Source organism: Myripristis murdjan, chromosome 3, assembly GCF_902150065.1.
Source record: "Myripristis murdjan chromosome 3, fMyrMur1.1, whole genome shotgun sequence".
Taxonomy (NCBI): Eukaryota; Metazoa; Chordata; class Actinopteri; order Holocentriformes; family Holocentridae; genus Myripristis; species Myripristis murdjan.
In genome coordinates this window covers 9,112,881-9,184,969 of record NC_043982.1, presented here as the reverse complement: position 1 = coordinate 9,184,969, position 72,089 = coordinate 9,112,881, and the positions used below count along the sequence as shown (strand labels likewise).

Below are 72,089 nucleotides of genomic sequence, written 5' to 3'. Positions count from 1 at the left end.
ACACTGTCCGCCTCTCCCGCTTCGCCGGTCGAAACTAGCTCTGCGCGGGGTTCGCCTCACTGCGCCACCCCGCGCTGCGCCGGGAAACTAGAGCCCCTTATGTTGGCATTAGTTTGTGAGACATAATGCAATGAAGATTGGTGTGTATGGCTGACAGATTTCTCTGTGTTGTCTTATGTCACCAGCTAAATGTTGTCTTTTAATGCTGATGGCCGACATGCATGTGTGCTCTGAAATAACTCTCCATGACAGGAGGTGGCAATAATCTGTATTCATAACTCTAAAAAGCAAACTAGAAACCTCTGGATTGCAGAAAGACAAAGAAACAAATGTGTGCTAGCCAGACGTTTTCATGCTGCTTTTATCCATTTCATTATCATGACGCAAATCAAGAATCAGATGAGATAATATGATGAGATATGAAATCAAGCTGAACAATGAACAGTGCTTTTGCTTTGCTCATTTCCGTCTCCGCTTGTACCATAAACAGCTCTCTCGCCCCTTCGCCACCAGTTCAACAAGCTGAACCAGCGATGAACACACTGTAAAAACTACGGGCAATCACTCATTACAGAATCTCAGTGACAGCCCAGTACTGTGTCTATATAATGGGAAAATTAAGCATTTTGGTTTTGGATGGCAGAGCTAATTTATGCAAAGCAAGTATTAAGATTCCCTTATGATACCCCCAGTAAAGCAGGCTTAAAGGACTATACCAGTGATTTTGCATGTTTATCATAACATCCATAAAATGTATAAACTTCACGTTTCTGCTAATCTTTCCCCAAAGCAAGCAGTCATATTTTAAAACTCCTATATATGGAAAACTATATCAGTTTTCCAGCCACTGGTTTCCATTCATTCCACTATGATATGAAAATGAACTTTCAAAGACCTCAAACTTTCTTCAGATCTGTATTCCATCATCATAATAAAGTCATCCACATTAGTTTTCCCTAAAAGCAGCAGCACTGTTGTGTTTTGGTGACTTGAAATATGGTTTCACCGCCGGCAAATAGTTTGCAAAGTGGTTTGTTGCAATGTAAAATGCAGGTGAATTTTAGTAAATGGGACAAACATTCAGAATCACAGGTGTGGTCCTCTAATACTGTCCTCTGTGTCAGCATCCTGTTGCTTCAGTGGGCTAAACTGTACACCAGGGCTATTCAATTACAAATTCAGTTGGGCCAGATTTTTAACCGAGACCTTAAGCTGGGCCAGACATTTTCCAGACATTTAAAATGGCGGTTTTCATCGTCAATTTTTCGTTTAAGGGTTGAAAAAGACATACTTTTGAGCCGCTAGCATCAGTAACTTTCAAAACAACGCGCTGCAGTGTGAGTTGGTTGTGTGTTGCTAGGCAATGTGGAGTGTTGCATTCACTTTCTGAACTACTGCAGGGATTTCGAGTTCATTCTCGCGAATGTTTTTCTCTGCTTTTTTGGTTGAACCACGAGCTGGGCCACTCGGGAATTGCTTCTGGGCCGCATGTGGCCCGCGGGCCGCCAATTGAATAGGCCTGCTGTACACCATGTAAATGTAAGAGTATACATATGTATATGGAGTATACCCAGCTCTTTTTCTGGCAATTTATGGCAGACCCACCTATCAGCCAAAAATCATTTAAAAATGTAGAGGAGAATACCCACTTCTTCTTTAGTGACGTACCTATTTCCTTAATAGTATACCAACCTCATTAACTACCACTACACCACTGTTTATTGCATGTTGGCTCCTCCCTCTCCTAGTTTTTCCTGTCTCTCTCTGCACTTTGAACAATTTAGTGAACAAGACAAAAACAAAAAATAAATGCAGTGCGCTGTTGGAGAGCAGTGGAAGTGACTGCGTCATCCAGAGAAAGTCAGAATGGCTGCTGAAACCTGCTGGGTGACACACTGTCACAGAGCTCCGCGGTGTGTATCTGAAAGAGTTCAACACCCTGAAATGACACATGGAGGCAGTGTCGTAAAATTATATTTTATCACAAGGACTAGAATAAAAGCTTGACTTTTCATATTCAACAGCTTACTGACACCATTATACTGTATTTCTGTAACTGAAATTTCATGAAAAGAGGCTGCTGCTGGAATATTTAATGCTATTGACATCCACTGAGGCAATAGTGGGAGGCTGTGCGATGTTTCATGTCTGAGGTCCACTTAAGATGGTGCTTGCTTTTATGTTTTTAACAAGGACATTGTCATCTCTAAACTCTCCCTGGTTCTGAGGGCGTAGGCTGTCATACACTATTATTTATACCTCCTGATTTTCCAGCTCCATGACCCCCCTGCTGCATTGCTTTTACGTCCGGTACAGGCAGTTCACCGCTTAGTCACCACCCACCTGTTTCTGTAGTAATCACAGAAAGAAAAGGCAGAGTGCCAAAAAATCCTCCAGGCCTTTGTCCCTGGAATGCCTCTTGCTTTCGATAGCAGTGCTGAGCAGAAGCTGTAGCTTTAGTATTGCCACGTGATTGTTTGAAAACCCACATGAAACATCATGCTCTTTCAGTAGCTCTTTTTTAATTCAGTTTTGTAACCAGTAATATTTGTCCATCTCTTTGTGCATTCAAGAGGTTCATCAAAGCAACCGGCTGATCTTGGTGTAAAAAACATTTCAGGTGTTATGAGATGTTTTCATCAGACTGGAGGGGGGTCTTTGGTGCCCAGCAAGAGCCAGCCTGCAAGATCACAAGCCACTAAGCAGGGGTTCACATTAACTTCAAGTGGCATGAATGCATGTGTCCAAATTGGACAACAATTTCCATGTGGTAAAAAAATCCATTCATCAGGATCATTTTTAGTAATCTAACAGTACACCACACTTGTCAGCATAACACAGAGCATCAAATGTAAACAGCATGACATTCAGCAGCACAGATTAAGAGATAATTATCACAGAATTCATTTTTTTTTTCTTAAGTAAATGTATAAAAGGAGTAGCAGACTAAAATCCAGGCCAGAACCACAGAACTCAGTATCAAAGACCTTTAATCATGTTTTTGAATGTGTAGCATAAACTGAAAATGATTTATGTTGGCTAAACATCCATGTTGCTTAAATGTCATTAAGGGGCTAGATCTGTTTGATAACTGGGAATTAATAGCCTTTTAGAAACCAGTATTGACTGCGATGTGCTCCCACTACATCGACAAGACGGTGACAAGCTGCTCTTGGACAAAGGAAAATCATTCTGCTGAGTTTGGTAATTGTATTTGACATTTTCTTCAACACTTACTGGTCTGCACTGTGAAGGGGAGCCCAACGTAACACACAGTACACCGCTTCTTCATCCCCCTGCTTCAGCATTCATTTTCATTGATTTTGCTTCACTCCCTCTTGTCTCCTAAATTGAATGTCTTGAAATGTCTTGTCTAGCACACTTCAAAAGCTTTCCTCCAAGTGTGTGACATTCATGTACTTGTTCTGCTTACAAATGCAGTTTTTTTTTTTTTTTTTTTTTTTTTTTTTTTATCTTGTCCATTCAGGCATTTGATAAATACAGCACTTGCCATGTGGGTGTTTGTTGGCACGATCTGGACCAGAGCATTGTCACTGAATAAAAAATAGAATATGATATGTATCTTGTCAGATTATTTGACCTTCAGACCAGCAATGAAATCTGCTCAAATCTGAAAGACAATTTGTGTTTTTTTGGGTGGGATTTGTGAAAAGATTTCACCATGAACAGTGCAGGTGTTTCCAGTACCTATAGCACTGAGTTTGTGGCCAGTGTTGTATTTCATTATTCCGTGTAATGTGAAAGCAGGGAGCTAAATATTTGATAATCAATCTATAATGAATGTTGCGTCAAAAACAGCTGGGATACCCTCTTGTTTACCATACCATTATCTGCTAGGCTTATGCTTATTTTTGAGATTTGGTGAACATGAATCATAATGCCGCAAAATGAGTTTCATAACGGTGCATTCAGTGAAACACTGATTCATGCCTTACACCAGATTTCACACTTATTTTATGATCGAGTCAGTTGTTTGTCAGTTTATTCGGCAAACACAATATTGTCTTTGCAAATGCACTTTACACAATAAAAAAATAAAAAATAAATAAAAATGTGTTAGTACGAAAATTAGTGTCATGAAGTTGTTTTTGAGACTATTAATGATGTGGCGTTTGGGAAACACCAGCAGGGTGACACATCAAGACAGCACAGCAAAGACAGTCCAAATAAACATGGAGGCAGTGAGGGGAGGAGGTGGAGGGCTTGACGAAGGCGCTTCAGGGCGGACAGGCAGTTTGTTCCTTCGCTGGCAGAAGGAAATGAAAATATTCACAAGGTCAAGTAAAGTAAAGCCACACTGACCTGCTTCTGTAATTGAAGCTGGCTCGCAGGCCTGCTGTTGAGCTGGGATTGACATCACGTGCAGCAGTGGAAAATACTGTTTTTTGCTCTAAGCTGTTTCTTTCCTGATGTCTTCTCCCTCTGCATGTTGATGCTGTTGGGCAGTGCTTGTTTGGGTATGGTGAAACATCTCCCTCAATATCTGTTATATGTACCAATCCTTGTATTTCCCACCTTTTCAAGTGGTTGACCTTTTCTCTGCAGCTAACCTTGTCAGAGGCTTTCTTCATCCTCCCAATTACAACTGGCTCAAAGTCCTTAACATCCAAAAACATATTCAAATTGGGATGATCAGATATGCACCTCCCATCGTGGATGTCATCAAATTAGTCCTTCAAAAGCACAAGGAAGTTCACAGCTGAGTTGCCAGGCAAAATGTTGGCATTTTACGTTTCTGCAAACCACAGATACATTGAAATGTCTCATTTTCAAGTTTCATGATATAGAATAAACTGAGACAAAAACATCATGTTAGGAGGCAGGTGGGGTTCGAGGGGCTCCACCACATTGGCTGAGTCTAAATGTTGATATTCAATATGTTTTTGGTTCAGAAACACTGATGTTTCAACGTATTTGTTGGTTTGTGGTAATGTAAAATGGTAACAGTTAATTTTGGCAGCTTGGTTGGAAGCTCAATACTAAATTCTGCCTCCTTTTCCCACTATCAAATCTGCTTTCAGGCTCTTGTAGACTTATGGTTTGGGTGAACTATTTCCAACCTCTTCAGACTGTTACATAAGAATAAGAACATATATTTTTTGACAAATGTGTCTGGTTCACTTTAAGCAGACATTGGTTTGTTTAATAATGATGATATCATTTTATTTATAGCTGAGTTGTACATGTTGAATGGACACATATAGCAGTAAATAAGTTAAGGCTGCATAAGTAAGTACACTCCTGATCAAAATCTTAAGACCAGTTGAGAAATTGCAAGAATTTACATTTTGCACTGTTGGATCTTAAGAAGGTTATAAGTAGAGAAGGAGAGAAAGCTTTTTTGCCTTTGCCATCAGGAGGTCATGACAGTGTGGATACCTGACAGAAAATGACACTGAATCCACATTTTTGTGAAGATTTGGGGTTTTAAAGGCAGTGGTCTTAAACTTTTGATCTGCTGATGAACAGGCTATTTCAGTTTAATGGTTGTTTGCAATAAATTGCTTACTCAATTTTTTTTTTTTTTTTTTTTTTTTGTCTCACTCCCATTTTTTCTTTTTGAATTTTGAAGCTCTACTTAGAGCCTTCTTAAGATCCAAAAGTGCAAAATGTAAATTCTTGCAATATTTCAACTGGTCTTAAAATTTTGATCAGAAGTGTATGTCTTATGAAAAAGGAGTAGGATTAAAAAGGTTTTACTTCTTCCTACTCCTTGATGATTTCTTTGCCATAATATTTTCCTCTTCATGACTTTTTTTTACTTTAATTATCCTGTGATATAGGGCATTTTCTTTTGTTTAGTTTAGTTTTTGTTTCTGTTTGTTTTCATTATTTCTGTTACATGTTCAAAGTAAACCAACAATTCAAATTCAATTGAATTCCCATTGTGTCTATACGCTTGCTAGTTTATTTCGTTCAAGATGACAAGGACATTCAGCTGCACGGTGCAGAATGCAGAGCTGTCCGAGATCCCTCCAGACACGTTTGACAGTTACCACGGGTTGAAAGCGTTCAAGTGTCTGAAAAAAGAAAAGGGAAAAATGTGGTGTAGATGATCCTTGAAGTGTCTCTGTGTGAGACTGTGTGAGTGGGAGGTTGGAGGTGTTTGTGTTGGATTTTTTTTTTCTGTGAATCTGTAAATCATGACTCATTAAGTGATACACTGGTACATGATAGTGATGTGTGACAGTAAGTATATAATAGCACACTATTCTCAATCCCTTTTGTACTGGTTAGACGCCTAAGGCATTCGGTACTCATCAGTAGTTTTTGGGAAAGTGGTGTTTAAGTCAGTTTTCAGTTAGGCTGAAGTGTTTAATACATTTTCATCTCCACTAATGTATCATACATGTCAGTCTGACTGTCTTTTCGTTTTATTGATACTAAAGATCCAGTGTTATAATCTCAACTCAGTTGGGAAGAGCTTGTATTTCAAAGGTCTTTTTTTGATAATTCATTTTGTCAAGCTTTCTCTTAACCACATTCAAGTGCCAGTCACTGCTTCAGAAGGAAAATGTGAAAATAATTAAATCTTTTACTTCACATGTCAAATAGAAGGTGCATCACCAGGTTGTGAACATCTATGTATTGCTGTTTCTCCCTCCTTCCATCATGCAGACGAGGCCCCCCGACTTTTGTCCATCTGGTTCTCTCAACCTTGAGCCATAACATGCATGTTCAACATAAGGAAAGAAGTAAGAAATTTCAGAGAAATGACAAAATAAGCTGTAACTGGGCTTTGCCACAGAAATTTTAAGACTGTTTGGCAACATGATCACTACTTCTACTAAGGAGAATTTTTTTCAAAATCTGTCTTTAAAAAAAAAACAAAAAAAACTCATCGCTGGTTGGTTTTGTACAGTAGCATATGGGTACTGATTCAAGGGAGAAGATGATAGCTGCATTTCTGACTTCTAACCAAGATTAATGTTATCCAACCTTAAAATTTCATTCATAAAATGAAACACAACACTGAAAATATTGAACAGGCCCCAACCAGAGAATGTATGAAGACCTTTGTTTCTTTTTGTCTTTGTTTAGCCAATAGTTTCCATTTCCATTTACTAGAAAATAACAAAAGGAAAAAAAAAAAAAGGTTTTCATAAGAAAGGACAAAATTGAGATTTACAAAATGGCTGGTCTTGATATTAAGTAAGTGAAATTTTATCCAGACCTTGCTCTCTTCTAGCAGTATGAATCACTGCACAATTCTTTGTTGCCTGTAAGAATTCCAGACGAATTTGCCCCTGACTGTTGAAGGTGAAGTTGATCTTTTATAGCTTCCATTCCAACCACCAAATGACCATACTAATGAAAAAATTCAATGTACAATACTAAAGGAGGCAAAAAAAAGTTGAATGCATTTGTTTAAAATTGTTTTTCCAGACCCTAATAGTTACTTCTCAATGCAGATTGGCATTTCTTAGTAATTTTTTTTGTTTTCCAAAGGAGGGATGGATTTTTTTCCTGCTCATATTGTGCAAGAGAAGGGGCCAAATATGCCCTTTGAGCTTGTAGATCTTTGATTGATCAGTGTTAGTGATATCGCTTCAGAAGCTCTACTTTGGTGTTTCAGTCTGAAAAGGCCACTTCGGACAAAAGGGCAGGGACACACACACACACGCATGCACGCACGCACGCACGCATGCACGCATGCACGCACACACACAAACTATCTATACTCTCAACATCATTCATTTCAATATTCTCAAAATATCTCAGAGTTTCCTAGATTAAATTTGTAAGTTTATGAGAAAAAAAACAGTATTATCATAAGCATCTGGATTTTGAGTCAACACATGTGCTTCCTTTTTCCTCGTAAATTTGTGACTTTATACTTCCACCTCCCGCAACTCCATCATTTTTTTTCTCCTTACAGTTGTACTGTAGAGACTTGAAAAATTGACTGAGTGAAACTTTCAGAACTCGATCGTGTCATGTACAAGTGAAGTTCATGAAGTTGCTTTGGTGCAGAAGATAGCCTATGAGGAGTCACTGATGAAAAGATCTAAAACCACTCGTGCAAATCAGCCTAGCCAGGTTTGCACAAACTCAGAGCTCGTTTTCTCCTTATGGTAAAATTTCTTAAATCATGTTTTTAAGGAAGCTCCCTCTGGCTGCCCTGTAGTTCCACCCTGCATTACCAGGCACATAGGGATAAGGCTTGATGGATCCTCTTTACAGATGAAACCATACGACAAGGAGCTGTCACTGTGCTGTGTTTGCTTTGTCTTGCTGCTTGGCCTCTACTACCTTGGCTGCTGAGCCACTGGATGATGGCGTTGATGCCTCAGATTCAGAGTTATTTGATACAGGAAATTTTGATGATGTATGAGGCAGCTAATGATCTACATTTTCATGATAAGTTGGGTAACTATTGTATTTTTTTTTGGCCAATTTTAATCCATGTTATATCACCAGCGTCAGATTTATTTTTTTATTTTTTATTTATTTATTTTTTTTTTTGATGGTACCTCTGATGATGCCACAAGACACCGCAGACTGCTATATGATACATCAATCCCAGATTATAAACTAACTGGCGAGCAGCCTGGCTCTCAGTCAGCTGTGAGACAGGAATAGATGGTACAGCCCTCAGTCTGTCTTGAATCATTTCTACCGAACATGGTGGCTACTGCTACGCTGCTGCTACCACTGCTGTTGCTACTCAGATGTTCACTGTCATGACCTGCATGTGATGTCACATCCAGATTCAGTGTGAAAGATCCGTGGACTGAATTCATATCAGCCTGTACCACAGAGACACAGGGTTGAACTGACCCAACCACTAGCTGGTGTAATATATAAGATGGAAATGCTTGCAAGATGGAGCTAGAGATAGATGGAGATGGTATAGACCAGTGGTTCTCAGTTTTTTTGGCCTGTGACACCATAAAGCAAACGAATGCCTGGGTGTGAGCCCCTGTCACAGACTGCATATGCAGAGTGATGAACAGTCCACAAAGCTTGATGGCTTAATTATCAGACCAGGTGTCGCGTTTTAAAACTACTCATTTTCACAGGAATTTCACAGCAATACAGAAGAAAGCTTAACATCAAATAATAATTGTGATCATTTTTTTCTTTAACTTTTGTTTTAATCATCCTGCGCTCTTGAAAAATTACCTCATGAGCCCAGGGGCAGTCCTGACTCTTAATTTGAGAACCACTGGTGTAGGCAATGAAATAGTGAGCCAAGGACTCCCTAGCCTAGGAACCTAAGACAATTTACGTTAGCTGACATTACATGCCATACTCAAAGAGCAGCATTCTTCTAACTCTGTTACTAACAGAGTTGCCACCTTGGTGAAAACCTAACCTAATTACCTAATTTGCCTTAAATGACCATTTATTGTAAATTGCCTGTAGTCTGTTCATTTTCCACAAGTGAACTGGCAGTAGTTGCCTTCAGGCGAAGACTCTCATCTCTCAGCTCAGTTGTTAGAGGTACCAGGCGAACACTAACCCAGAGGCAGGGAACCGGTAATCCAGCCGCAGGGTCACACACACATCACTGATAATCAAATGCTAAATTACCCAACCAACAAACCCCAACACTGCAGAAATTTGACCCAACCTGCTCAGCCCAGCAGTATATTTACAGAAACAACCCAGCATATTCCTGCTGAGAAGTCTGGCATCCAGCAACCATGTGTAATCAAGCCATCATGATTTTAGCGAGTTAGGAAAGCAGCCAGCTTGCTGCTGTACGACACACCACTGGGCCTCTCAAGACTATTGCTCATAGCTGTGCAGCCAGGTGACCAATGAGAGCTTTCATTAAATAATTTCCTCCAGAGACTGAGATTGGGGAATGCAATTCACTCCCTTGGGCCTTGGGATAAGCTGTTTTCTCTCACACGGGTACACACATGAATATTTCATAACAGTGCATAACTTCTCAGGTACTGCTGCATGTAGGAAGCAAAACATTGAGATAAATGTCAGACACAAGACAAGCCCCTTAGCTCTTTTTTCTCTTCACTATTGTCCATTTCAGTCTGAATCTGTAAACAATCTATATCTCTGGCCTTGAAGAAAAACATGATTTTTCATAATTTTACTGAACTGATGCATATCTGGAGGAAACTCAGACATACTATGTCTCCTACTGTGTTTAGGATCCTTGACATCACATTTGCAGTACTTGCAGTAAAAAGAAGGTTCTTGTGCTTGTGAATTTTCACCATATGCCATGTCAGTAAAGGCAATCTCTTCATGAGTAAGGTGTTAATGTCAAAAAGAGATCCTTTATTTTTATGTAAGGAGTAAGATTGCCAAGGTTCATAGATTGTGATCTGGCCCCTCACTTTAATGCCTTTGCTGTCTTGTTTAAGCAGGAGAGGCTGTTGGTTCTCTTTCACATCAAAGGTGATTTATGTGGACTTGGCCTTTCAGCAGCAGGTGTGCTATTGGAGCAGGAGCAGGACTCTCAAGCAAACATGACAGCACAGCTGTGCCACGGGGCTGTCCCCAGCTGCTCCGAGACAAACATTAAGTACTGATGGCAAACATCACATTATATTAGAAATTTGTTCTACTTTATGAGAAAAGTGCTTTCTCTAAGTGAGGACATTCTTTCACTGAAGATATGGACAGAAGTCTGTACTTTCAATTCCATATCAGATCTATGATGTGTGATCTGAGTGTAGCCATAGTGCAAAATTATGTATGTTTTTTTTTTTTTTTTTTTTTTTTTGTGTGTGTGTGTGCATGTGTAGGGCTGCTTCAGTAGTTTATATTTCACTCCTCAGAGGTGGGATCCAAGTTGTTTGTTTGTTATTTCCTTAGTGTTCTCAGTGTTCTTTCATTAGATTTTAGATTTATTTCTAAAGATCGTTTTGCACGGCCTGCGCACCTAGCCCCTTGCAGCCTTTTGCTGACGCCAAAACTAATCTTACTCACCCACTGTTGCACCCAGGAGACGATCAGATATTCTTCGACATGCATAAGTGCCTCAGGCATATCTACAAAGGTTAAAGCCATGCTTTTCTGCATGTACCTGTATGCACAAATGGTCTGATCTCCACAAATGCATTATTTCTCATGCAGATGCTCCGCTGACCTGCTGGTGGCACTAGAGGGAAGGTCATCGGGTCGCCTAAATTGCCAGGTTTTATCCTCTAAACAACATGAATACTATCACAAAATTAACCCTTACATCCACCACGACCACTGTTACAATACATGGCCTGCTGATGGCGCCAGATGGGAACGATGGGAAGTTCATGGAGTTGCCAAAGTTGGCGAGTATCATCCTCTGGTGGCTAGGCAACATGAATGTTGTAACCAAATGACATGGCATTGCAAATGTTTTTGAGGTATTAGATAAAATATTAGATAAAAAATTTCACATGCTTGTGGCAGGAGAGGAGAAATCATAGGACCATCAAAATTATCTTCTAGGAAACTTGAACAATTTTCATGGGGATCCACCAAATACATTCGGAGATACGCCCCTCAGACTGACCGACAACCTTTAAGGTATTGTGGACCTGCAAAGGAATTCATCAAAGTCCATTAAAGAGCCCAAAAATTCTGCTTTCAACTCACCATGTGTCCCTCAGTTTACCTTTAATTTGTCACCCATCTGTGCATGTGCACATACAAATGTCGTACAGAAATGTGCACTGAATGTATGATGGCAGTTTGTTTGTTCGTTTGTGAATACAAGCAGTCGCCTTCAAGGCAGAGACATTTTAAGATTCAGATCTTGATGCTGCCTGAGGAAGAGTGCACAGCATGTCGATTGCCTTTTTGTCTGTCATTGATCCCAATGTGCGCGTGTACCATGGCACTAGTGAAGCTTTGATAGGCAAAAGCTCCCAATCTTTTTTATGCTTGGAGCCACTTTGAAAGCTTTGGAAGCTTTTCCCCCCACTGTTAAAAATGTAAAAAAAAAAAAAAAAAAAAACTAGAAGTATTGTCTGCGTTCTGGTGATTTTCTTTTTAAAGGCACAACATAACAATGAAAATTCAATATACTACAGTAATATAGTACAGTAAATACAAATGTATCTGCATCTTTTCCTGTTAAAATGCCTGTTAAAGAACAACCATGCACCCTGAGCCGGCATGCAGCCTCAGTTCTGCAGCACTTCCAAACTCATGATATAAGATAAAGGGTGATCAGATTTTTGCCAAGAGAAGGCTAGCAGGATCAGTATCATCAGTCTTAAATCACCTCTTAAAACTGCTTTTGGAGACGTGCTTTTACGTGATATCTTTTAACCTGTTTCTTTACAATACGCTTTACCCTCTTATTGTTTATTGCCCCCTTGTGTTGATGGATGAGTTTGATGTTTGTTTCTATTTGATAAGTGCATTTCATAAACTCAATGAAAAAAGACTAACCAAATTAAAATATGTCATTAATGCAGCCTTGCTCCCTTGTGCTGTTCTCTTGACCCCCTGGAGCTGGTTGCTATGGTGAAACATCATGCTGTAAAAACAAGAACTGGCATACAGGTTTTTGTGTGTGGAGTGTGTCATTTTGAATCCTCCTTGAATCCTTTGAGGAGACTGGAGGTGTGATCCCCTTATCTTGCTCTGTCCCTTTATCACATGGAGGAAAATGGATGCTGTCTATTGTTTGACTGCATCTGGAATGTGGTTGTACTGGATTTCACGATGATCAGCTGCACCGAGCCCAAATTACTTTGTGATCGTCTTATCAATTCTGACTAACCTTAGTTAAGTTTATTTTCAGAAGATCAGCTCCAAATTTTACATTCTGATGGCATCACGGCTTCATACTGTATCTCTGATCTTTGGCTTCAAAAGAAATTTGTTGATGTACAGAATATCCAGGTGACCAAATTGCATGGCCCAAATGTTGTGTGAAGGGTTCATCGCAGTGATGTAACACCTTACATCTTTGCAACTGCAAAGGTGAAATTTCAGGATTTATCTGTACTTATTATGCCTAAAACCTGCCACTATTGATAGACATAAGCTATAGCTACAGTGTGTTTAGTCATGGGTTTCTTCTGAAAACGGTTAACAGGAAATCTTATTTCTCATTCAGGATGACTGTTACCATGACTTTGAGTCACTTTCCTGTAGGCCTAGGCTAAGCCCACATGGGCATTGGACTGTCTTGCAGTAAAATCAGCCAGTGCATGAGGGCTCTCTCTTACACTAACTGATGCATCCCTTTATATGTAGACCTTTGGCAAGTCTGTAATTTTGCAGCCTTTGGATGCAGGGAATGACCCATATTTCATAGTGCTTGTAACCTTAAAACTGAAAATACAGTACTTGGAGAGATCTGGAAAAAGTAATCAGAAGGAAAATGTCTTTAGGACATGTACATGAATATTTGGTTCCATTTGACTGTAACTAAGATGTTTTTTTGTATTTTTTTTTAATCTTATTCATTATGATTTAATATGCAAAACTGACAGTACTCATAAGCTCTGATGTTCAGTCTCCAGTCCAGATGTAGCTTTTAAAAACTTAGTTAGTTATCCCCACTATGCCGGCTGGCGCATAGGGCAGCAACAAAGTCTCTCCACTTCCGTCTGTCTTGGGCCATCTTCTCAAAGGTCCCCCAGCTCTGATGGTGTTGCTGGAGTTCCTTCTCTAGCGTCCTTTGCTATGTCACCTTGGGCCTCCCCCTCCTTCTCTTGCTCTCTGGGGTTCAGTGTAATGGCATAGCGTTGATGTTCATTCGGAGGACATGGCCAATCCAGGTCCATCTCCTTCTGTTGATTATGGTGTGCATGTCATCTTGCAGAGTGATGTTAAGGAGTTTGTTGAGATGGTCTTGGGCCAGAATACATGCAGGATTTTGTGCAGGCAAGATGTGTGGAAGGTGGATAGTTTGTGGATGTCTGTTTCTGTGGTCTTCCAGCTTCCACTATACAGCAGTGTTGACAGTACGCAACTTTGATATATCCAGAGTTTTGTTTTGGTGCTGTATTGGTTTGATTTCCAGATTTGTCTGAGTCTTATGAAGGTTGTGTGTGCTTTGTTGATCCGGTTTTGAATGTCTTGACTTGTCCCCCCATCATGGGGAATGATGCTTCCCAGGTATGTGAAGTGATCTGTGTTGTCCAAAACCTCTTCCTCTACTTTTTATTTGTGTTGCTGTGTTGGTGTTGATGGGCATAACCTTGGTTTTATTGCTGTTTATGACCAGTCCGACTTGTTGACCATAGTGTTGGAGCCTGTCTGTTTTTTCCTGCAGGTGTGTGTGTGTATGTGATTGGAGGGCAAGATCATCCGCAAAGTCAAGGTCTTTGAGGTTGGAATACAGGGTCCACCGGATCCCTCTTGCCCTGTCCTCAAGTCCACTTCCATGTTTGCCCATAGCCCTCTCATGGCTGTTGTTATCCCTGCCCACCTTAGCATTTAGGTCGCTGCTGACTATGAGGAGATCCTGGGCAGGTGTTCTCTGGACTTCAGATTGGAGGATGTTATAGAAGAGGTCTTCTATATCTTCATCTTTGGCATCATTAGTGGGAGAATAGCAGTGTATAACTGTGAGGTTGTTATGTTGTCCCTTGAATCTGGCTTTTATTATTCTGTTGTTGATGGGTAAAAAGTAATACATAAAAAATGATGAGAGAAATTAGTAGTACAATTTCTGGAAAATAATGAGTGATTTCACTTGATTGCTTTGTCTGAGTAACTTAGCCAACACTGCTCATAATACACTACCTGAGAGTTAATTTTAACATGGAATCATCATTGATCAAGAAATAAATTAACTTCAGATAACTTCAGTCAGTGTCAATGTTGCCAGTTAATTAAGTTACACATGAGCAGTCAGTATATTTAATCTAGATGTGTGTTTGGGTTGAAGGCTACACAGTGCAGTGGTTCTGCCATATTTTTAGAGAAAACAACCGGTCCATGCTATGATTGCAGCATAGACTGCCCCCTCAGTGTGAATGGGTATGATGCCGCTGCCTGTAGGATATGATTTCACCTCAGGGTTATTCCACATGAAGCTACAATTTCATAGCAGTGATTGTTTTCTGGCACTGGAGATTTCAACTTGTGCCGTTGTCAAGGCAACATTTGTTGTCACAAAGTGCCATCCCATTTTTCATATTTTTACCCTTTCAAGCCCTTGCACCCTCATGAACTAATGCACTTACACTGAGGGGTTATGTCACAGGGCTGACATTGAGATTAGGCCTGAAATAATTAGTTCACTAAAATGGTGATGAAATCCAAGCAGAAAATATAGTTTTTGCCAGCATTTAGTCACTGAAATTTTTACTTGGTGCAGTGATATTCTGTAATTTTATCTCATTTGGCATTTCTACATCATTGCTGGGTGTGGTGAGAAATGCAGCTGAGCACTCTTAATGACCACATGAGGTCAGTCCCTAGAGGTCAGTGCAACAATGCTTGTCTACCATTATCACCCTGTAAAGAGCAAACCCAAACCCAAATCTCCATGAAGCCTGGCCTCTAATGGAATAAAGTGGGGTGCCTGACCTTTGGTGGCAGGTGACGTCACCACCTGTTGTTCTCCAAGGTTGGTGACATCACCTGCCATTGAAGACCAGGTTTGGGGTTTAACTACTTTTTAACAAAGTAAGTGTTCTGCCAGTTGATCCCAATCCACATTGATAAATGGTCAGTCTTGTTCTGATTTGATGTGATGATGAGTATTTATCAGGCATTTTCAAAGACCCTTACTGTCATTTGCAGTTTGCTGTCAGGCATCAGAAACGTGAAACATCTCGGCTGCAGAGGTGGTTGGAGCTGTTCTTTCTCAGTTTCTGGACCTGATTCTGGTTCAGACGTGTGTGGTTGGAGAACTTGTAGTTTAGTGGAGGCCATAATTTTGGTATGCACAGTCCAGTTTTTTACCACACCAAGAGTTGAGCTCAGGTTGCTGGAGGGGGTGTGCTGTTCCTGAGACATGCATGAAGCAGTGGGCCAATCAGAACATAGTGTGCTTTTTGGGAGTGGGCCTCAAAGAGACAGTAAGCAGAACAGAACGGCCTGTTCCCTGCTGTGCTGAAGGTGCCCCATCAGTACAACATAAAGGCACTGGCTATTCTCTGCCCAATAAAGCAGGAAGATATAGACCCAAAAAAACTAAAATAAGGGCAAAATTACCAAATAATGACAAGAAAAAACACATTTACACATATCACACACAGTTCACTGTGTGACACACACACACACACACACACACACACACACACTCACAAAGCACATTGTGCAGAACCAGCAAAGAGAATCTGTTCTCTCTATCACATTTTTTCTCATATTCTATTATTTCTTTCCCATCTTTTCTATTGACACTTTGAAATTTCATAAATTCATAACTGTTTTGATTCATAACAGCCCAAAAATACAGAACTGTGTGTATTATGTACTGATTCAAAGAACACATTATTCTGATCATTTGGGGACAATTCCATATTTTAGGGGACCATCCAGCATAAATATGCACAGTAGTAGCACTGGCATGACTAGGTGGAGGATAAAAAGTCTAAGGAATGTATTTTTATATCATCAGTCAGCCAAATATATAATTCTTACTGTCTATCATGGTATTAACTATATGAATTATATATGTTTCGCTGTTGCTGTTGTGAACAGATGTTTATTAATCAGCTTTTCTGGAGAGACATCTTAGATGAAGACTATTTATTTCGGTTAAAAATGACATTATTCACGCCGTGCAGCCAATCAGAATAGTGTTATCACGCAGGTCCTAGTATGGAAGCTGCTGATCTGTTCCTCAGTGTGTGAATCTCTGCATGTGCTCAAACCTTGAGCTACTGTAGAACAGCACCACCATGTGTTCAAGTCTCTGCCACACTTTTGTCACACTGTTGTATGTCTCCCTCTGTTGGTCAAAAAATAAATAACTAAATAAATGTAGTCACTGTCCACCTTCAGTAACAGCGACCGTAACGCTGTTGACAAAGCCCTAAGCTGATTGCATCTAGTAACTCTTGACAACAGGTGAGGTGATAATTTCGTGTTTGTGTGTGTGTGTGCATTTTACTGGAGCACATATTATGGTCAAGCAGGCTAACAGTGGGCTTTTTAAATGCTAATTAGTCTCCACTGTTGCCATGGTCACAGGCACAAACCAGCGCAGGGCTGTCTGTCAGAGGGAGCGGCATGATGCACAGAGAAGACATTATAGCCCACTCATAGACACACACACACACACACACACACACATGCACACTGCCATTCTTTTTCCATCTATCTCCTCATATCCACAGAATTAACCACATTCATTACCATTGCCCTCTCATCCATGAAATGATCTTGGCATCAGAATTACTCAGCCAGCTTTATTTTCCTGTATTTGCATTTGTCAAAAAAGTTTTGAAAAGGTATTTGACCTGAACATGCTTTTCAGAGACTGACCACTGTACATGAGGAGAGGGACCACTACAAACATAACAACATCAGTTTTGCCTGATATGCTTTATATGCGGTTTGGGCACTGAAGGGCTCTCCATCTCCTGCTTTCATCTTTTTGCCTGTCTCATTTATTGCATTTGATTTTTATTTTGAGTGTTTTGTTTCCATAGTAGATGGCCATGGGTCCAAGGTGTACACACAAAACTGTATAGCCCTGAGGAAAGAGTGTGTGTTTGAAAGGGAATAAAGACTGAAATACAGGAAACTGTCAGCAACTACCAAAGAAGAACTAATATTAATGGTGAACTATGAGCAGCATCAGCATAGAGACTGTGAGTCACATGCATACAATCCCCTAAAGATAGTCACAAAGCTCACACACTGCGCTGCACCTGACAACATGACACTCTCATTTAACATCCCTGCCTTCCTGCTTTCTGCCTGTCAGCAGGGTGTGAAGTACAATCTAATGTGCTATGTGGATCACTCAGAGTTGCACATCCCCTGTTCATGAACTTTTGAAAGGACAAACTGTGCTTTTACAGTAGTTTCCCTGCTGTCTGATAACTCCTCCGCAATATAATTAAATTATATGCATCAAAACACCAGCATTTTTGCTATGATTGCTGTGAATATATATGCATAATCAAAAATGTGGTAATACCCGTTAAACGTATCACTTGCCTTTATCTTGGGACAGCTATTAACACTCACGTACATAGTGCTGGAGATAAAAATACACACAGGCTAAAGGCTTAAAATAGGCAGTTATTATGGGGTAGAAAAGATAACAAACAATATAGTGAATGGTTCGTATCCTTACCTTACCTTCAAGACAGCTTCCGTTCTCCTTGGTAGTCTGTAAGTTCTGATGTGTGGGTTGTTCTTTAAAGACGAAACCTCAAGTTCTTCAAGAGATGAAGGAGGTGGAAGTTAACTTTGCTCTCTCTACTTACCATAAAACTTCAAACGTGCTTAGATCTGACGTTTGGCAGGACGATGGTTTATCTGTTTAGCCTCATCTTGGAGTTCACGAATATACTCCTGAATTTGTTTAGCAGTGTGCATGGGATGATTATCATCTTGGTCTGTGGTGACATCATGAGACATTTTGCACCAGCTCCTGGAGAACATCCTCATATATCTAGGCTGCTATACCATATGTGCAGAGTAATAACTGGACCTAATAACTCCCACAAGATGGCTGCCCATGCCATTACAGATCCACCACAATGTTTTACAGCTGGCGACAGACACTGAAGGTATCTGTGGGCCCTCTGCACACATAAACCCATCCGGATGTAGGTAAAATAGTGAGGGACAACTCAGCAGAACATATTTTTTTGCTATTGATTTTGTTCTCCTTTACACCAAATGAAACATCTTTGTGCACAAGCCCTGGACACAAATGAAGAGTTCATTTGCAAATATACGTATCTCCATTTGTATCCACTTACAGAAACCATATAGCAACACCATAAATCTTGATGTGCATGTCTTTCTTTCTTTCTTTCTTCCTTCCTTTCTTTCTTTTATACTGCAAATAACCTCTTCAAGTGCTTTCCAGATGATTCAAATCTGATTAAAATCTCTGGTCGTTTCTAAAGCATGTGGTATTTAGCTGCTGTCCTGTTCAATGTCGATCTCTGTGAGTTCTGTGAGTCACCGCTTTCAAGACCAGGGCCCAGCTGTTTGACTTCTTTGAAAAACTGGTTGCTGCCGAGCAGCTTTAAAAACTTACATATCACTGATTCTTGGGAATTTGGATAAAACAGGTTTTAATTTTGAAAAAAAAAAAAAAGTGCGTTAAATTACAAAATCTGAAGGTATATCCTTATAGGCCAAGGTCTTGGCTGTTCAGCAATGTACCAGTGCAACCTCCTCATTTTGCATTTTTTTCATAAAATAGGTTTTTCCAGTTATTAGGCTACTTTGTTTTTGTCAACACCGTCACCGTAATTGTTTTTTTTTTTATTTGAAAAACATATTTTTGTATTAAAGAGACTATTACTTTAATAACTCAACAACACCAAAGAAATATATTGTAAGCATATTCATTTAAAACCAATTTAACTGCCTCTGACGGTGGTGACACTAATCTGACGGTGGTGACAGTGGCCTCATTAAAACATACATTTCCAAAATTTATACCACTCAATTCAATGGCTTCTTGCTTAACAACTTTATTTAACTATTTGGTACAAAAAATAACAGTCCTGAGCACTGTTATAAGCATTTTTCAGACTTCAGTCATCACCGTCAGACAGAAACCCTGACGGTGGTGACGTTTGACGGTGGTGACAAAAACCTGCTCTTTCACATGATAAGCATGAGTTGTTCACATTAGCCAGCTTGTTTTCGCCCTGTTGCTACCTGCATCAGACCTCTTCTTAAAAAGTATACATTTATTCCATAATCTAATTTAATATTTTTTATACAGAAGTGACGGTGTTGACAATTTCTGGTTGTGATAGTAGCAGTGTCCAAAAATATGAAGAGATTTAAAAGAAAATAGAAAACTTCCAGGAGCCTGAGCGGTCTTGAAGCATGCAGTAGAGCTGAAGGTTTGAAAAGGGCTCCTCAGGAATGTAATTGACCTTGTAGTTTTTTTATTATTATTTTTTAAATAAATATCTGACGGTGGTGACGAATATGTGGGACTCATTTTGAGCAACCACAAAATAATAGTAAATATTGTTCAAAACCCATCGTTTGTAGTTTTTAATACATATTATGATGTACTCTTTCATGTGGTAAAGATATTATTCAATGAAATTATTACTTTTTGTTGTTTTAATCAAGTTGAAATGATTATCTCCTATCCGAGGACAACTGGTTTTGTAGGCCATGGGCCAACATATAATCGTTAAATTAATACAAATTAAAAATAAACCTATAAAAGAACCTTACAAATGTGCAAAGGACCCCCGATTATGCCCTTGATTCTTTTTATTCATTAAAATGTTGTAAATTTCCAGCAGAAATAGCATTTTTCTTAGTGAGACGTGATTTATCCAAATTCTCAAGAATCAGTGAGATGAAAGTAATGATTGTGAGAACTGTTTTAAATCTTACAGATATTGCTTATTGGTTTTGAGGTTTGTAAATGTAATTTACTTCAAAGATAAAGTCTCTGTCAAGTACTTCTGTCATTTTATCTACTTCAGCACAACAAATATAACACAAGGCTTCAATGCGCAATGCATCTAAAGGATTATCAGCGATGACACATCAAAGTCAACGATTTTTTTTTCACACATTTATTCCTAATGTGGTTCTTGATTGACAGCCTAGACAATGTTGAGATTAGATTAGATTAGATTAGACTGAATTTAAATGATCCTCACGGGAAGGTTTTCCTTTGCAACATCAAAGAACAGATTAAAGCTAAAGCCAGAGACACAGTATTATACAGTATATATTGAAAAAAATACAACACATTAATATAGCAAACAAAATACAGCAAACAATATACTGAGAATAATACAATAAATTAATTGAATACAAGAGAGTTACAGAGTGTATATTCATAGCTGTTCACATGATCAGAAATACAGCTGCAGTGATGTATGTACCGAAATATACCAAGGAATACACATGTACATTGTAGGAACTAACAAATTACAGCTGGCAGTAACACATGCACAGACATGAGCTCACAACATGCAGATGTGTGCCGCTGACGATTCATGTGATCTAATTTGCAGAAGGAAGTTCTTCATATGCAGAAAATACGTCCTGTGCAAACGTGTTAGCTCCTCTCACATCGCTGCATACAGTCGGTAGCACCGGGTTAACTCTAAACTGTACAGAGACAAAGTTGCACTGCAGAACGGGGAGGCTGCATGTGGCACTTTGGTGTATTGAAGCAGTCCATCTGGTTGCCTCACTGGGACACTGGGACACTGTTTCATCTAGCCTGACATTTCCTAATCCAAATCATGTTTTATGCATGCCCTCTGTTGGGCACAGAGAGATGAGGTACAGCGACTAATGTTGATACAAGGTCTGCCCTGTGAGTGAGTGAGTGTGTGCATGTGTGTAGTGTCATTTTGTGTGTGTGCAAGTCTCTCTCTCTCTCTCTCTCTCTCTCTCTCTCTCTCTCTCTCTCTCTCTCTCTCTTCCCTCCCCCTCTCTCTCGATCTATCTATCTATCCATCTATAGCTTCAGGTGACATGTGATCCCCTAAATGCCTTGATGTCATGCTATCACATGGAAGAAGTGGCCTCTGAGAGTACCTGAAAAGCAAATTGAAATTTTCTTCCGTCACCAACATGAACCACAAAGCAGCTAATCAATACCAGGCCCACATTAGAGGCAATCAGTATGACATCAGCTGGGACATTCATTCACTTTCCTTTCTTTTTTGCATAAGACCATGTAATTTCTCCCCTCTGCTCTCTGACGGTGTGAGATTTGCAGCTCTCCTTTCTACCCGCACACCATATCTCTCTCTTTCCTTGGATTTCTGAGATTAACAGCTCCCCACTGTCTGTACAAATCGCTGAGGAACCCTGAGAGACGTTTATGGTTTTAGCTGTCAATCCATCACTCCCTCATCAGATTCCTTCAATATTTGCGAAAACATTTTTAGGGGTCTTATCCATGGGTGATGACATGATTTGCTGAAATTTTACCCTTCAGCTGGAGTCCCAAACCTCAATTCTATCCTCATCCACACACATTCATTTATAGGAGGCCAGTGTGGGCTCTCTGTGGCTGCAAGCTCTGTTTTTATTCACTAAATCAGTTTCCCTATGCTGTATTTTGCCTTTGCCTGCTTATTTATTTATTTATTTATTTTCACTTTCCTTGCAAAATAATTATGCATTACTCTGTACTGGCACTCAAGGATGAACTGCCCAATCAAACGTTATCTGATTGTGACTGAGATTTGGAAACTACTTCTCGAGGAAAGTTACCTGAATATGCAATGCAATCACAGTGTTTTGAAAAGGTTTTAAAGCATTTCCAGTCGTCATCTATATTTGTCTGTTTCTGGCCACTTTTGTGAGTAATAAGAAGTACCAGTAGCTTGTGTTTCTTATATGTTAATTTATTAAATAATTGTCCCAATCAGCAGACCACTGAAGGTCGGCGTGTTTCATGCTGATACTGTATGATGAGCACGTCTTGATGTGTGAATGCTGGTTAGTCACTTGGTTAGTTGATGGCAGCGCTCTTGTCTGTCAAGGACGTTTATGCAACTAGAAATGTACAGTACAGTAGCACTTTGAGCCTCTGACACAACCTTCGATTTTTAGCCACTATCGAGTTACACACACTGACAAGATGCTACCCGCTTACGATCATATCAGTTGTCATAGCATACCCTGCTATTAATCCCGCTGACACTGTTGTACTTATGCATATTTAAACAGGTGAGCATTATTAAACACCACCCATCCCATAAAACACATACCCTCTTAGACAAAGCCTTGGGTTTAGTTGAGCTCTCAAGAACATTCAGCCAAAAAAGTTCAATATAACCACCCATGAATATTGAATAGACATTGAGAACAGGTAAAGAACAGCACAACTGTGAAGCCATCTAAGTGCTTCCACTCCATGTCTCATGCTTGATACAGCAAATGTTTAATAGCATTCTTTATCCAAGAACCTCTCCTCTCTTTCATACTCCCTTTTATGTTTTTGCTGAAAGGACCATGACAGTGATTTTGCATGTTTAGCATAATACCTACAATCTTCACGTTTCTGCTAATCTTTTCCCAAAGCAAGCGGTCAGTTGTATTTTAGAACTGCAATATCACGTTTCCTTCCTTTTGTCGAGCCATTGGTTTCCATTCATTTCGCTACGAGATAAAAATTAACTTTCAGAGACTTCACCTAGCACTCCAATAAAAGTCATCCACACTGGTTTTCCTAAAAGCAGCAGCACTGTTGTGTTTGATGACTTAAAATAGTCCACAGGGTAACATTTGCTTTGCACAGTCAACTGTCACTTCTGTGTTTTATGAATAGTGATGACTTTGTTAGCCGCAGCCACAACATTAGACCTAAGGCATAAGGTGTGAGTCTCAGCCAGAAACCAAAAATTGGTTTGTTGCCTAATGCTGACCAGGGTCAGCACAGGGGTCTAGTATTTGCAGTGTGCTCATTCGCACCTAGGACATATGCCCAAAAAATGATAAAATTTACTAACTTCCATGCCCGTTGAAAAACAGGTGAAATGTCTTGGTACATAGAACTCACAGAACAATCTCCAAACCGTTTGGCTACAATGTCTAATGACAATGTTTTAGCCTCGGGGGATGAGAGCCTGTTTTTTCGATCTAACAGAAAGTAAGCCGGAAAACCCTTCCGTAACAGTTTCTTTTCTTACACGAGTCGAATGTTTCTCCACATAATACCAAAACACTGATATTTTTTGTAGGTCCTTTAGGTCCAGACGACATTTCTGCCAATCCAATCCAATCCACCTCTTTTGCTCCCCACATGGACTGTTTACTTTCATAAAACCTCTCAGACTACAAATGGAAATGGAAGTGGAAACCAGACTGCTTCCAACACCAAAATCTTGTCCCTCGCCTACAGGCTCTATACCTGCATATATATAAACACTGTTTATAGAGACTGCACACAGAGAGATGGTGCAATTGCAACGCAGCCTTATCCAAAACAACTGAGGTCAGTGGAGAGCACTTTGTAGGGATTTAAAAAGGACAAAAATACAGGAGAAATAAGAAGACAAAATTGCTCCATAGTTGCCGCATAATCTAAATCTTCTGAGGCCAAGCAATCAGATAATGAGCAGAAAACACCTTTAAAAGACATTTATACATTAAAAACAAATCTTCACAACAGCTTTGTGAATGAAAAAAAAAACATGAGATAACAAGAAATAAGGGCTTTCATGTCATCTGTGCTTTGTTCATGTGTGTAAAGTTCTGGCTGTATAATACTAAACCCTTCCTGTAATTATGCAGCTGTCTTGCTTCTGTTTGGATTCCAAATCATCATCTTTGACTATCAAATGGCCATCACGGGAGCTAAGAGTTATTACTTTTCCTTCTAATTCTGCGATGCAATCCCAGGATTAATTAGCACCATCCTCAAGGCTTTTGATAGGCGTGCTGTGTGTTGCATCCTTGCAGTGGAGCTCCTCGACAGCTTTTGGCTAATTATGAACACAGAGCTTTAATTTCAGCATGCAGCTCACTAGATCCATCTTATGGTGAAACTCGCTTAATGATGAAAATATGTTTGAGTCAGGCGTTGGCTCTCTGTTCAGAGTTCTTGATAGCTGTTATTTGCAACCATGTCGGAGTCCATTGACTCTTCTGGGTTCTTCTCCCTATTTAAATATACCAAAAAGGGACGAGAGGCTTCCAGAGAAAAGGCAGCGTTCAAATGTCCAATGTTTTAGATACTCATTAGTCATGTTGGGGTATTTGAGTATTCCAGAAAACTGAAACTAGTCACCTACTCATAAGCCTCCTCATCTTATTCTGGTTGGGGCAACATTTACCTATATGCACCGCTGGCTGGGTTTGATTGGTCACCTGTTTTCCACCCACACACACTCTGTCCACTGACTAAATCACCCAGTCGGCTTGTAAAATAAGTTACTTTTTGAGAACTAATAAAGCCTTGAAACTGCACTCTACTCTCCATGCAAATAAAAACATTCCTTTAAGCTGCCTACACATCTAATCTGCGTATTGCAATAAAGGTGTCAGACATAAATATGTGTTTTATTTTCATTGACAGGAATATTGAAAAAGCCCAGAGAAAAGCCCACTGGATCCTGGGCTCAACAATAAGCGCCAGGATCATTACACCCACCTGAATGTGACTGTGGACTGCAGGTTGTTGTTACTTATATAATGTCCTCTAGATAACATTTGTATGCTTTATTCATGGCTGTCTCCGAGTGCCGACGAACCTCTCCTCACAGACACATAGGATACTCTCAGGCAATCAAGATGGAATCGTGAGCTCAGCTTCATAGTTAACTAGTTTACTTATGCTGTAGAAATGTAATGATTAATGAAATAATACGAAGATGAGAGAAACCCAAGTGATTAGCAGTAGTTATGTGCTTGCCGGCAGTGAGTTGTCTGGGGAAATGATGTAACAAGTGTAAGTGTTTTTCTAAGACATTCATGAATACACACAACACTTCCCGCCGTGACAACACCACTGTAGATGACAAAGGCTTTGGAGAGGCAATGTTGCCAGTCATTTACAGACTTGGATGATGTCATGACTACTCAGCGACAAGGTTAATAGTTTGGGCATAGGGAACAGCAACATGGATTTATAAGGCTGTGTTCGGCAAGTGGAAAAAACAGGAAGTGTGTGTTGTGTTACTGTGATGAAATCTGAACCAGCTGAGAGGTTTAGATACGTTGGCAATATGAATATACCTAGCAGACACTTGAGATCATCTGTTTCCAGTGGAGAAGTGACTAGGATCTGTGTGTGTGTGTGTGTGTTGTTTGTTTGGTGGCTGTCCTGCATGCCTGATCACACTGCTGTTTTCTTAGGGCTGTGCTGCTGTGGCACTCAGGTCTGCAGATGTGTCTCAGCCCGTCTGGGTAAGGCAGGCAGACACAAGCCAGAGCTCCATTTTCACATCAATGTGGGCCTGCTGTGCCCAGGCCCATTATTATAATCACTGATACTGTCATCCTCCAGTTATGCACAACAAAATGTCTCTGGGAAAGCTTCTAACAAAGTCTGGCCAGTAAAAATTAAATTGGTTGAGAGGATCTTACCATTTGCTTTTTAATGGAGTAATAACCATGATAGCTGGAAAGGCTCTTCCTGAATTTACATCCATCCACGAGTGTTTGCTGTTTCCGACAGAGAGGAGATAATATTTCTGCCCTTATGATATGAAAGAGTGCAGTATCAAATCACAAAATGGTAGTGAGGGTCCACCCCCCCACACACGCCTCCCACGCCCCACTAGCTCCCTGAAAGCCAAAGCAAAACTTCAAAGTTCTCCCTCTAGCATCAAATATTAAGCAGCCTGCTGCGCTTACACCTGCTCCTCAGTGGAGTGGCTTGTTCCATTTGCTTCCTCTTTCATCAGACCAGCTGACTTACAGGTCACAAACCATAACTACCTCGCCATTAGCCACACAGGCTCTCTACAGTAATCTGCATTTACTGACACCTCACAGTCATTGCTATAGAAGTTGGCAATTTAAGCATGCACTCTGTAATTTGATCAGACCTGTAGATGGCATCGAGACCAGCAACAACTTAAAAACTCAGTATAAACTCTTTGTGGATCCACCCTGACCCAATATGTGTGTCACAGCAGTGCAGGGGCCAGGCTAGAACACTCTGCTAATGTGCTTGTCACATGAGAAGGAAAGTAGAGGTCGGAAGGATTCCCATCCTACAACAGTAAGAAAGTAAAGGAAGTGGTGAAAGTAAACTAATGTTATAATTCTCCAAATCTTTATGAAAAGGTAAAACCAGAGACAGTCTATACGGGGAGATATTTCACTTCCAAGAAGATGTGATGCCATCTCCAGGGGGCGACAAAAAGCATTAAAAGTGGGCCAGAGTCAAATGAAGAGTGCTCAGTGGGACCTTTCCATAAAATCAGCTCTCTAAATCATAATAACTTTTTACTGTGTATTGTTGAAAATGATCAGGTTAAGACGATCCATATTTCTATGTGCTTAGATGTGGTTAGTTCTTCTGGTTATGCCGCCAGTCAACACCACATAGCTTCAGTGCTAGTGTACATCTTCTGACATTGCCATAATTTTACAGTCCCCTTGACCTCTATGCATTCTATTCTGTTTGGCTGGTGCTCAGCGCTGCCCCTGATGGCCAAAAGACTGTGCTGCACTCTTTTTTTCTGTCACAACGGACAATAGTGGTGATTCGCCTTTCTCTCTCCATAGGTTTGTTAACACTGTTAAACCATTAATTTAACAAAATGTGTTCAGTTTTATAATAGGCAGTGTTAGTTTGTTCTTTTAAAAAGCGTGCATGTTAAAAGTAGCATTGAATTTCAATGGATATGTTGGGGCTTTCAGAAAAATACAAGCTCTTCGAGTTGGATGTTTAAGTGAATGGTGTTTACAAGTTAGAAGATGCAACGACCAGACCAGCCATTTTTGTATTGGTTTATATAGTGCGTGTCTCAAAAAGTCCCCACAAAGCACACATTAGTTTGATGATAGGTAATAGCATCTGAAATTGCATAGCGCAGGTCCAAGCCTGTAACAGAGATACTTAATCTGTCCCCACATGGAAATTTTGCTTTCACTCATGCCCTCCACAGGGAGGTCAGAGATCAGAGCAGGTGCAGAGCAGCAGCCCCGGAGCAGGTAGGGAATCAGTGTCTTGCTCAAATAAGCAATCAGGGCAAATGCATGTTGACACGGGGGACTGAACCGCTTCCACAGTTTGCAAAGTGGTCTTCCTACTCACTTTACCACCCTGCAGCCCTTATTATGATCATGATGATAATGAGGAGGGGGAGCATGAAATTCTTCTCTCAGTGGAGTCTCATGCTTTGGTTTCTCATCACAAGAGTATCCTTGGCATGTTAGCTCTGAGAGTGTAACAATCAACACTATGTCAGTGATATATCACACCCATTACAGTTAATTAACACTTTTTGACAGTTTTGAACACCCGCCCCAAAGCCACAGTGGGCAAACAACTCTCGCTTGACAACCACAAATATATTAAATATTATTATCACTGAAAAATCAGCTCTGTGATTCTCACACTGCTTGCTGTGAAGAAATTTTCTGGTTGAAAACTGTAGTTTTGCTGTATTGTGCTCTACTGAAAGCTTTTGTTTTACGTGTTTCTCCTCCTGTAGAACATGCAAAGCTAAAAGAGGACTGTCAGCTAAATGACTGAAACATCCATGAATAGGAAATGGTGATTGCATGTATTTCAATACAACAGAGGGGGAGAATAATTGCTCCATGAGAAAACAACACGGCAATGCAGTATAAACACACACAGTAATGCTTTTAGGTCTCCTTTATGTTGTGGGTTATATCACAAACGCCACATTTCTCTTGCCAGAAAGTTATGAAGGGGGAAACCTGGTCACAGAGGCCTTTGCTGTGTGCCAGTGACACAGCTTGGTAATGCGCTGAGCAGAAGACACAGCAGCAGACGTCGTCTCATTAGTTGTGTAGGCGGGACATCTGATTTTGCTGCTTGTTTGGGTAAAACGCAAACTGCTCCCATTTTAGTGGGTTTGTCATTGTATTTAGTGACTTCTCAGACCCCCGTGATGTTGTTTCTTTGAGGCAATAGTGTCACTTTCTCTGACACTGGGAAAAAATGTTGATGAATCCCACAGTCTGTGGCCTGTCTGCAGGACCTCAGAGAGTTTTCAAGTGTCTTGAATTTGATCCTTAAAATTTGAAGCCCCAAAAGCCCCTGAATACTTCCTAACTACAGTCTGCTGGGGTTTATTTGTCTGTTTATTTCTCTGCTGTTTTCAGCAAGAAATCAGCCCAATTATTAAGACCTGTTCTCTCATGGGGCAACTGTTATTTATTTATTTTTAGCAGCACAATTGATCATATATTTCATTTTAACTTAATTTAACTGATTTTTTTTTAACCAGAGATGTAAATTATTATTTTAATTTGATGAATAAATTACCAATAAAGAATTGATCCGTCATACACTTTTAATTCCAACTAAAGGTCAGACCTAAATACTTGATTTGCTGTTTTTGTCTGTGAAAGAAAAACAAGTGAGACCCTGGTAGGTTATTGTTACTTTTTTTTTTTTTTTGGATCAGTCTTCTTGCAAGAAGACTGATCCAAAATAAAAAAAAGGCCTTCCTCATGAGGAAGGCTTTTGGATTAAGGCTAAATAAAGGCTAATTATTACACCTGGCCACTGAGGCCTCTATCCAAAAAACACAAAAGTGCGACATTTTGTGGAAAAAATGTGATCTTTAAAAAGTTATGGAAAGCCTAACGAATTAAAAGCAATTTCAAATATAGTTGTAAAATGTCTCTTGAACACACCAGCTCCCGCAGTTTATAGAGGAACTGGCCTGCGTGCACCGCTGAGCTCTGACCGTCAGCTGTAGCTCAGCAGTAATCTTGCAGTCGTCTATTTATAGATGGAAAACAAGTATTACAGCATGTGAGATGAAAATAATCATTGCTCTTATGAAGTAAATAATTCTGCTACTTTTGAAAAAAGTAACAAATACGTAATCTGTTACTGTCTTCAAGCTCAGTCCTGCTTTTATATGATATTATAAGTCATGTTTAGTAGTTATTTTACTCTCCTTCATTCCAGCTAATTCCATCATCTTTGGGCCTGGTTATTTAAATCGATCGATTTTTCATTTAAAACACAGTCCTTTATTTCCACTGTGACATCCGTTGCCTTTTTTATATTCTTTTTGCTTTACTGTGGCCATCTACCTATGAACTGCATCAGAGCCGCCCATGTTTGAGGCGTGCCATAAATAATTGATGCCCTCGACGCTGGCTGTGCTGTGTTGAGTATGTTCCATTTCGTTTGACTTCTGTTTGTGTAAATAACATTCTGTGTGATGCTGAATAATATATTACAATTTTGCCATGTGTCACATCGTGTGTAATGCGAGCCACTGTTTGAGGATTGATTAACATGTGATGCAAGGTCTGCCCTCGGGGAATGCACCGCATACTGCAGGCTTCAAAACATTATAAATGCCTCAGCATTCATAAATCTCTCTCTCTCTCTCTCTATCTGTGTGTGTGTGTGTGTGTGTGTGTGTTTGGGCTGCACGTGTATGCACATATGTGTAGCCCATTCTCAGCTCCTCTAAACATCAGAATGGTTTTGTGCACCGAATGCCCTAAATCAAAGTGACTGTAACTTAGGGGGGCTACAACATACGGATGATGAAATGCAGCGAATAATAGAATTTGCCTGAGGTTGTTTGGTGGGAAGTCAGCAGAGGGCTTGATGCTTTCATCTCCGCCCACAAGCAACAGATTCCATTCCAAAGAATTATTTTCAGCATTGTTGCAGAATATTCTGTATTCTGCAAAATAGCACGCATGGATCATAAACTTGAAGTAAAATATATGGCTGCTGGCATGAATTGACTCCTTGTAAACCAGTTTTAAGATCAACAAGGTATTCGCTACGTTTAACTGTCTCTCGATGGACTCTTAAATAACCCCGGGAGCACACTGAGCGGTGTGTGTTTATGTGGTGGCACTGTGGGGGAGTAGAAGGAGGGCGGAAGCAGATGTGTGTGAGAGAGGGTCAGAGCCATGGCACTATCACAGTGTGCCTTTGTCTGGCTGGAGAGAGGGGTGAATTAAAGCCTGTTAACACTAGTCTGCACAGTCATATGCTAATTCCCTTTACTCTGAGAGAATTAATAAATTATGGTCTAGAAAACACATCTGAGTCCCTGCTTTACATGCCTCGAGCAGCACACACAGTGTGCAGGGAAAGGGACAGAGAACGACAGAGAGATGGAGATGGAGAGAGAGAGAGTGAGATAGAAAAAGAGAGAAAAAAGAGAGCAAGAGAGAGAGAGAGCGGGGAGACCATGTGTATGCTTGCTGTAGAGACAGAGGGGGTGGCACTGCACAGAAATAGCACAGAGGGAACATCAAAGAAGCAAGACAAAGGGGATTCTCCATTACCTGCTTCCTCTTCCTTAAGGCTTCACACTCGATACCGCTATAGGTGATGCTGCAAGAGAGATAGCCACAGATATTGGGCAAAAGGGGCAGGAGGCAAGATTTAGAGAGAGGAGAAAGGAAAAAAGGAGGGGGGATTTAAAGGGCAAGAAACGGAGGGAGATTTAGATAGAGCGCGCTCAGAGTGAGAGCAAGGGAAGACAGTGCAGAACACAAGCTGAGGTGGCGGATGGGAGAAAGGGAGAGGGACTGACTGGAGGCGTACACATGGGAGAGAGGAGAGAGCGGAAAAAGACGGGGTCATTTCATGTGCTCGCCGTGCATGACTGAGGAGTGCGGCTGCCTGTCTGGATCGTTAGACATCTCCAGCTCCGGAGCCCAGCCGGCCGAGCTGCTCTGCTGAGCTCCAGAGGACGTACTGAGGAGCACGGGGAGGCTGGGAAATAAGGAGAGGGCTGTGTGCAGAGGATGAGCAGGCTATGTGGGCTCTGTTGCTGCGATCGCTGTAACCAGACCCCCGTAGCCACTCTCGCTGGTGCTGTTGCAGGCCGTTGAGCTTTGGTCTTAGGCAGCAGCAGGCAGCTTGATTGATACAGTATGAGCTCCAAGCACTCCTCCGACTGGATCCCCTACAGGTACTGTACCACATTCCTGACAGCAGAGGAAAGGGCAGCCTGTTCATGTGTTGAGGCAGTGTGTGTTTGTGTGGCAACATGGATGTGTGTGTGTGTGTCTGCCAGGGGGACTAGATAGATGGATAGGTCAATACATACATACAGAGAGATTTGACAGCGTTATTCAGTGGCTTGACTAACACAGTAATGTTGGACTGGCACAGTAAAAGCAGTTTGATCTTGAATGGAATGATAGACACTGGATGTTTTATTTCATACTATAATATTTTCACAATCATATTGTCACTCCTCATTGGCTTAAATTATGCTTATATATCTTTGAGACAGATTTTTTACAGGTAAATGGAAATTAAAATGCAAAATAACCCAACAATCAAAAAGGTCTCAATTAAGTTCATACGCAGGAAAGATTCTGTTGCCTTGCAGCACTAAATTGCTCCTTGGTGAGATCGGTGATTTATATATATATATATATATATATATATATATATATATATATTCACTATTTTTTGATTCAGTAAAAATGTTGTTTTAATGCAATATTTACAAACTGAGCTTTCATGTGGGATCAGATGCAATACAGTGCAATATATAGATATATATTTCAGTTTAACAGTGTTGTCTTTATACTCACTGTGGGAAGTCCCTACCTCTGTGTCTGTGTGTGCGTGTGTGTGTGTGTGTGTGTCATATTCATCCTGTCCTGAAGTTTGAAGCTATTGGCTAGAATGGTCTTTAAAATAACGAAACATGTCAGTCCCGCTGGGGTCGTAGCCTCTTTTGGTCAAATTAAAACCTTTGTCTGCTCTCATTGTTTCAAGTGCAACACTACCGCTGCTGCCTGTTTCCTCCAACTAAAAACCCATTGCCATGGTTTCACTGCCTCCTTTGATGCCATTGGCTCATGGTTGCTATAAGTTACAGAGCTGGCCGTCCATGGATTTCAGAATGGGAATGCATCAGGAAGACAGTTGGAAGTGATCTGGAAGGAAATGTTGAAGGATATCTTTCGGAGAGGGCCCTGACCAGCTTTTATGAAATATTCTAGCTATAAGAACCAGCTTGAAAGACAATATTTTTAGTTTACTGGAATGATTAACATGAGTTTTAAGATAAGAACTGTATATGCAACAGTGGGAGGAATGAACTGCATTAATTGGTCATTTAAAATTTTGGATTTTATCACCCTTACACCTCGAGGTAACACTCCTTACATTTTGTTGTACTGGCAAAGGTGGACTAAATCCTACAAATTTAAAGGTGGACAGCAAAAAGTGCACAACTGTACAAACAGGATGAGAGGCACTGACAACATCCAAAATTATCCCCTGAAGTATGCTATTTGAGTGTCTCTGAGAGGGCGGGGAAGAGAGCAGGCTGGTTTCTCCGAGCAGTGAGCAGTTTTTCACATCCCATGAAGCTGCCATGAAAAATGTATGGGCCTGTGTGCAGAGTTGAGAGCGACAGCTGCACTGTGTACCGCTCTCATCTCATTAGGGATGCATGTGCTTTCAAATTACAAATTCGAACGAAACATAGTTCATGCACACATAAAGAAACAGTAGCTGTTTGTTCAGTGGTTCTGTGGCGCTTGTCTCAAAACTAGCGCAAACAGATGAGCGTTTCAGCATGTCTCTCCCCAGAAATGGAGAGGGAAAACCTGACATTTGAGTTTTGTCAAAAACACAGCTCTGCTCTACATGATCTATTTATGATCTATTCTTGTTTTACCCCACTGACACATTATACCAGTTGACAAATGTCTGTGTTCTTGGTTAAGTGGACTAAAGTCATGTTTTTTGAAGTTATACAATTATGCACAATGCAAAATTAAATAAGTTGGTGTGGATGCTTCCCTGCTGCACAATCATCCACAGGGTGATTTCAGAAAGCAGGTTTACTGACTAGCCTGAGAATCCAAAGTTAATGGAAACCTGAGAGATTAGATAAACTTTATAGGTCAGTCGCTATGGTAACCTGTAGGCTCTGAAGCTAACCTGTTTAGTCGCAGGCTTACTTGAACTAATTTTGGTTATTAGTCATTAGAAAACTTTTCTAACCTGCAGCAGGGGAGATATTTGTTTGAAATGACATGATATGGCATGCCATGTGGACATTAAAACCAATATTATTTTTTGCAGTAATTGGTTTCTTAGTTGAAAATTGTTATAAAGTCCTGCCTGGAGATTTCTGGAACATATTAGACTGTTCTGTTGTTCTGTTGGAGCTGTTCTGTTGTTTGCCTCTCCCTGCTTGGTCATCATATCCACATTACAAATGACTACAAATGTCAAAAATCTCTTGTGATTAAATGTCTCATGAAAACACCAGTACAATATTGTCACATGATCTGTTTTGTTCAAACATATCGTGATATTCGATTTTGTCCACATCATCCAGCTCTACTATTTGTACATCCTCACTCTCCTCAGTTTGTCTGCTCTGTCTTTGTGTCTTTATGGACAAACTGGAGGAGAGTTGAGACAAATCTCCACATAGAGGGACAGCATCACAAGTTTTGGCTAAATCCTTAAATCCTCTGCAATAAACAACACTAGTGAATGCCCTGACCATGAACTCACCTCAGTCACCTTCACCCTTCAACCAACTCAGACTTGATTGAACTTGGAGCAAACAGTTGAAACTGAAAACTCTTTGCACTATGTCAGGTTCAGGGTTATGCTCCCCAGCATTTTAGAGTTTTATAGCCAACAACTATCACACATAGTCGTCCCCAAAAAAGTTATGCATGTAGAGATAAACTATGAAAAAGTGGGACGAAGGGCCCTACCAACCCAACCTGACAAGTGAAAACAGGCTGGTTACTCCTCAGCCAATGCATTTGGTCTCCTACCTAACAATGGTTGGACCAATCAGTTTCCTTTGATGCGCCACGTGTGCCAAGTATGGATAGGTGATGACAAGACAAGAAGCTGCAGCCACTGAACTGCTAAACAGAAACACTACAGGAAATTAACATAGATGTTCCTTACAGAAATGGTAAAAATTGCGTACCAACATGCTAACTAGCAATATGCTTACAAATTTCGCCACAAACTTTCCACCACTTGTTTAGCCCCACTGTTGTGCCGTATGACACTCATTTGATTAAACAGTTAGCTCATGATTTACACATGGTTGATCCAGTTGCCTGCTGTGTATTTTTGTAAGCGCCCTTTGCTGCAGCCCCTTTTCCAAACGGTTTTAATCGACTGGCCAGTGTTTGGTGTCATTAACAATGGTAACAAAATCACCGGACGGCTGTGCCACGCTACCACCAACCAGTAAAATTCAGATCTTCCTTCAATCTGCCTGCTGCCAGTGAATCACAGAAGACGGGTTAAACAAAATACACATCAGTTTTGTGTCTAAGACAATTAAAAAAAAAAAACAAACAAACAAACAAAAGAAAAAAAACCTCTTTGTTTTCTTTGATACTGAAATGTCAAGAAACTGCACTCCATCTTTATGTTTCCCTGTTTTCAATTAGTAAATGAAAGAAATAACATCCACACACTAGTTAGAAAAATACAGCAAGTACAAACTACAAAAAGAATCTGATTACATTTTGTATCAGATTGTAATCAATGGTCTGTGGTTAATTTTATGTGCACCAAATCATTCTGTAAATCTTAAAGTAAATAAAAGTAAATTCTAATTCAGCCTCAAATCTCAAATCTAACACTACTACATAAATATGGGCATACCCAAAACGAGTATGTCTAATGTGTGTTATGAGTGTATACAAGTGCATTTAAACCCAATCTTATTAAACTAAGGCCACTGTACTCTGCAATAATGCACCCTCATTTTTTTATTCTTTATTAGCTTTTGCTGCTCTTTTTTCTTTCTTTTTTTTTTTGTTTACCTTAATAGAGTTTCTCTTTTGATTGTTCCTAGCATTTCTATTATATGTTTTTGACACCAATCCCCAAAGTAAATTCTTACGTGTGAACGTATCTGGCAACCAATAAACAAATCGCATTCTGATTCTGACTCTAATTGTATAATCATATACAAAGATAACCAAGGGCTTGCATGGTCTAATGTTGCTGTTCAGAATATTAATAATGCGTTTTTGAGGTTATTTCATCAGGATTACAGGTGAAGTAGTTTTTTTTTATTGGACTGCAAGGCTGCATGTAAACGTAATCAGTGCTCTGGTGCTGGGCAGGAGTGACTCTTCACAGTAATGAGGTGGATAACCTCCACTGGAACAGCGCTGTTTGTGTCATTATCTGCCTGTCTAATGCCTATTCATGCACTTGATTACTCTGATTGCAGACATGGAGTGCTTTGTTTGTCTGTATGTTTGACAGAGAGTGGGAGGTAAAATGCTTTTTGATTATGGCTGCATGTTGCCCTTTTGTCAATTGCTTGGACAAAGCTTGTAAGATGCAGGCACCTATGTTTAGATGAGGTGGCCACTGATTGATATTCCACACATGCAGGACTGACTTTGCCTGTTGCCACTGTCACCTGTTGAACCAAAGGTCTGAGAAAATATCAGGGGGCCCACAAAGTGGCTTGAGAGACCACTTATAGCTTTGTTTGGCTTGTAACATTATGGCAAAGAACAATAAAAAACAAACAAACAAACAAACAAACAAACAAAAAAATGTCATCTAGTAATGCTGAAATTCAAGCCATAGGTTTGCTCATTAAAGAATGCCACAAAGCCAACATCACACTTATTTTTTTTTTTCCAGTTATCAATACAATAATGAAGAAAATAATATTCCTGGTCACTGGACCCCTGAGCCCATACAGGTTGAAAATCTGCATTATGATTTTGTGACTGTGGCGCTCCTCTCTGCAGCCATAGTTACATCAGCCTGTAGTTGATTCCATAACTGGTTAATTTGGAAAGTGACTCCCATAACAAAATAGCCCAGTCCCTGAGAGAGAGGAGAGCAGTGGAGCCAGCACAGTGCTATCCCCTAACAGTTCTAGTTTTCACAGTAACCCTGCTACAATTTGTGACACAGTTTTGACCCGGCAAATCCTGAAAGACAAACTGAGGGAAACAAACACCCGAGCTGATTTAGCATTGTTATTGTTTCTGTGATTTAAATACAGGATTAACTGTAACGTCCTGCTGCATGTTGATGGAGATATATTATGTTTGTCATATCTGTTTGTATGTGGACCCATAAGATCAAAATAAATCGATGATCTTTCATCATTTGGCATGAACATGGTACTCAAGGGTCAAAAAACAGTCACAGTTGGTGCAATTATCAGTGATGGCTGATCATTCAAGGTTGAGTGGGCCGAGGTATGCTGCTGTAATGTTGCTGTTGTTGTCTAGTTGCATATGTGTGTGTGTATGTACACATATATATAGATATAGATAACCCTTTTTCTTGCACCAATTTCTCCTTCATCAAAGACCAAGTGCATCTCTGTCATGCATGAATGCAGGAGCCGTTTACGAAGGGGGACGTGAGTGACTGTGGTGGAAATAACTTAGATGTTGTTTAGGTGTTGCAAATGCTTAAATGTTTAAAGGTGAAACAACAGTGTGTGTGTGTGTGTGTGTGTGTGGCCCCAGCAGAACTGACAGTGTCAAGATTGGTTGATGTGCTTGTACTGCAGCAAAAATGAGAAGTGTTTCGTTTCTTGAGTAAATTGCATGCATGCCCTAAAAATGTACCCAACTCTTTAGTAAATTGTGCCTACTGTAAGAACACATGCTATGTATGCTTTTACATTGTGGGGATGTGGTAATTATTTTGCATGAATTATAATATTGTACACAAGCAAATTGAGGGAATGAAGAGACTCTCACACACACTCACACAGTTCAGTTCAATTGTGCAACTTTTTTTATATAGCACATTTCATACAGCTGAATGCAGTGCAATGCACGCCACAACATGAATTAAAAAGTTAAAAGACTGAAAAAACATGTGCTTCACAAAATGAACTGAAAAACATATAATGATGAAAGAACAGACAGGTTAAAACCAGGCAGAAAATTAGAACCAAAATTAAAACAGATAAAAGAGAGATTAAATAAATAATAATAAAAAAGATACAGAGTTACTGTAGACTTAAAGCAGTACTTTAATTTCTTTCTTTTTCTTGCATCATGGTGGACAGCTTTGCATGCCATTTCAGTGTGACTCTAAAGGGCAGCACATCCTCCTCAGAGACACTGCACTATGCATTTCACAACCACTCAGCACCATTACTATGAACAAACTATAAATATATAGTCCTAATATTGGAATTTCTCAAGCAAGTCAGTTGAGTAGTGAAGGAAAACATCATCTTATCTTGAGTGCAGAAGTCAAATATAGTTGAGGAACATTTTTCAGTGGTTTAACGCCCGTCTTTACTTTGTAACCCCCCTCTCACTTGTTCCTTTCTCTTTGCAGCACTTTAGATGATGAGGGCAGCAACCTGCGGCAGCAGAAACTGGACAGACAGGTGAGCGTTTGCTCCTCTTCCTACAGCTCTGCTAATAAAGTGTCACACAGCCAATTATAACAAGGCAGTTTTATTGTGACACTGACGTCTACATCTCCATCAGGGGGCCTCTGGTGGCATCGTTAGGACTTACTCATTTATCTTAAGCCAGAGTTTCTACAAGAAACAATGTCCACAGTCAGATTGAAGTGATTCACGTGGTTAAGCAAAAACACTTCAAAAATCAAGCAATTTTAAACACTTTAAATGTCAACAAACATTTGTACTCCTAACATGATTGTATGCATTTCATTATGTTACTATTCATGCAATAATGTAAGAACCTAGATTGAAGCATTGTTAGGGTAAGGTTGTGAATTGTGATTGAAAAAATTTAAGACCAATGGGTGATACAAGAAAAAAAAAAAATCATGTGTTCCATTTTGCTCACATAGATTTTGGTGAAACTTATCGGCACATCATGAACAAACTTCCTGAACTAGAGGGAAATACAACTTCTTTCATCTCAGTCTAGCGTCTCACATTTTGCATTACCATGTGAATTACAAAAAACAGTCTGGCTTGACACTGGTGATGTTAAGCTGCTGCTGGATGGTTAAGTCACTGCATTGGACTGTTGTGATTACTAAGTGCAAATGATTGGCTACCAAGTGTTTGTGGTCTGTCATGCTTCTGGAGTGCTGCCAGGGATTAGCATACTTTATTAACTAGTTATGTCCTGCTGAAGATGGCAACTTTGTAATGTAATGAAGTAAACTGTACACCACTGCAGAGAGGACTTTACCTAATGCTGAAGATGGCATTATTATGTCAAAACAAATGTATAATCTTTCACATCATGTACAGTAGCGTTTATTAGTTTCCAGAAGTATTTATTATCCAGGTAATAACAGGCAATGACGCTCCACTCCAATTTTTTTCCTACAGTCTCCTTTTATTGTTCCTTGTTGCTTGAGGGTGAGTTATTGAAAGGGAATTGGCAAGAAAGCACATGAGAGGGTCCTTTGATCAAACTGAAAGATTGGCGACACCACACTCTGCTTAGTGATTGATACTGTCCTTGTTTGCTGAAAACAGCAGCAACTTTGTAACAAGACAAGAGAAACAAGCATCCTTGAATTGCCTTTTCTGCTTTCTTTTATTTCCCCCTAAAGCTCTGTGAAAACTGCAGTTTTTGATATCCTGTATTGAATGATGCAATTTAGCTGAATTTAATACTTTGACGCATTATGCTCTGTGGTTAGTCTGCAGTCTATTCATCGCTCTGTCCTTCTCAGAATGAGCAAAGCACCCATCGCTGTGTTTACACGCACAGAGAGTTTCATTCTTAACCCAGTTACTCAAGTAACCTGATTTTGAGCCGGTGTGCGTAAACGTCATAACTGTTGATAATTTGGGCAAGGCTGTGCTCTGACTGACAAATCTGTTTCAGATGTTTGTGCCCTGATATTTAATGTGTTACTGGAGCACATAACCTTCCTCTTCCTCTTGGTCATACTTGTTCCCATGCACACCATGCCTATTATGGGTGGACATGGCAGTAGGGATACTCAGTTGCACAGTATCAAAAGTTCAACCCAAGTAATGCTTTAACTGCAACATGACCAGCAGCTGGATTACTCTGTGCTGTAGCCATGGCTATCTGGCTGAAGATGTGAGTTTACAGGAGATAGAGTGCTAATGCACTGCACTCACAATTCTCCACTAGTAGGGCCTCAATATTTGATGAACTCCCGCGCTGGGAATCCCCTCTGTTTCCAAGACGCGTGTATCACAGGTGACAGCTAGCCCAGATGAGAGAACTGGATCCAGTCTGAGGTCAAAGGCATTGTTTAAGGCCGCATAACCTTAAACATTTGTATCGCAGTATACACACTTACACTTAACACAAAACTGTTTCAGGTGTCTCAAAACCCAGATTTGATTAAGTGATGCAGATAAATTAAAATTATTTGATAAGAAGTTCCTTGCCCTAGCATACAGTGTGGAGAAAACATGAGATTAGTGTGTAAAAAGATTACTTACATGATATTTTTTCTCTCTTTCTTTGATTTTGCTCACGACAGTATTGTTGAATTATTTGGATTTTTTTTGCAGTATTCAGTCATTGAAAGTGATGATATTGTATATTTGTGTTTGTATTAAGATATAAATCATTTATTTATTTATTTGTTCATTGATTGATTCATTAAGCCCAAGATTGTTTTTCAAGCTGGCCATTATCATTGCTGGCTCTTGCCTTTAAATGCAACAACCCCCTTGGAGGCTTGAGGGTAACTTCAAAAAAAAAAAAAAAAGTGGCTCCTCAGAAGTATAAAGATGATCACAAATTAAACCCATCCAATTTGACGATGTTAAACTAATTATTTTATGGGGAAATAGGATAATGAATCTGCTCAATCTGACACACATACAGCTTTGCCAGGAGCTATTGAAGAACAGATAGGAGGCTGGAAAGCTTCTTAGCCATTGATGTTAAAGATAGTGGGGTTGGAGGGAAAAAAAAGTCTGGCAAAAACATTACTTCATCAATCCAAAAGTCCAAATCCCAAAACGCTGCACACCTGAATACTTGAATATATCAGTGTTCATGGGCAGGTGATCTTCAAAAGTGAGCTGCCACAATATTTACAACATGAATGAATCACACCATCAACAATGTCAGCCCTGTTCACAGGCAGGGCAGTTCATTTACTTCAAAGGCAACATTATGTCTTTCATAATTTCACTGCCTGTTGTGATGGCTGGATTACAAGCGCCCATGTAGCTTTGGAAGCTTCATTTCAGCCCAGGCGATTGGGAGGCCACAGGCTCTGTTGCCTCCTGAGGTATCTTCTGGCAAAATGTGCAACCTCAAGGATACAACCTTGTGTCTTGTGCTGTGACTGAGATACAGAGTGGGATATGCAAAATGATTTGCTTGAGAAAAAAGCAGAATATGTAGAGCAGTGGAGCATAATTATCCAACATAACAAGTGGTTCCTGCCAGCAAGGCCGATTGGTCTAAGAAGGTCTTATGGCATCCAGGGAGCTAGACATTGTTTACCCGAATTGCTTTCATTTATTTATTGATATTGTTGTACATGTATTGTATGAAAACACTGCATGTGTTAGGTGAATGTTGTGCATAATGTGACCATATTAACGGGGGTTCTTTATTATGGTGAAGGCTCCTTCAGTGTTGGTTTTTCAGATTCATGCATCATTCATTGCTGTTCCCATTATCACAATAACAAATGTCCACTTAAGTATTATTGCTAGACATTAATTTTATGTTTTTTATTTAATAATGTATACTGTATACTGGGTGGATATGTCTGCATAAATTTGCTTTCTTTGTGTGTATATGTGTCTGTGTATATGCGACCTGCACTGCAGCGTGCGCTGCTGGAGCAGAAACAGAAGAAGAAGAGGCAGGAGCCTCTAATGGTCCAGTCTAATGTGGACGGCCGATCTCGCGCTCGCCGCACCAAGCAGAGCGAGGAGCAGGCTCCGCTGGTGGAATCCTACCTCAGCAGCAACAGCAGCACCATCTACCATGGTAGGCAGGACTCCTCTCCTCTTTCTTGCTGCATTGCCTCACACCTCTGAGACCACCAGGAGCCTTGTTTTACCTCTTCAGCTCTGCTGCTCCAATTCATCACTGCTGCGCTGCTGAGCTTTGTTCACAGCCACTAAACTTAACGTTAAATTCCAGTTGAGATCCCAAAGTTTTGAAAGATACCAAAAATGTCCTACTGAATTACAGAGAAATATACACATAATGATGCATGTATCCTCTAAATATTTTGCATTTGTTGTTATGGTGCAGACATAAACAATGGCTTATTGGGTTTGAATATTTCACTCAGTCGAAGTGTGTCCTTCAATAAAGCCTTGCAACCAACAGGTACAGAAAATGTATGTGACATTGTTGTACAATATGGAAAAGATGTGTATTTTGAAGCTCCTTAAAGGGAAATGAAAAGGAAAATCAGAGGTCAAGGCTTTATCTGCTGGTTGCAACGCTTAATTGAAGCTACAACAAATATATATACTGCGGGATTTAAGCCCAAGATGCCATTGTTTTATGACAGCAGCATTACATCAAATAGAAATCTACATGTTTGTGCATCATTTTACACACATTTCCCTGTAATTCAACAGCATATGTTTGAATTTAAAGTTAGGTCCTGTGGGTTTGAACAAAGCTTGGCTGCACAGCATGCTGTACATTGATGGGGCTGGCCTTGTTGAAGAGGTAAATAATCTTGGGCCAAAGCAGAAATTTTTCCTTTATGTTTTATTAATTAGAACTGTACAGTACAGACACAAGGGCAGAACGACTGATAAAATATAGTTTTATTATGAAAGAAATGACAAAACAGCAGTTAATGTCAGTATTTTACATTACAGCCCATATGGTTGGCCCATTAGCACTCATCCAGTGCAGGGTTTTCCACTGTGCTGCAAATCCTTCCACTCTTGTAGCGAGTGTTTCATTGTGGTGTGTCGGCCAGATAGCACTGGAACAAAAATGGCGTTAGGACTGGGATTGATTGAGCCTGCTTATCTACACTCAGGGACTAGAGCAGCCATCTAATCCCCAGCTCTGAATGCTTCTCAGCTGAAGGCCACTGTCAAAGTCTCTTGAATGGTGCAGGGAGAGGAAAACGTGATGACTAACTCTCTGTGCCTTTCAGCATTCTCTTATACTTATCAAATGGTAAGGTGAAGAACTGCCTTTGCAAACTTCTCAGATAAAGTAAAATAGCCCCTCTCCTTCCCTTAATTTCTTAACTTTTCTTCCTGCTGTTTCCTCAGTTGCTTGGATGATTTCCTATAGTCACCAAAAGGAAGGTGCAGTTCATTTTGCTTTCACTGAACTGGAAATAGGTGTGTCACAATATCAGATTTTCACTACTGAAGAATTCATAATAACAGTATTATCACAATATCTATAGAAAATTTGAGGGAAAAAAAATCTATCAGTCAAATTCATCGTTAACTTTGTTTATTATGCATTTTGTTTCTTTACTGGCAAATGAATAACACTCAAAATACAAGTGTAGGGAGGTGAAGAGAGAGTCTGTCATCACATCAGGTGTGTGCACAGAAGACACAGAAATAAAACAGGTGTGTGATTCTTTACAGGACATATCATATATGTATAATTAACATATCAATATTTCATTTTTTAAAATATCATGGTTATCGTCAACATTGGTATATCGCAACACCGCTAACTGGAAGCATAAACCTGTTTGAACCTGCACATCTTTGTGTCTCTTAAAAACAGCCTAATATCAGTCCCACGTCAAGGACATTTTCTGTAATTTCTCTATGTCATTCAATTATCTTTATTTTTGAAATTGAGAGACATTTATAAACACTATATTTATAATGCACTGATAATGACAGCATGAAATAGGCTCAGTCTTTCAGAGGGAAATGGCGGTATTTAAGAGTTCACATTATTGAACAATTCACCTTTGTGAAAGAGAAACCATTTCCCCTGAAGCCACATACCAGAGAACAGAGATTACCATATGATAACATCAAACTGTCTCCACAGTACCTGCAGGCTGCTCCTGATATTTTTTTTGATTGATTGATTAAAACATTTGACTACATTTGATTCAAAATATTTACCAGTAACTGGACTTTTACTGCCATTGCCACAAAGTCCAAAATTTATAATGAAGACAGAATTATAAGCTGACGTGAAATCCATGTTTCAAAAGATTCAGAGGATTTCCATTAGCATTGAAGCTAAGTGGTGTTGACTGGTTGCATAACCAAAGGAAAAAAATGTTCCCCTAAATGGTTCCAGATTCATCTAAGCACAAAATGTGTTTTGCTGGACCCCCGCTATAGTGTTTGGCCATAGATTGTCTGGTAATTGCCAGATCCCCATCATTGGGGTTGGCTGAGGAACTGGTATGTCACTCACTGAATTACTGACTTTTTTCAGCAATAAGATAGTGGAGCCTCCTGGTGGTGACAGCTAAACATCGCTAGGGATGGGGTTCGGCAAGCACAGCCCTGGTTGTTCTAGTTTTCACCTCTGCACAGAAGGGAAGATGAGAGGTGGAAAATTCCCATTGGCTGCTCTTCATTTTACTCTGTTTAACCTAGATGTAGTGCTCTACATCGCCCCCCGGAGGTGGCCTCACTTATTCTTGTTGGTGGAATATCTCCCTTTATAAACTATCTCTGGTAATACTGTATGCCACTGTACCATTCCGACAGTTTAGGCTTAACATTTACAAATTAATATTGCAATGTCAAACTATGTAATTGCTTGCTTGGTTTAATTTCAATTTTATTTTAAAAATTCCCTTAGCATAAAATTTGTGTCATGTATTGATATGCAGTTGTTAATCAAGTCTGCTTTCAATATACATATATGAAGTATGGGTTTCATTTTCACTTAAGTTTGTTTAATGCACCTGTATGAACTTAGATTCCTGTTCAGAAAAAACACGTTGCTGTGTTCTCTAACCTTGCTTATTGCTCGCTTATAAAGTAGCATTTCCTATTGCTTTTCCTTCACTGAATTTGAACTGTGCACATTCCTCCATTTCATCACTTAATGTCTCTAACATTTCTCTCTCTGTCTTCCCTGAACACTGTGTCTGCTTCTGGCCGTCTTCATGCCGGTGTTTAGTGCAAGAAGCTGAACAGGAGGAGGTGAAGGTGGTAGCAGACTCACAACCGCCTCGCTCAGCCAAAAAGGGCAAAGCATCGGCGAGCTCCACTCCACAGACAGGCAGCGCGAAGAAGGAGAGGAAAGGGAAGCACAAAGGTCAGCGCACCACCACTGGGACAAATAAGCAGACAGAGCTGAGGCTCGATAGATGGGCACTATGTTAGAAAGTCTGACTCAAACAGAGAACATAGGCAGCAGGTGAAAAAAGCAGACACATAGACAGGTGAAAAAGCAGCACGAGCCCCCGAAATGTGTGATTTGGCTGTAGCTTTTGTCAGTGTAAAGCCCATCTGAAACCATCAAACACCACGATTTTCTTATAAAATGGCTGCTCCTGACAATCAGTCTTGGCTGTTTCATACTTGAGAAAACATGTACACATTACATTTATGTTTTACAGCTAATGTTATGAAAAAAGAGTAGGTTTGTCCTACTATTAGAGTATATTAATTGTTAAGTGTTATTTTCAAGTGGTTGCATATGAATGATTGATATTATTAGGACTACTAAGGGTGCAGTTGTACTGGATCATTGAGGAAGACACATTAAGGACATGGGTACAGCAATGGAGACAGTTTTTCTATGTACAGTAATGCTTGCACCACCAGGATGTGTTTTTTGACAGTATTGCTCTGGGTCTAACATTCATACTCGTATCCAATTAAACACATTCCAAAAATTAGTTGGAATCTACAGTATACCAGGACAGAAAGCAGTCCCTAATCGCATTACCCAGCAGCTGTAACTGGTTGTATTTTAAGCCTTCTTTGCCTAAAGAGGGGTCTGCCGGCTTTCTAAGCCACATCTTCAGTGGCACCCAGTGTCACGGGACAGCTAATGAGGCTGGCCTGATAGCCGCCATTCTGGTGCGGCGCTTGTCCCATCTCAGCTGTCTGTAATGATGTATAAAGTCTGAGCTCTCTCAGCCTGCCAGCAAACCACAGACTTTCTGACCCTCACAGACACATGATCAATTAGTGCCACGCAGACAGACGAGGAGAAAGTGAATGCAGAAGTGCTGTGGCCCACCCCTACCTACTTTGATTGCTCTCTTGGCTCCCTTGCTCTCAGCATTCACAGTTGCAGTGTGTCATTAACGACTGCACAATGTACACTGTAAGTAGATATACTGGTTGAGAAATGCTCACACCAAGGCATCATTACAGAAAAAGATGGAATGGATATTACAGTCATCTATCTATCTATCTATCTATCTATCTATCTATCTATTGCTTCTCTCTTTGCAGGAGTTTTTTCAGGGTCACTTTCTTTTAGGTGGTTATGAAATATAAATGCTGTGGGTATCGTCCTAATTCTGCTTGGCAGGCATTATTTGGAGTTTTCCGCTGGAAGTGGGAAATGGATTTGCAGAATTCTGTATGCAGAGTTTCAGTTTGGTTGTTTGTCCCGTTTTGTGAAATCTTGATTAACAAGTAGACCCCAGACCTTGCAGCCAGAAAGGGAAATAGGTTCAATAGTGTAGTCTAATTATGCATAGTGCCTGTAGTCCAAGCCCAACTTGGTGTTCCCTTTGATGGTGTAAGAAACCCTTCTTGCCTTGTCCCTCAGTTCATTCACAGCTTTGTTGAAGTGGTGTGTGGTGCCGGTGTTTAGGCTGAGACAGGTACAGTGATTTGCATGTTTTAGAGCCATGGTATCTAGAAAGAATTTAAATTTGTGGGAGGGTAGGTCTTTTTCAGAATATCATGATTTTTGTCTTGTTTAGATTCACTGTCAATGGCTAGGTTTGGGAGAACTGATGCAGAAGATCAAGGTGCAGTTGTTGTCATTCTTTGGTTGGAGGCAGGAGCACCAGGATCAGCTGCAAACAGTCGGCATTTGACTCCTGTGTCTGCCAGGTTGATGCCAGGGGCTGCACACTGTTCTAGTGCCATCACCAGTTATATGTTGAAGAGGGTCAGACTCAAGCTGAGTCCTTGTTTGACCTTCCAGCTTTGAGGAAAGAAGTCTGTGGTTTGACTCTTGACAGGATACTTGTTGTTTGTGTACACCGTGTTAATGATGGCAAAGGTTTTGGCCCTCTCCCTCCCTCTCTTTGTCTCTCTCTGTCTCTCTTTCACCCACACAGTTTAGGACAAGCTGCTTGAAAAATTTTATTCTACAAGTAAATCATTGCTCCACATTGGAAAAGGCTGAAGTACATTAAAGCCAATTAAAATTACTTAGAAAAAGTACTTAGAACCATTCTGTAATACACATCCACAATGAAAAACCTAAAAACCTTACCTGATTTCCACTCAGGAATCATTAAAGTACCTTGCCTTACCTTCAAAATGGCATGTATCATTCTTCTATGTGAACTACGACAGATGCAAAACAACTGCAGGATGCCGCAGTCAGATATGTACTGTGTATGACAAGGCTCCAGCTAAGGCTACAGCCACTGTAACAGTGTCTCCTCCAAAGGTGGTGACTGACAGATCGACAGCAATACCTTTGCCAGCATTTCCTCCCTTGTCTTTGGCAATCCTGCACCTGCAGATCTGTCACCACCAATCTATGGACAGGTGCCAAATATAAACACAAGCACTCTGCATTCATCCAAGCTGTGACACAGCAATTATGAGAGGTTGCTTAATGCTTCCTGCAGATTGCAGTCCAGCCTACTTCCACCCATCCAGTGTTCACATCAACAACAACATCTGAGCTATCTCCTGCAACATTTGAAAACACATCACGTCAAGGTTTGTATATAACCTGAGCAAATTCACTTGATTTCTTTCAAAAACATGGGGAAAAGGGTGATGAGCAAATTAGCAAACAAACAAATAAAAAACAAAAAACCCAGGCAATTTGAAAAACAAAAAACAAAAAACAAAACAACAACAACAAAAAACAAACAAACAAAGAACAAACAAACAAAAAAATTAGCACTGAATTAGAGGGACCAGCAGCCATTCATCCCCATTCATCTTATTTTCCATCATGAAAACAATGACGAAAGTGAAGTCTTTTAATAAGGGCTTTGGAATTCTGAAATTGAAATTACACAACTATGAAATTATGTGTGACCTGAGGAGTGTACTACGAAGCAGGTTTAGTGAGTTAGCGAAGTATGTTGTAAGTATGTTGAGTCTAAAGCCAGGCTTTCCTGCATCACGAAGGTGGCTCTCTTTTAACCCGGCTAGATCACCATGGTAATTTATGCTTAACTCATAACCTGGTCCCGACCAGGTTATGAGTTTAACCCCGTCCGCTATCTCACCCAGGTGAAATCACAAAGTAATTTTTGTCCGGTGATTGGTGACACATATGCACAATGCAGGTATACTATTAGTGGTGCACAGACTTCACGTTTGTTAGAAATATTCCGTTGTATCACAGACTTTGTTATAGTAGCCTACTTTTTTAAAGGAAACCCTTTATATTATAACGGTGACTGTCACGGCATCCGAAGGTGATGATTGGACGGGAGCAGCCCGTGGTGATTCAAACGCGCTCCAAACGCCACTTATTCCGGTTTAGAAAAACAGATTTAACAAAAAAGGAGCAAACAAACATGAACATAAAGGGCTCCATAATTCTCGTTAAACTTCAAATGTAACGAACAATTATCGGAAACTACTGACAAGTGGCTCTAAGCAGCGGAAATAGCTGTCAAAAATCGTCATGTAACCATGGTAACCACCGCCTGCTCCGTCCGACACTGCTAGACTCACCACACTCACCTTCAGTCACCTGACTTAACCTCAGGCTTTACCTACAATTCCTAGGCAACACTCCCATAAAGCTACTGAAGTTACATATTCATAAACTATAATTCATAATACTGAATGAATATTGCAGCAATTATTTAAAATGGCTATAACAGTGACAGAATCCCCCTTTGTGCTTCCTTTGCAATTAATCGCCAGCACTCCTCTCTCGCCTTATTTGCGGCCACAGTGTTGCTCTTAGTGTTATTTTTTTTAATTTTTATTTTTGAAATTTTCATAGCTTTCCATGGGGACAAGCTGCTCCTCTTGCGTGAACTATGCAGCCCGTGAACGGTCCATTTTTGGCGGAAGTAGAATCATATGACGCCAAAACGCCCCCTTTTCTGTGAACGCGCACAGAGCACAAAGCTGACAGCCGGACTTAACAAACCTTGATGAGAACCACCGTCGTGATACCACTTAACTTTGACTGGAGCTTTAGGTTTTGTTGAGCCTGATAGTGAACACAAAGCCTGGGTATGTTGAGCCTCCTTCGTAGTACAGCCCTCTGTACATCTTTTCATTCATAGTACTATTCAAATAGTATTTTTATGGCAGAGTTCAGAACAACTTTATCTTTTTGCCCCTCAAAACAAGTTACAAAGCACTTTGCATACAACTAAAAGGACAGTAAGAAAATATTAATAAAATATTCAGATAAAATACAATAGAAAATAACAAAACAAACATAAAAAGCAACCAAACATTAAAATAAATCAAACTGGTACTATCACTCTCATCAAGTTAAAATCTTGTTTTTGTTACATAAGTACAACATTCATTCATTCTTCCAAAACTTAACGCCAAATTGGCTCCAAAATGGACTCTTTATTACAATCACAGACAATTGGCTGCTATGAAAAGGGTTGCCCTTATTAACAATGGAAGTGGTGAAACATTAACCAAATCAAGCCTAACTGCGAACCCAGAAGTGATGCCATTATCTTGTTCTTTCCATTCAGCCTCTATTTAAATTAAGTGCAGCTTATGAGTCACTTAGGCCATACACACAGCTAGACAGGGACTGCACAGTGAACCCAGGAAAAAAAGACAACATCATGCGTTGCATCAGTAAAACATTCAAACTGTCAAACTATTCATGCTACCATGCCCAGCATCACCATTTAAACTCTGTTTGTATGAGGAGCAACAAGAGGACATGGGAGAAAAAACAGCATGTCAGCTGCATTGAGCTGCAGTGACTTGAGCTCTTCAGATATCCAGTAATCTTGTGTTTGAGTCCTTGTAGCAGCAGGGACATAATGTTCCTCCCATTTATGGAGGGTAATTGAATAACAAGGAGTGACACAATTACTTTTAAAAAATGAGAGCAAGGAACAAAACACCCATACATCCCTCAACATTTGCTGTACTGAATGTGACAGTAAGATTACAGTATACTACCAGAAAATACATATTGCATAGTTTGATTGAGTTTACTGTATTTTAGTACATATTTTTGATGGATTTCATGTTAAAAAGCCAGTGATGGGATGTGCAGCTGTTGTGGCGTGTCGTTTCCTCTGGCCTGATGGAGTTTGTGTTTGTGTGGTCGTGGCTCAGCAGGGATGGACGGCCTGGCTTCCCACCAGGAGGACGGGCAGATCCAGATCCTGACAGTGGGTCACTCCACCACAGAGGAGGGCGAGGGAGACCCTGTCATGAGCTGCACCCAGTCACAGAGCAAACAGGACCTGCGGGTCACCATGCTCAAGAAAGGTACTGTCAGCGCGTGTCGGTGCACAGCAACAGCACGACTTGTTTACGCCGGCTGCAGGATGGTGGACCGCCGTGACATTGGCATGTTGGTCTGACTGAAGCACGCTGACTTGGAGCTTCCATCTGCTAGTGCCATTTTATGAGCTGTAAATATTTAAATAGCTAGTGGAACTGAAAATAATTTAGACCCTAATTATTTTGTTTCTGCTACCATAGCTGCTTTAAAAGTGTGAGAGTGGAAGACCTAAATGATTTATATTTATCCAACAACAGGAGGAATAGAATCACAAAAAATATACTGGAACTCAGAAATCATAACTGTGCATTTAAATTAGCATTTTTTCAACTTCACAATTGTGATACATATGATTTTGGTACTTTTTGGACCAGGGTTTTGACACTGCAAACTTTGGAAGTCAGTTTTTGATTCACAGTGGCAGCTGTTTAAATAAATTCTGTAGATTTGGTGGCATAACTGCAAACGGTGTTGGTGGAAACAAGTAAATAATCAGCTTCAAGTCTAAAAGGGAGTGAAGAAGGTTGATAAAGTGTGCAGCTCCGAAAAACCTTGGGCTGCATTGTTGTTACTCATAGTTTGTTCTCATAAGTCGTCCCATTCCATTTATTCCTATATTTGTTATTTTTTCTTTTTATTCAACTTGCCATGCACAATAATATTAGTTATTTTTCCTGAGCCATTGTTACTATTAGTGACAATACTCTGAGCTACTGTTAGTGATTAGGCCTTGTTTACCCGCTGTTTTTTTTTCTGTATAAGCCATGAATACTTAGTTTGGCATTTAGTGGGATTGTTAAATAAAGTTCTGGCACATCATTATGAATAGGCACACATATTACCATTTAAATAACTGACCACAGTGGCAAACATCATGGTATGAAATGTGGCACCTGCTGGCCAGAGATGACAACAGTGTGACGACAGTGTGAAGAGGCAGTTGACAATCCTGCTGCTGCTTGTCATGTAGTCTGATATCAAAGCCTCATTCCTGTCTCAGCACAATTACTGTTCAGTGTAAAACAGGTAACCATGCCAACGGCAACAGCACAACTAACTGCTAACAGTACTAAGCTCATTTACTGAAACCCAGTGGCTCTCCTTTGAGTATCGACGCCTATAGCTGCAGTATTTCTCTCTATTTATTTTCAATCTACATTAACTAAAGATAAATGATAAATAGGAGGTCTAGTTCACCCTGCAAACAACATGGACCCACATTATTTTAATCTGAAATTATGGGTGATATCTCCCTTGATTTTTTTTTTTGATTAATAAGTTAGCTGTTATGGAAGTTGAAAGGACTGTGGCATAGCAATTAGATGTAATGAACAAAGAAAATGACATAATGTGTTGGGTGTGCCACAGCACCAACTATTAAACAGCATCCAGTAAAGAAAACAAACTAGCCTATACTAGTTTATGTTACCCGGTAGTGCATGCAGCAGCAAGTGACACTCCAATCATACTTTTTTCTCATTTTGCTTGTAAAGGTATATCCAGCAGTATGAATTTTGATGAAGAGGAGGATGATGAAGATGAAATTAGCTCCAGTTCCTCACAGCTTAACAGCAACACGAGACCAGGCTCCGCCACCAGCAAGAAATCATGCAAGGTAGCAGGCGTACACAGCATGCTCTTGATTTCTTCTCTCTTGATGTTGTGTATTTTGTGTATTTTGTGCTTCATGTTGTGCATCATTTAGGAAAATTAGGAGGCAGGAAAAATGTACATCAAATGATCCCTCATTTGGATTCACCTCTGTCATGGCTGAGTGTACTATGTCTTTATCACACTGCTTGATGTGAGGAAAATACCTGTGTTTTGTGTTTGCTCTCTAAACCGTGCTAAATCTGTTATTGACAAAATAACAAATGACAACCTCATAATGACTTCATGCCAGATCTGAGATTTTGGCATTTCCTATTTCTGGCCAGTTATTTGTTTATTTGTTGCTTGGACAAAAAACAAATGGATATCCTTTTGTTGGATAAACTAGTGAGGATGGTGCTGCATGCAGATGGTAGCAATCCCATACACACATTGATTCTGTTATCTGCTTTGATGATAGATACCCATGCTATATTTTACAAAATAAAGAGAAATAGGGGGGATATGATTAAAAAGATGTGAGCTTTGTAAACAGGCTGAGATAGGGCATTGTAAATCTTCATGTCAGTCAGTCTTCATGAGTGTATCGCAGGTATGTTGTGTTCTTCATGTCAGCCGTCCTGTTTTTTTCCATGCTCCCGGTCACTTAGTCTGCTCCTGGGGGTATTTTACAAAGCCAAGTAACTGGACAGTACAAGCTTAATATCAGATAGTCTGTTTTATTGAGCTTCAAGTTCACTTGATGAAGTGAGCTCATGATGAGCCACGTTAAATTGCCATGGTAACCAGTCCCTTTGAGCATGCCTGGTCAGGCTCTGGCTGAGCTCCGACGTCATTGTGACGCCTTACACCTGAACATTACATACACTAATAACATCAAACATGGCTTCATTTTATCATTATTATTCAATTTTATGTTTTAATTCCAAAGCAATGAACATTTCTCCAGTGTGTATCCAATTAAGTACTTCCAGAAGAGGACAATGTAAACTTATGGCAATAATTTATGAGTGTATACAGCACACTTTCTGACAGAGGATCTTGCTGCAGTTTAGAATCACTCTGCACCAAATACAGGTGCCATGCATAATGACGCACAGCACTGCCAAGAACGGGTCCAAGCTTAAAACAAAGCTAAAAGTATTTCCATTCATACACATCCATCCAAGCTCATGCTAAGATGAAGCCAGTTATCCCAAATAATTTTCTGTGCAATTTATACAGCAAGATGCTGTATTCAGTTTGGAGGATGGCCCTTTTGGAGCACGTCCTTGGGTGGTGCTCCTCCCCCAGTTCCAGCAGCAAGTGCCCTTTTCTGCTTAAATAACGCTTGCAGTTAATACGGTCACACTCGAACTCAAATTCATCACATAGAGGCCGTTTAAAACATAAGATTTTTATGTTTACTTGCTGCCATGTCCTTTTCGTAGCTCAAGGTGCAACTATAAGCATGTCATATTTATCTGTCATAAACATGCTGGCCACTTATTAGAGTGTAGAGTCAAAATATTTGACCTAAAAAAAAACAAAAAAAAAAACAGCATGTTGGAGTTTTAAAATATTCTCAAGCATTTAATCTATCAGTGATTTTTTTTGGTCGTGTTAATGTCTATAATTCTTTGTTATAGTTTGTTTGTATTGCTCATGCAGCTCTACCATTAACTGCTATTCTGTCTGCGTGAACACAGCTGCTCCCTCTTTCCTTTCTATTATGATCAATTTAGAAATATCACACACTTTGCTGTTTTAAGGGTTGTATGCATTCACATATTGATTGTGAAAGCCTGGCTTCAATTAGCCTTACTGACCGAGCAACAACTGCCTGTTGTGAAAACTAGAATAGCTCTGTTTAAAAAGTCATAATCAAGCCAAGCTTTAAGGAAGCTTGGGTTTTTTAAGCACGTTTTGTTAAAGAACCCCCCCAGCCAACAGGGAGCAAATTTCTGGTCTCGCTTTTGCCCATCTAAGATGTGGTCACTGGTCAGGACAGATATGAACTCAGCATGTCCTAACCATCATGTCTCTCCCCATCTCATTCCCCTAAATCTCAGCTCAATCTCCCGTTTCTACACCATGTCCTTATTTTAGACACAGTGTGCTCATTCTTAGTCCCAGCGGGTGGTCTGCTCTTCAGACTCATTACCCTTTTCTAATGAAAGGCAACTGTCATGCATCACACACAACTAGTCAGCCGTCTCATGGTGGTGTCCTGTGTGGGCGGTCTTGTCCCGCAGGAGGTCGCCTCGGCACCCACTCCACCAGTCAGTGAACCTGCCATCGATGTAGATGACCTGGAAGAGTTTTCGCTGCGCCCCGCTCCACAAGGTGTCAGAGTGAAATGTAGAATCACCAGGGACAAGAAAGGCATGGACAGAGGCATGTATCCCACCTATTACCTCCACCTGGAGAGAGAGGACGGCAAGAAGGTGAGACCGGCGTTACACAGTGGAAAGACTGTCACACATGGCAAGAGATGGCATTTTATGAGTGCTTTCAGTCAGTGGTGTGACAATTCATTGCATCAATAGATCAGTTATGAAATCTGCTGATTCACTTTAATTGATTTGTTACAAGAAACAGAATTAATCACTCTGACTTTGGCCTCAGTTGATATGAAATGTCGATTCATTCACGATTCTTAAAAAAAATGATTGACAGTCCTCCATAAAAAGAACATATGATCACTGTGGTGATCATCTTATCGAATAAATACTGTTTAAGTAATTCTGCTGTCTGATTTTTTCCACATTTCATAAGAAAAAGCAAGTCTTACATTGATGCATGTTTATTAAATTGATATGAAAGGTTGACTAAAAGCACTGAACTGAAACTCAAAACATGGTTTACAAGCTTGAATCAAACTTTTTCATTTAAAAAAAGAAATATCATTTTTTAATTGAGTCACCAACTAGTGGATTGTCAATTGAATTGAACAGATGTCAAGCTCAAGATTCACCACCATCAGTCCAAATCCATAATGTATGCTCTGTTTAATATCCTGAAAATGCTGTGCTGATTTTCCTGTTATTATGAATAGTGTCCACATGGGCTTAATTTAGGCAATCAGACATTTCAGCAGGAATTTCTGTCAATATGCTTGACTGGGGAGGCTGCCAAGGTTTCCATAGTGATATATTTATTGTTTTAGATTCTACAGCATGCTGTAAAAAGAGAGATCAATCTTTTCAAGAGAGTAATTGTATTAATGTTTAAGTTGTGTGCACTCACACAATCCGACATGGCCTCAGATCTAGGCCCTCTGTGTTTATTGGTGATGCTGATTGTTCTTGTTTTTTTGTCTCAACTTGCCATAGGTGTTCCTGTTAGCTGGCAGGAAGAGAAAAAAGAGTAAAACATCTAATTACCTCATCTCCATCGATCCCACGGATTTGTCTCGAGGTGGAGAGAGCTTCATCGGTAAACTGAGGTAAGTGATGGTTGATTGGCTTTGCTTTATGAAAAAAAAAAAGAGTTATACACAATTCATTATTTTTACTGTTATAGCAATTCGATTTTTTATGGTGTTTTTAATCCTCTTACGCCCAACATTATGATAGGAGCATTCCCATGCTCAATTATGTGTCATATGTTGCTGCAGCAGTTTTGGTTTGATTCCATGGGCTCTAGTTTCCCGGCGCAGCGCAGGGTGCCGCAGTGAGGCGCACCCCGCGCAGAGCTAGTTTCGGCCAGCGCAACGCGCGAGGCGAACGGTTTCCAAGTTTCGCAGACGGATCTGCGCCGAGATGGGAGTGGCGGCGCAGCAGGGGGAGGTGTCGACAGATTCAGCTTGGCGCAGTGACAGTTTCGTGACAAAAGGCTTCGCCGAGGTGCGCCAAAAGCTCGCCTCCTGAAACCACGTCTACTTTTGGCGCAAGGCGCAGCGTGGCTGGCGCAGTGGAAGTTTGGCTGACAGGCGGGCAGTGCGCACACGTCACCAAAACCTCACAGGCAGGTTTCCAGAATGTCAGGCACATTAACAATGCAATAAATACCCACAAAAAACACAATTCAATGCTATAATCTCAATCAGCACATAAATGTATCCCCATATCGACTGTCCCGTCACATCTGATGTCAGATCAAAGGAGATTGGCACCGTTTGGCAGCGTAATGGAAACCCAACCTGATCACCTGTCAGTCAAACAATGTGTCCAGTACGGTGATGTCTTTTTTCCGGTGTCTGGCGCTGCTCCTGTTAACTACACAGTTTTTCTTCCATATATATAAATATTCCACACTGGGTTTTCGTTATCCGGTAATCACCGGACTATGACTGGTAAAATCTGCCAAAGTCCGGTAATTTTTAAATATTCACAATTTGAATTTTATTAAATTTCCACGTAATTTTATTTATAATTAAAAAAAAAAAAAATAGACTGCGTGATCCCTGTCTCCGGTGTGAGGGAGAGAGAGGGTTTTTTTCTGCAGAACCGGATCAAAACAGCGCAGCGAAGTCGCCTGGGGCAGAACAAGGTCACAAGACTGATGCGCATTGCAAGTTGCGGAGAGACACTTGAGACTTTTGATTTTAATTCAGCTGCTGAATTAAGTTTTTATTGCATCTATTTGATTTCAAGTTGGCAGCACGCCGCGTTATTAAAATGATATGAGCCCGTTTTTTTGTTTGCAAATTGTAGTTGCAATTGTATGCAACGTTCATGTTAAAAGAGCACAGGCTTGTGCAATATTTATTTATTTATTTTAGACGTTACGCACGTGAGTCAATTGACGGCACTAATTTTATTTGATACAGCCTGCTTTTCAATAAAAAGATTACGCTAAAAAATTGACATGCCTTGATATCATTCTTATATAGCCTGCATATAATTTTAAGCTCAGTAAATTCAGATAATATTTGACCGGAATTTCAAACATTTGTCCGGTAAATTGAAAACCTGCCGGTCACATTGTCCGGTGCCAATTTTTTTTCTAGGGGAAACCCTGATTCCACACATATAGAAAATGTAAAATGCATCAGTTCCTTGCCAGACTCTGAGCGTTTAGAACAGCAAATGTAAAAGCTTTCATGAACCGGATTTTGTTTTAATCTCTAGTATGTCGTTGCATCAGTAAGTGACGGGAGTCAAAAGTTGCAAAACAAACATGTAGGCTATTTATATGAATATGGCGAGGATTATCCTTTGAGGTAAAAACATTCATTAAAAATGGGGTCTTCACAATAAAATTTATATTTGCTCGTAAAAATCAATAACTTTAACAGACGGTGACAGAGCTGGAAAAAAAGAGATGCGAGCAAGGCAGGTAATGGAAAGACAGGGGACTCAGGAAGACGAATTTAAGGATAGATGCATGGATGGATGGATGGGTGGTTAGATGGATGGGTGGACAGATGGATGGCAGGTAGCTCCAGCAACATTGCAGCAGGCAAGACTGGCCTCACTGAGTGTGTGATGCGGCTGCTCTCTTCGTCCATGTCAAATGTGTAGACTACCACTACGCCTTCGCGCAGCGCATTTTAAAGGCGAGGACAGGGGCTCATTTGATTGGTTTAAAGTGAATTGGCTGTGTCAAACCCACACCACGCCTTCTCTCCTCCCTTGCGCCGGTAGGAGGAACGGCGCAGTAGTTGCGCCAAGGCGCACGGCGTGCCAAACTTGCAAAATCCACTTGCAAACGCCACACCCAGTTGCACCCGCGCCTCGCCAGGTCTGCGAAACTAGAGGCCCATTTGTTAGACAGATTTGGTCCAAAATGGTCCAAAAAAAAAAAGTCCCTCCAAAAGAACAAACAAACAAACAAAGAAAAACACACACACACACACACACACACTAGGACACCAAGACCTTGAGAAACAGCATAGAAAAATCCATGGTTTGGTGTCAAAAACGTTTGTCACTTGGACATTTTTGTGAGAACTTCATTTTTTGCTGATTGGATGACGAGCATTCTCCCTTCTGAAAATGTCTCCCCTTATGGACAATATACCTGGAAAACAAGACATCCTCTGTATGCCCGCAGTCTCATTATAATGAAATGGCTCCTATGGAGGCTTACATCATCACACGTGAATCAATTGTGGCTCACTGAATCCACAAGAGTCTCAGCTTCACAGTGAATTTATACAAATCTAAGACTGTTTAGGCCCCAATACAAATACACCATTTTAGATGCAAACTGCATGGTATTTGGACAAAACTGCATAGAATTGGCTGGCTTTAAAACTGAGCCTCCTCCAGCCTTTGAAAGACAGCAACAGTATGTCGGCTGGGTTGGAACATGAAGGGGTAACTGGGACTGGACTGTTGCTGTGGTCTTTATTTTGTGTATTAGTCCATCCTCTTCTTTGCTTAAACCAATCAGATCGGGAATGCCCTGGCATTAATCAATCACGAGGTGAAGCATCATCCATAAATGCAGGACCCGATTAAGTGTGAATTAAATGAGAGCGAGCAAACTATAGGTGTGAAAGCCCCCTTAGATTGTGACTAGAGTTCTCATCGGGCCTGAAAATTAAGACCCGACCCGACCCGGGCCGGACTGGGCCAGCCCGAGGCCCGACCCGACCCGACTAATTAGCCGAACTTTAGGCCCGACAGCCCGATAAAGCCCGAAAAAAAAAAAAAAAAATCGCCAAATTCGCTATTATTTAGCAGAGCCGGTCGGCCGCGGCACCGGGGCACCATCAGTCGGTATCAGGCGGGCCGGCCGCGGCACTGGCCAGCATGAGGCAGCTCACCTGTCAGATCCGGCAGACCTGACGGGTGGGCGCGGTATCGGACGGTGCCGCGGCCGGCCCGCCTTATGCCGACTGATAGTGCCGCGGCTGGCCCGCCTGATGCCGACTGATGGTGCCGCGGCATGTGTGGGTCAATACGGTAGTCTAGAAAACTGGAGATTTTTTTTTCTCGTGCGCCCCCAAGTAGATTGCGCCCTGGGCAGTTGCACTGCCCATAGCAGAAACCGTCCCTGCTGCCGAGTCTGCCAGCACAGCGGGATACTGCTGCAACTCTCTCTCACTTGTTTGCGCTGCGCTCGCACAGCTGGTTGTCTGTCTGTCACTGAAAGTTTAGCCTCCAAATCCAATCCAGTCTCTCACTCTCTCCACCAGTCACATAAAAATGAAACGTCATAATCAATAACACAACACATAATTCTATTTTTTTATTTAAAAAAAAAAAAAAAAAAAAAAAAAAATCCCCCACAGAACCCGAAGCCCGACCCGACCCGCCCAATTCACGTAAATTTTAGGCCCGACCCGACCCGAAAATGTCGGGTCGGGTCGGGTCGGGTCGGGTTCGGGCAGAATATGAGAACTCTAATTGTGACTTCTCTCCTGCTGATCTAGGTGCTCACATATGTGCCTCCCCCTGCAGAGGAGAGGGAGCTGGTTTGACTATTTGCATGTAAATGCTCACTTAACCTTGTTGTGAAGATGAGAGGGCACCTGCTGTCTGCTGATCCACGCACAGCCATAGTTGGAAGGACAAGTCCTTTTCCTCTCAGTTTTGTGTGATTATGCCATCTGGTGTGTGTGTGTGTGCCTCTCTGTCTGTGATCTTTTGGAATAAATTCTATAGTTTTTTTGTTTTAATTATTTTTTTAGACACCAAGTTTACATTAGTTGAGAAACTAATACAATCTGCCTGGATGGTTGCCAAGTCCTCATATCATAGGTGACTTTGGGCTTGTTTTTCTCTAAAGTCACTTACAAATATTAGTTGCAGGTTGCATATTTTTGTGTAGTTGCTTATTTGGGCTTGCTCCCTCGTATGTCTAATGTTAAATAAAGTTTGTCTGCGCTCCATCTAAGTTGTCAAATATCACTGCCTGCTGTCAGAGCCATGCATGCACCAGCCAACATTAAAATCCTTAGCAGAGATTTTTGTTATTTAGGCACTTGATAGTTTGTTGTGTTGCAGGACCGGCCACAGCTCTGTTCCCAGCTCTCCTCCTCTTCCCCCATACACACAGGTGACAGGGTCAGTGAGTGAGACATTTCAAGTCAAAATCACTTTCCGATTTTATTTTATCAATCAATTTTAGGATTGCTTAATAGGACAGATTTACATAGGTAAAAATCCCGACAAGATAGCTTTGCTTCACATTCATTAATATAAATACTTGGCAGTTTGTTATATGCAGCTTCTTAACTTTCATTTTCATTCATTCATTTATTCATTCTTAAGTTGATTTTGTTCAACTTCTGTAGAGTTGAGAAGAAAGTATAAAAATGTGAGACTAGTTTTTAAACAATGGCTTATGAAATTTAAAATAAATGCATATATATATATATATATATATATACATTTATTTTAAATGGTGCACCATACTTGCACCACTTGCACATTGTAGTTGCTAAGGTCGCCTTTTTTGGGATTTTGTTGTTGTTGGATAGCCAAGTGGCTTCCTTTGGGTTTGTTTCTGTAGACCTGGTTGCTTGTTTCTCTTGTGAGATCTGGCAACTCTGCCTGCCTGCATGGCTGCATTTGCCTGAGGATAAATTATAATGTAAACATGGGAAGAGATCTGCTCAGATGGATGTTGTCTTTCTGTACACCCATTGTTCATGAAGGCACTTTAAATCCTGCACTCATACAGCCTCACTAACGAAATGAAGTACTGCAGCATTCTGGTTATTTGACTGTGTAAGCCTTCAATAACTCACCACTGACTGACACAAGAACTCATTGTTTGTTTTCTGCACTCCTGAGAGGTGGACACTAGGCGGATGTTGATTTCCTTCAAGGCCATATTACCACAGTCAGATTGCTAGGAAGTGAGTAGTGACACTATTGATCCTTAGTGATAGCATCAAGGCTGCGTTAGTGGCTCCATCGTGGCCCCCTGGAGAATTTAATCAAATATGGCTGGGTGCAGTCTTTATTAATCTTTTGAGCTAGCCAGACCGCTGGTCGATAGCATGCTCTGCTCAATCTTCTGCAATCACGGAGCCCCTTGAGTGATGGAGATCTAGATTGAAACGAACTATGACCTTTCCCCCTGGCAAGTCTTTGCAAATGCTTTCCTAAATGAGGTCCTTTACTCTTGGCAGACCTATAAAAGGTATAGAATCAGCTGTTTATATTAATGGGTTTGAAAAACATACCTGCCGACGCACAGCATATTTCTGAAAATAAGCACAAGACTTACACAAGACACATATGGTACATGTGCATACCCACTGGACTACTGGTAGCATTACTGTTCCATTTAATTGCTGTGCTTGCTTTATTTTTGGATCATAGAATGCAAGATCCTGCAGTAATTAGCTTTCATAACCCAATAACCCAGGTGGGCTCTCACATGTGTATGATACAATTAGTTTACACTTACAGTTTACAATTCATAAAATGAGTAGGCAAAGCTCCCTTAAAATGAAACATGAAAATGCAAATGAGAAATGCACACTGGGAGCAAAGCGGGACACACACAGAACTGTTTAAATTTCAAGCCATCTGGTGGAGGTCAAGAAATCCATCAGTCAATATCATCAATAACAGTATGGATATTGGATTTATCCTGTGAATCAGTAATGAGTGGTTACTCTGCTTTTTAACATTTGTCTGAACCTATATTGTCATTGAGCTGGACCGTTATTAATTCTGCCATATTTTCAAGTATTTGTATCGCTGATAATCCTTAGTGGGTTAAAATGGCTGATGCAGAGGACATTTGCATGCTCCAAATTTCTGCTAAAAGAAGGAAAAGTTAAAATTCATTGTACATCCTTTAAGCAGGTTGAAATTACAAAATGGGATTATTGCCATGCTCTGCCCATGCAGAAGTGTTTATTATTTAACTTCTATTATTTTCTGATCTCAGCATCATGCAGATTTAATACCTCTATTGCATATTATCTCTGATTACCTGATGTTTAGTGGCTGGCTACTTAGCAACAGGCTTCGACCATGAGTTACACGTTTGGCACGCTGACTGTTGAAATATTTCCACCAGAAACCACTACATGTTAGTTTCTATTTGTTAATTCAGCAGCACTTTGACCTTAAACATATGACACTTGTGTGTTATTATCACATTAGAGGTCTTGGACCACACATTTTGCTGAGCAAGAAGGCGACAAATGACCTTTGCATTGTTTGTTGTGTGTCTGCTACAATCTTTCTTCATCTCATTCACACACACACACACACACACGTTCACACCAGCCTCTAGCTGTCTTCAGCTTGTTACTGTTTTCTTTGCAGGTCTAACCTCATGGGGACCAAATTCACTGTATACGACAGTGGTCTGAACCCTGTGAAGAGCACCACCAGCCTCGAAGCCAGCAACCTGCGTCAGGAGCTAGCTGCCATTTGCTACGTGAGTTTTGTTAAGAAAAAAAAAAAAAAAATCGCGCCATGCAAAATCAGTGGTTAAGTTCTCAGTATCTTACACATGCATTCATCTTCATGTGGTGCGCTGAAATGAAAATAATGTTGATACTGGTTTGTTTCAGTTCAGGTTTTTATATTTATGCAAATAGCAAATGATGTCAAAGCTATAGTATGCTCACAGTATGCTATGCTTAGTCATGAATTATGAATACGGCTCTGCTCCTCTGTCAAAACAATGTGCTTTGGGAGCAGCTGGAACAACACTGTGTAGAAAAAAAAAGATATGCTAGGTACAAACTAGTGCAAATAAGGGGAGTCACGGTCGGGGTTATGATACTGGTGGATTTTACAGTAGTTTATATTTTTATATAGATCAAGTTTATTTTCATTTCAGTATAGTTTTAATAAATTTACCTGTGGGCATGATGGTTTTATTTTTACTTAATTATGTTTTCATTGATGTGTAGGTTTAGCTAAAATTCATGTATTTTCAGTTCTAGTATGTTTTGGCAGGGCCAATATATCATGGCATACAAACAAAATGTGAAACCTAAAATCATTTGATTAAAAGTAGAAAAGACAGTTTTAGTTCAGCTTTTGTGTTTTCTCAAGTCTCAAGATTTTTTTTTTTCCCACTGAATACAGTTCTGAATGCACAGAATGAGAACATGGTATTTAGTGAAGAGTTTTCAAATGATCTGATAAAACACTGCAAAGCTACAAGTGACTACAAACACACTGCCCAGTTTAGGAGTCTCATCAGAGATTTACCTTTATGCAGTGGAGATGGATATTCACTGTTTCATATTTAAACCTTACTTGTTAATTTGGAATTGTCTTAAATGCAGCAATTAAAAGCTGTTAATTTGCTGCTCAAGCATTTGCTGAATTCCATGCTATTTGATTGTTGAGATATCATTCTTTTTACATCTTTATGTTTGTGTTTTGCTCAATTAACTTTTAGCAGTTTACAAGAATTCCCCAGCCAGTGAGCAAGCTCAAATCTAGTTATCCATCACTGGGTGTTATTATGGTTTGCCAGCCAGCTGTCTCAAACTAATTCTAATTTTCACTTCAGTGACAACAGTAATTCAGCTTACTAAAAAGTAAGTTAAATCCAAACCAACCCAGTTAAACAAGTCGGCATGCTTGTTTTCCGATGCTTCACGAGGTTCGGTGTTCCTTTCATTTGAAACAGTTGCAGGCTGGTTTTTGAGCCTAGACTACGTTTGTCAAATGCCCCTTTTCCACTAGTACCTACTCAGCTCGACTCGGCTCGACTCTACTCGGTTTAAGAGCTTTTCCATTAGGTCGTAGTACCTGCTAGCAGGTCCCATTTAGCACCTACTCAGCCGGGGTTCCAAGCGAGCTGAGTCGAGCTGAGTCGCGCTGAAAATGTGACGTAAACGCCGTGCAGGCAACTGATTGGACAGGGAGTGACGAGAGCGACTCCCGCACGAAAACAAAACCCGACATTTAAAAAAAAAAAAAAAAAAAGACGGCAACAGCGGCCGTGCGCATTGATCGTCAGTGAAGTTGTCAAAGTCGGAAAATGGCAAGCACACCGCTACCGCGGTCAAATAAAGACGTGGAGACTTTTCTGAGCTTTGTGGCGGCTCAAAGAATCCAGAGGGAGCTGGACGGTGCGCCGCCTTGCTATGACGACTCCACCCACGGCGCGGTGCTACTCAATTGTAATGGAAAACCACCTAAACCGTGTCGAGGCGAGTAGAGTCGAGCCGAGTCGAGCCGAGTAGATACTAATGGAAAAGGGCCAAAAGTCGCCTCTTGCTGTTGTGTCTCAGACCAGGCAGAGCTGTGCGGCGCATGTTGGGATCAACTTTTAGAAATAATCGCGTTCACTCCCCTGTTGCCACAACCACAATGTGTGATGGCCACATGAGTGTAGCTGGAGAACCACGGTGTGTAATTAAGCATTGACTAGTTCCAGACTCATTAAAAAGTCTACAAACACTTTGTAATTAGCCATCGACTTGGTACCAAACTACCCGATCTCATGACATCCCAAATGGTGTTTCCCCTTGGACTGTGTTGTAGGAGAGGCACAAGGGACCCACACAGGGCTGGGAACGCTTTTCAAAGGAAACTAACTATTGGCTGGTCGAAAAGTTGTTGCAAGTTGCCGGTTGGTGTCATACCACAAGTGCTTTAGGAGTCAGTGACATTGTCAGTGTTGCTAGTGCTTGTCACTTTGGAAGAATATAGTCACCAGGGAGCCCCGAACAGTCTCTAAATGTAGCAACAAAGATGCTGACTGTCAACCTACAGACTCAGCGTAGCAGCAGTTCACTCTATGGGCTCTAGTTTCCCGGCGCAGCGCGGGGTGGCGCAGTGAGGCGAACCCCGCGCAGAGCTAGTTTCAACCGGCGAAACGGCAGAGGTGGACAGTCTCAAAGTTTCGCAGGCGGAGGTTCGCCGAGATGGGAGTGGCGGCGCAGCGGGGGGAGGTGCCGACAGATTTGGCTTGGCGCAGTGACAGTTTCGTGCCAAAAGGCTTCGCCGAGGTGCGCCAAAAGCTCGCCATCTGAAACCACGTCTACTTTCAGCGCAAGGCGGAGCGGAGCCGGCGCAGTCGAAGTTTGGCTGCCTGGCACACATCACCAAAACCTCACGATCAGCACAAACGGTGCCAATCTCCTTTGATCTGACATCAGTTGTGACGGGACAGTTGATATGGAGATATATGTATGTGCTGATTGTGATCGTAGCATTGAATAGTGTTTTTTTCGGTATTTATTGCATTGTTCATGTGCCTGACATTCCGGAAGCCTGCCTGTGAGGTTTTGGTGACGTGTCCGCACTGCTCGCCGGTCTCCGCTCCGTGCCTGTCTCCTGGGCTCTGCTCTGCCTGCGGCAATAGACCTCCATGTCAGCTGTGTAAACTTTCATTACGCCGTGATTCACGCAGCGCATTTTAAAGGCGAGGACAGGGGCGCATTTGATTGGTTACATGTGAATCGGCTGTGTCAAACCCACTCCACGCCTTCTCTCCTCCCCTCCGCCGGTAGGAGGGACGGCGGAGTACTTGCGCCACCGAGAACGGCGTGCCAAACTTGGAAAATCCGCCTGGCCACACCCAGTTGGCGAAGCGCATCTGCGCTACGCCCCCGCCTCGCCTGGTCTGCGAAACTAGAGCCCTATATGTTTGCTGCCATTCCCCTTTCTTTTTTCTCTTCTTTTTCTTTTTCCTTTTTTGTAAGAGTATAGTGTGTAGTTTAACCTGCAGTGAAAATAGTGTGAAGCACATGGATAAAATACCATCAATACCCTTTCTATTGAATCCTCTCCCTTTCAGTTTACAGTAAATTCTTGGTACTGAACAAACAACAAACAGGCTAGGGTTGCATTCCCTGACTGAACGGGACATTGTGAAGAATTCACAACAAACAACAACAACAACAACATCAACAACAACAGTAACAAAACTTGATTTTACTCTTCCTTCCAGATATATTTTTAACCTTTCTGGTTCTTCTGAAAAGTAAGAAATCAATGGTTGTCTTGTAAATAAATTCCCATTTTTGTTTTTTCACTTTAAGCTACAGAATTATAACATAGAGATCTTGGGACTTAATTATCTCATTTCAGATATGTCAAGGAAAATATGATGAAAGATGGAGTGAAATGAAAGGCGATTATACCATCTGACATAAAATCTAATGCTGAGGAACAGGCCGTAAATAAATAAGCTGGTTAAAACATCTTTGGGCACATGCTGCTTTGTGATGAGAATACCTGGGATATGTTTCGAGGACTATATAGCAACTTTAAATTAGGAATTACTCTCATAGAGTTGTGTTATAAAGCCATGGGTTGTAGTGAAGGAGCTCAAACCAGGCAGCTTCCACACAGTCATGTGTCAATATTGTGGCTGTGCAAATGTACACATGAATAAATAAATAAATAAATAAATAAATAAATAAATAAAATTCATATTAAAAAAAGTTCTGCAACAGTACTTAAAAATCCATATATTTTCTATACACATTTTCTTTAGACAGTTTATATAGCCCAATTACATTTTTCACCATTTCACTGTATTTACTTTCGATGGGACAACAATGATTGAGAAGAATTTGAAATATTAGTGCTGATGGGGAAATGTGGCTGTAGGTGATTATGAGCTGCGGGTTAGTCACACAAAGGCACCAATAAGCCACTGATTGCAGTGTTCCTCAAGTGGCTCATCCTGCTTCAGTGGAGGATTTGGTTTTCCTAAGCCTAATAATTTGGACCTCAGCCACCACCAAATCACTACAGCATTTCCATCCTTGTGCATATTCAAGTCCACTCCACCCTGAGGATGCTGGCCACTGGCACAACTCATTGAGAGACTGGGCATGGGTTCGGTATTTCTCAGTGCACCCGGAGCCGTGTAATACATGCACCCCTGTATTGACTTCACATCACAGACAGTTTGCCTGCAGGCTGGAAAAAGCCATTTTCACTTTGTTAGACTTCCAAACATCGTTGGAGCTATTATCTGCACAAATATTACAATAAAATTATTCCTGGTAGAAACCTGTTCAGTGGGCTTGTGTCACAGGTGGGCAGCTCATTGATGAGTTAGGCTTTGCTGTATTTTGATGATTATCACTGCAATACTTTTGAAAGAAATTCACAAGGATTTAACCACAAGACATCTGACATCAGTCCAGGTTTCAAAGGATTAATAGTTTTTTTTTTTTTTTTTTCTTTCAAATTCTCTATAGATATTGTCCTACCATCATTATCCTGAATTCTTTTGGCCACGATAATTATGTAGTGAAAATCTGATGTTGTGACAGCTCTAATGTGGATGTATCGTAAACACAGTCACTGATTCGCTAATGACAGCATGGAAAAACTCACCAGAATTTTTAGATGGGAGACCGAGCAAAAGGGAAAATGAATGGTATTACCATTAATTATGGCTAGAATGAATTCAATTTTTCATGATGGTAGAACATTTCCATCCTTTTTTAATTAGAGTTAATTAGTGCAGCAAAGAAGAGACATGATTTTCAGGAAATAATTTTCTCAGATGTGACAAAGTTAAGCTCAGGTACGGTGTAGAGAGGCAAAGTGTCTCACGCACCAGACTGATTGACCTGAATTTGCCTCTTGAGCTTGTGGAGGGATGGTGGGAATTGTACAATATGAGTTGACTATATAAATTTATAATATGACTTGTTGGCACCAGGTGCATCATGGAGAGATGTAATACTCATGTTGGCAATTGAAAGCAAACCGAGATTTTGCAGGTTTTTATTCCAAAACTTGAATAGTTTGAACTGCACTCCAGGAAACCTCCGACACTGAACTTAAATGCTACAGCAGAAGTTTATGCCGACAGTTTCAGATGGAATGTAATGTCATGTATTATATATTTCATACAATCATATGCTGTCATGCTGTATTTAAAGCCTGGTGCGTTTGCTTGGTGAACATCTCTTACAGTACTGTCTCTTTTCAATCCAGGAAACCAACGTCTTGGGGTTCAAAGGACCTCGCAAAATGAGCGTCATCATTCCTGGAATGAACATGGACCATGAGAGAGTGTCAATCCGTCCCAGGAATGTAAGTCCTCCCAGTAGCAACAACTATATTTCAAGTAGCTTGGGTTTGACTTAAGCAAACATGTCTTTGTGTAATGTCTCAGTAGCTTCTCTGATACCCACACATCTGATCTGATGCCCATACATTAAAGCCTTTCTGCTCTCCTTCATCACACAGGACCATGAGTCATTGCTGGCAAGGTGGCAGAACAAGAACACAGAGAGTGTAATTGAACTTCACAATAAGACGCCTGTGTGGAACGATGACACTCAATCTTACGTGCTCAACTTCCATGGCAGGGTCACTCAAGCCTCCGTCAAGAATTTCCAGATCATTCATGACAATGACCGTGAGTCCCACACCTCTAATCTGCCTCCAGCTGATTTTAGACGCAATGAGCTGATCTGTGTTTTGCACTATTTGCCAGACTAAAGCCCTGTTCAGACTTGGTTTTAACATCTGCCACAGGCAATCTGATCACGTTCACACCTGGCATTATCATGTCTCCTCTTTTCATCATCTGAGGAAAAGAGGAAAGAAGGACTTTTATTGTGTAGAAAAGAGGATGTTGTTGGGAGAGTTGCTTTTGTAGTTGACTGAACACTCCAGTTGTGGAATAAAGTTTTGGTTTGAGATAATGAAGCAGGTGTTTTTGGTGGATTGACACTCACCATGTGCTGCTTTCAACCCCCAATGAAGAAAGCTTTACTCACAAGGCTTCATGTTAAACTCCTATTCCAAAAACACCACCCATCTCTGATCCAGTGAAACAAACTGCAGACCACTGATTGGTCAGAGAAAAACTGAAGAGCAAAGCCCCACCAGCAGCAAAGCCCTTCCAGTCACTGCTTACAATCAGGAAATACCAAAATACCAAAGGAAATACCAAAGCAAGACTCACGACTCGTACTTGATAGTCTATCCATGTAAAAAATATTTTTTTCAGTGAATCCTTTAGTTACACTAATAATGTTGTCCTCTTGTCCTCTTGTCTGGCTGTCTTAGGCTGTCTGTGGCCAAAGATGGTCTGTACTCTGTGAGGTGTGTCCTGGACCTTCAGTCGGCTGTCAGCTGTAGTGCTACTGTCCTGTGCTTAAAAACTGACTTCCTCTTTTCTGTCTTGGTTCTGCTCCTCTCCAGCTGACTACATTGTGATGCAGTTTGGCCGTGTGGCAGAAGATGTCTTCACCATGGACTATAACTATCCTATGTGTGCCCTGCAAGCCTTTGCCATCGCCCTCTCTAGCTTTGACAGCAAGTTAGCTTGTGAATAGCTCCCAGCGTGAAGTCCTGCGGAGCACGAGTCCATCTGTCCTCTCAACAAGGGCTGCAGTTCACGTACCCCTGGGGTCCGCCTGAGATCTCCAAATCAAGAAGTATCCTGGAATTCTGGCATATCTAAAAATGCTGTATGTGGCTCGGTGTGTGTGTGTGTGTGTGTGTGTGTGTGTGTGTGTGTGTGTGTGTGTGTGTGTGTGTGTGCGTGTGTGTGTGAGTTGGGGGGAACGCTGGGATGGTCTTGGTCAGTGGAAGGAACAAGCACAAAGAGTAATCCACTATCAGACTCAAATTAATTTGCTTTCTTAACTATAGTCATGTTTGTAATAGAATTATAAAAATCAATCACTGTTCTTTTAGCTACTACTTAGAAAACTCTAACTTTTCATCATCTGTGAATTATAACTAACAGTTGCCCATCTGTAAGTTTTAAGAGTTGACTTGAGATTTATCTAGTGGTTTCATGTAGCCTACACACACACACAAAAAAAAAAAAACATGTCATCCACTTCGTCAAGCGTGAATATTGCTCATGCAGTTACTGACCTAAAAATAACATGCACTTCACAATATCTATTTATTTTGTTATTTATGTATTTATTACATGTTGATTTTGTTTCTGTCATTACTATTTGTATCTGTTGCAACGGTGTCGGTTCCATGGAGCTAGAAGCACACAAAACAGCGTCACATGAAGGGAGCTCTCTTGTATCCACACAAAATAAATAGCAACTTGGACATGTACAGGGCAAAAGCATGCTACACTGTGCTGTGTATCCTGTAAAATATTGTGTCACAGTATCAAGTACAGGAATGTATAGGATGATGGTGCACTTTAACATTGACCGTGGATGAGATATAGCTGTACATACTTTATTGTGCCTTTGAAGACTGTTTGTAAGACAGTGTTACGCTTTAGCTGTCAAATGAGCTGAGCTTGAATTGGTCTTTGCTATTCCTGCCGGCCTACCACGCGTTAGAGACCTTTCTCTGTCGGTAATATGATCAGCAACTTCACTTATCTAATATCACAATACATATACTGTAGGTTGATTAATTAGTTGGAGTTGCAAAACCTCCGAAGGACAAGAAGCCAAAGCTTACATAATTTGACAGCATTTTTAGTGCTTGCCTGGGTATTTTTAACCCTCTGGGGATCTCAGCCTGTTTTAGAAATTATTTCCTGAAATTACCACTTGTTTAACTACTGTCTCAATACTATCATCACCCCCTTAAAGCTTATATGCACTGGTTCAGCACAATCTAAGCTACAAGTGTATGGGGGGTAGTGTAAGAGACAGTAGCAGAACTCATGCCCAGAGACAAAACAAAACAGAACAAACAAAATATATATTTTTCAAATAGTAACAGTACCCAGTCCCTTTTTGTCCTCATTTTGTGCAGGAAGAGTCAGTTTCCTGGGGTCAACTTAAAGGTAAAATCCATACTTGATTTTTCCCCCCCCCACAAGTATCAGTTTGTGATGTTTCTGTCAGCCTACCTCCACCTGATGTTCTTTCAGCTTCCCTTGTTTTCAGTCACAGGTGGATGTACGAGCATACAAATATAGGTAACAGTGGGTCTTCACAGCTGTGTTCCCCACATCATAACATGTCTTGTGGCTACAATGCATGAAGGTTATTCTATAAAGGCTGCGGTTGTTGGTGTTTCTGTCTCTCCTACAGATGGAGTTCTTCCTGTGTGATTGTTGAACATGGGTGCAGGTGGGACAGAGGTCGGTATAGAGGGAAGACGAATTACACCCTGCCATGCATGGTACACTGCCCACAGCTGTTAGTTTTATCAGTGTAGGGTACCCTGGCCCCAGGCTTGTGAACTGCCTGCCCACTTTTCAAGAATTTCAAGCCATTCAGAGGTCGGGTGTTGACCTACCAATTCAACCCAACCAATCAAATGCCTTTGTCAGGCGGGGCTAAAGCTGGTGATGTCATAAATCATAACACAGATAGTAACAGCTCTGATGTTATGGGGATGCTGATTTGATTGGATATGGATAAACGCTGCTGTTTTAAATTGACTGGAAAAACATCTTCAAATCGGAAACACGGCAACGACAGTGAAGCTGTGCGTCTCATGCCGTTTCAGTGGTTGTTCTCAAGGTGCTTAGCTCTGCTTTTAGTGTGTAAGAAACATGCATTTTGACATATGCTGGATTTAATGAAATAGCACTTCATTCAGTAAGTTCTGCTGGTAAGGGTCACTAATCCCTTGTTTCTTTATCCATTCACAGCAATTAAATTCATTCTTGCCTATGCATAAATGAATGTAATTCTCCATTCAGTGTTAGCTCGCAGTGTCTGGTAACTTCACACCTGAGGCTGGAAATTAATGGGATGTATTTTGAGAACTGGCAATAGCAGGGTGCAAATATAACAGAGAGAGGTTAAATATCACCTGAAAGGATGTGAAAAGTTCTTCCCCGGCTGTCCTGGTATGAACAAAGTTCTCTTGAAAGTCAGTGGCAAGCAGCGTCTTCACAGTTTGATCATGGCGAGTCTGGCAGTGGGTCTTGAGGCTTCCCATTTGTTCTTACTGGTAAAGTCAGCATCTGATGCATCTTCGGTTGGCATGTTAACTTCTGCCATCCATCACCTGTCCAAGCCTCAGTCATGCAGCTCACAAGGATGCACCTAAATACAAAATGTGAAAGGGCCACGCTGTTCCATTTGAGTATTTGTCTTTCTCAAATGTCAGAGGGTGAGATTAAAATAAACTGTAAATGTTCAGTGCATATTATAACATAGCAGCCTGAGGAAATGAAAAACAAGATGGCGAGCATGGCAAGATAAGTCATGCCATAATTCACTGGAAAATTTCAACTGGCTGGATATGCAAAATATTTATATTTGCAGTTTGAAACAGTCGGTGTTTTATAAGTTTCTCCCAATCCCATGGTGCACAGGAAGTGATGCATTTTATGTTTCTGGTTTGTTTGGAATGAACAGAACAGCTGGTGAGCCACTTAGGATAAGCAGCCACTGCGGCTGAACAGACAAATAAGAACTACAAACTTGATCATCAGATGTCACAGTGCGGCCCCCAACAGTTTGATTTAAATGATGCTGATCTGCTGTCTAATCAGTATGACAACATCCTGAAGTTGTTGAA

General features: G+C 40.7%; 1 protein-coding gene across 1 annotated transcript; it reads left to right on the top strand.

The window, feature by feature from the left end:
* The first annotated feature begins 31,579 nt into the window (after positions 1-31,579).
* On the top strand, positions 31,580-69,122 carry tub (TUB bipartite transcription factor). Its single transcript, XM_030046939.1, has 12 exons — positions 31,580-31,640; positions 38,024-38,075; positions 41,454-41,616; positions 44,725-44,862; positions 50,049-50,201; positions 51,711-51,832; positions 54,063-54,254; positions 55,143-55,255; positions 61,995-62,109; positions 67,605-67,703; positions 67,860-68,031; positions 68,823-69,122. Exons 1-12 carry the CDS (start codon positions 31,603-31,605, stop codon positions 68,954-68,956), a joined length of 1,491 nt encoding a protein of 496 aa, XP_029902799.1. The 5' UTR covers positions 31,580-31,602; the 3' UTR covers positions 68,957-69,122.
* The last annotated feature ends 2,967 nt before the right edge of the window (positions 69,123-72,089 follow it).

Coding starts and splice junctions, on each gene's coding strand:
- tub (XM_030046939.1), top strand. CDS start 31,603: ATGAGCTCCAAGCACTCCTCCGACTGGATCCCCTACAG. Junction 31,641..38,023: donor TCCGACTGGATCCCCTACAG/GTACTGTACCAC, acceptor TTCTCTTTGCAG/CACTTTAGATGATGAGGGCA. Junction 54,255..55,142: donor AGAGAGAGGACGGCAAGAAG/GTGAGACCGGCG, acceptor AACTTGCCATAG/GTGTTCCTGTTAGCTGGCAG.